Genomic DNA, 72,089 nt, shown 5'->3' on the forward strand with positions numbered 1-72,089 from the left:
ATGTCATAATGAACATATTTAAACCATAAGTAAAAAATCGTGAATTTTCCCTTTAAGATTTTACCTATATCTGCCGTCGCCATATTGGGATAGTTGTAATTCCAGTTACGGTTATCAGTTTAATACCAGTGCAGTTGAGAAATATGGTGCAGTTATTCAAATGCAGATGTAAACCTTTTCAATATTAAACCCAATCCAGCAAGCAGCTGTGGTCATTCTGTTGAGGATAGTATTCATTATTTTTAAGTGCCCTTTTATCAACGAAGCAAGAGAAATGTTGTTTTCCAAATTAGAAAGATCTACTATATCCGTTTTGCCTTTATTGGCTGGTGACGGTGACCTTTCATTTCAGCAAAACAAAGACATGTTTGAGTCTGTACAATCATATACCAGAAATACACTAAGATTTAGAACATTCAATTAAAATTCGGAATTCCTACTTCCCAACTCTTCACTCTAGTTCAGTTTTATATATTACTCTTATACGTTTTGTTTTGGAAACAAGGCTATATTTTGTCCAAAGACAAGCATAATAACTCCAAAGCGAATTGCGAGAAGTGGTTTCGTATTTCGTTTTGGTTAAAGAAAAAAAATACTAATAGTTTATGTAAAATAACGACTCTCGTACGGTGTCGCGTTTATATCTTTTTAATGCATTGGTGCAATTATATGCAAACAATAATGACCATAAAATGTCAGGTTTGCGAGATCAGACAGTAACCTAACAACTAAACAATTGAAAACCTAGATATCAATGTTTAACATTCGCCAGCAATGAGCAATTTTCATAAATAAAACATGATTGAGGTGAATACTTTGCCAGTAAAGAAAAAGACACTACCATAGATTTGTTATTAACCTCAGATGCTTGATGGGTTCAAATCAGTATTCAGGAATTACCACTTTTCATTACACCACATTACAACAGAAATTAGAAAATACATGTAGAGCCTCGAAGTATTTCTCAGACATTGTTATGTTCCTGTTGGCTTTATAAATATTTCGATTTGAACGTCACTGATGAGCCTTATGTAGACGAAACGCGCGTCTGGCGTACTAAATTATAATCCTGGTACCTTTTAATAACTACTATGTAGCTTTCTTTCTGGCAAACACGGTTTTATAAATGCTGACAGGCACCGACCATTGAAAAACAATCGATCTGTTTAAAATAAGAAATGATTTTTTTTTTTTTTTTTATGGCAAATAAGAAAAATGACCGTTTGATTTAAAATTGTTTAAAATTATTTAGAATAGATTGAAATAGATGGAAATAACGTATTGTAATGTGAAAAGGCTAGATTTTAATTTTTGCCGTAGGGATGTGACTGAGTGGTTTTGTTGACAATTATTTCCCATTATTTCCCTAGTGAAAATCTGCAATAATTATTGTATCATCATGTTGTTTGATTTTCACATTATAACAAAACTGAGAATATAACGGATGAATTTATAGTAAGCTGTTTAATGTCCAGTGGCAGCTATTAGATGTATCATTAGGAGGACATTTACAATGTTAATATAATAAAATTAGATGTATGTTTCATTATAATACGTTATTCTGATTAGCTACACTGCAATATTGCCTTATTCCTTAATCAATTTCATTACACAATAAAATCTACCATTCATGATGACACGAGGTCCCACAATATAGTGCAGAGGTAAAGAAAAACTTGGTAGAAATCGTGTTTTCATGATCCTAGCTAAACAATGTATTTATAAGTATTGAATGCTTCTTTTTGTAACTTCATAGGGTTGTAAAAGCGTTGACCGTGCGCAATTTTTTAGAATGAAGCGCTTCCGCGCTTCATACAAAATGTACTTCGGTCAACACTTTTACACCCCAATGAAGTTACAAGGAGAAGCATTCAATACATAAATATAAACAAGGACATCCTGGGTTAAGCAAACATGTGTATCACGGCACAAGAGATCACCTATAGACCGTGTATATCATATGTATATTTAGGGTGGGTTGCTCCGAATAAAGGAGATATAGATACAGGAAAATAAAGAAAAAAAAGAAAAAAATAGAATAGTGTATAACGGGAAAAATAAAGATCAAAGGAAAATGGTATAAGAAAAGTAAAGAATAGAGGGAATGGTCTAGTTTTTTGCCGGACAAATGTTGATGATTATTTAAAGTCAAGTGCATTTATAGGATAAATAATACACAATCGTTTGTACATTGGTAGGGATTTATGTTTAGAGTTGATGAGGCACATATGAGAAATTGTTTTTATTTGAAATTTTTCGAATAATTGTTTTTTTTCTCGTCTGATTTTAAAATGAATAAAAAATATCTTTAATCTAAAAACATATGGTTTAATTACGACATATAGATAAAACTGTTATTCAGTCGATTTTAAAATACATGCTATAAAAGAGAATACATAAAAATACTTAACAAATTTAAACAAAAAGTCAACCTTAAGACCCCGAATATACTTTTGTAAGAACATTAGATTAATTCCGAATTCCATCTAAAATACATTGTTCATTTAAAGAAAAAAAAATGGTGATTCCTTAGGCTATTTAAAAAAAAAATGACTGAATTCTCCGCAGACTGTAGTGTACTCGCACATTCATCAAGTACGTATTTCTACGGCTAAAACAAATCATAATTGTATCTTTTAATTTGTTTAAATTTATTTTAGTGTTTATTTTTCAAACTTTTTATGTAAATAATGTTGGATCAAGATCGAGTCAGATTAAATTATTATCTATTAAATTATTAATTAAAAACTAAAACATGTATCCAATCTTAATTTTACACATATTATCACCTATATCAAAAGATTAAACAGAAAACAATTTTTGTTTTATATTTAAAAAAAACCATGTACGCTAAACTATGCACGCCAAGAAACGATGTACGCTTTTAAACGATACGATATACGCTAAACGAAACGATGTACGCTAAACGATACGGTATACGCTAATTGAAACGATGTACGCAAAATCATACGATGTACGATAGAAGGGCGCTTATGTTATCGTTTATGGTATGGTTTATGGTACATGGTTTCGTTCGTACATCATTCGTTCAGCGTCCGTACAACGTTCGGTCAGCGTTTCGTTTGCATTCGTACATCGTTCGGGAAGCGTACGTACATCGTTCGGGCATCGTCCGTACATGGTTCGGGCATCGTTCGTATTGTTAACTTTTACGTTACACGGACTGTAACCGAAAAGGGAAAAAGTCATCTTTTAAGTTAGTCATTGTTGAAGGGCTAAAGATAACGAAAAATAGTTCCCGTATGTTCTTTTTGGGGCCAATTCTAAAACCACATCATGATGCATATTTTCGTAACAGGAACAGACATGCACTCTTTTTGTGCTTCATTCCTACAAATAAATCTAATGCTTGGCAATGAACACGTAAACAAATCTTATCCATTGCCAAACAAACATCAGCTTTCTCTTTTAAAGTTGATATATTTTGAAAGTATCATGTGAGGGTTTTGATGGGGTTAACAGAATATGTTATAATGGGCAAATGTAAGAATTCGAAATCAAACAATAGAGAATAATAGTGTGTTACACAAAATGAAGAATAGAAAATAGATATTTATGGGCAAGTTATAAAGAAAAGAGAACAATTGACACAACTCATAGGTACTTGGGGACAGTACAATTTTTGTTTGCCTTACCCCTTTTTCCAAGATCCGTTTATTTATATATTTGCTATTTACTATATATTAGTGAAGACTGTGGAATTGATAGTAAATAGCAAATATAATCTATTTTTGTATATTTATGTTGTTATAATACAGAAAACGCGAAAATTATTGAAATTAATAATAATAAAAAAAGAATAATACATTTTGGAAAAAAGAGGAAAGGCAAAAAATTGTCCTGTCCTCAAGTATCTATGGCACAAAGAAAAATGGATAATGAAAATGGCGTAATTCGTCACATAAAGATTACAGAAATGAAGGAACCCCCATTTAGACCCACGGGAGTGTTTACCTCTTATTTTAATCACTGTCATCTCGATGAATAACTTGCTGAATTGCAGTATACTTGAAAAAGATAAGTACTTCAAACAATCTCGAGTATGCCTTTTCAAAGGTATATTTGATTTTATTGTATTTAAAGTGCAATTTGTAACCCATGTACATCTCAAACCGATAAAATGTATTTAAATATTTAATTTGAATGACGACAGTTTAGAATTTTTTTCAAGTCAATATTTGCATAGGTATTGAGATGTTCATTTACACCTACGAACGTTTAATGATAGTATATGTAATATATACTTTAACAAGACGTGCCTTTTTAAGTTTTTTTTTCCGAAGACGAGGGTGACGCGGGGTTTTCAATCTCGCTTTTTAGAGTATTTTTTTGCTTGTATCTCTCACCTTCTCCTTTTCCCACTATTTTTTCCTTCTTTTCCTTAGATCCAACTTGTTTTCCAATATTTCCGAAATTTAATTCTTTTACCCAATATACCCCACATTTTAACATTTTATTCCTTATAGCCCACGTCCTTGAAAGGCGTGTTATTCCCCTCATATACATGTACGTCATGAAATACGCCAAACTAAATTGCACCAGTCCGTTTAAAGTATCAATTAATGTGCATACTATTTCGCACCTGTAATTAGGTGTCTGAAGTAAATTTGAAATAAACGATTTAAAAGTAAATAGTATATTTTCTTACAAAACTGAATAAAATATACAATCAGATCGTCCGCTTTGTATTTTCTTTAAAAGTGAAATAACTTCTTAAACATGGAAAACTAATATGGCCTATAGATCTTATCGGTAAGTATATTGACAACTGTTTAGATTAGCTTCTAAAAAGGTAACAAAATATACAAAAGTGTATCACAAAGTTCAAATTGTGTAATTACTAGTATCACGAAAACGGCCGAGATAGAAACATACCGACTCAACATGTTATTATAGTTTAAAAAACGCTCGAACCTGCATTTTTTTGCATGTTTTTGTCAGTTTAAAAAAAAAAAAAAAAATTTTTTTTCATTATTTTGATGTTATATTTTAGATCAGTCATTGAAAGGTCGCTTTGTTCTCAACACAGGAGAAAATGAATCTGATTCGAAATACAGTATAAGCGTTTTGTTCAGATTAAGGTTCTTTGGGGCTTTTGAAAAGTCGCATGCACTATAAGACACCTCGGATATCAGATTTTATTGTAGACTATACAATACTAATAGTTATTTCCATGTAGATAATTAACAAGTTGATAATTGCTTGAAAGATGAACTAGTAATGTCCAGCGGCAAGTAGTACACACATATTTAGTCCGAAACATGCGAGTTAGCTATACATATACCATATACTTTATATTAGACTGACAAGCTGAGTTTTCGTTTCAAGGAAGTATCCTTTCGACCCTTTTTTGTATAAAAGCGGATGTGATGTATCATGTTTGGTAGTATTACAGCTTCTAGATTTCTACACACGAACTCACTTCTTCCAGCATAATTTCAAAGCGATCATACTATCATATTACCACTGATACTTTTTTTTGTTAATCGAAAATATGTTTGTTGTTAGATTTTCTTAAATAGTTGGATAATTATAAATAAACACTGACAAAAGGTGACCAATTGTAGCAGACGTTAATCTTGTTATCCAACCATTCTTGTCATAGAGTAATGAGGTTACTTAATACAGTGAAAGCTGTTTAAACCGAACCTCTTCGGGACTTGAGATTTTGTTCGGTTTTAGCCGATTTTTCGGTTTTATCAAGTTCAAAACGCACAACTTATTTGATGACAGTGCTTGCGAACATGTTTGGGTTATACATGTTTTCGTTTTATACAGGATTCGGTTTAGTCAGGTTTCACTGTATATTTAAATATATCCTTATTCAGACACTAATGCTTCTTTATCCACTTAATCTATTATTTATAATTTACGGTATTGTTCTGGTGAAGTGCTGATCAATACAATTTATATAAGAATAAAATATTTGATAAGATCAGGAAATCAACAAAGTTTAAATGAAATAACAAAATATAATGCAATTCTCTTATCATCTTTTTATCTCAAAATAAATTCGGTAATATGGCGAAAGCAGCCAGGCAGATATAATACACCTTATAGCTATTTATTCCTTTCCGAATAAGTTACACAACTTTTAAACCAGTCAGTACTATCTGGTACCTTATTCAAACATTGTATTGTGCATACAACCTTTTGTAGAGATATATTTAAGCCATCGTAAACACGTAAAAATAAACATTTTCCAAACCTTTTATACACCAGTTCATTGCTGATGATCTTTTGTTTTGTGACACTTGACACCTTTGTAACTGTTTTTCCCCGGATTGGACTAAATAGCGATAAAGAAATAAAGCATATATAGGACAATGGTTTCAACTTAAAATGCCAATACATTTACATTTTTCCATTTTCCAACATGACTTGTACAAAATTGTCTTCAAACAAGGAATTTGCATAAGTTCATAGTTTGCCCAACATGGCTTTAATGTATCATACCTGCAGCCCTTAAAACAGTGATTACTCAGTACACCAAATGTAACATGTGAAAAAGAAAAAACGATTATATTTGACGTATTTACATGAACAATAAAACAAAATTAAAAGTTCATTGGGAAAATGAGGGAGATCACCCAGTGGCGGATCAAGGATTTTTTCAAGGAGTGGAAGATGTATTCAAAATGATTGTATTCCGTCGAGCAAAGCGAGTCGAACAAAATTTGGACGATTTGATGTTGCAAAAATCGTTATATAACCATAAATAAATGATATCCATTTTTTTTTTCTGGCGAGGAAAGTGGGAAGGTGGTATGGACTTTACGTTCCCTCCCTCCAATTTACGACTGACTCTTTTGTATTTTACGCAAACGTTTCTCAAAAAGTACAACCAACCAAGTTTTTCCCACAAAAGGGGTGGGGCGGATCTTCAAGACCATCTGGAGCCCTCTATGTGCAATATAAACTCATGGAGAATGCGGTGGTCTAGATGATGTTTAGACACACTTAGGTAAAACTAGGTGAATTTTTCAATCAATGTGGTAAATTTATACTCTATGTTAGTTTGTACAAATATAGTACCTACACTTTCTAAAATGATAAAACATAAGTATAAATTGAAATTTACCTATTCAACAGTCATTAAAGTATGTCATTCATAAAAGCTGTCGTGTCATATTAGTAATATCTAAATTATTATCAAAAATGACACTTTTAAATATATCCCATTAAATCTTGAGTTTAAAGAGTAATTTTGTAGTGCATTCAATTTCCATTCAAACCAATTATCTGTAAATAAAGACCTCTTTACTTAAAAAATCTAAAGCTAATATCAAAATTGTGACTTTTACAATGTAATTCGACTATTCAAAGTAGAACAGAAGTGATTTAACAGGTTAAATCCCTTGATCAACAAGTTAAAATTCAAATTTGATTAGGGTAGTTCATGTAAACTATACACTGCAGACGACAGTCATTGACAGTGCATTAGGAGGAAAAGAAGATAATTGTATTCAATAGTCAAAGTTTCGGATTAGGAAAAGTATCAAGATGGGAAATAAGGTAAACACGTTGTTTATTTCTTAGTTCGACCATACTTCGAAAAGATCTATAAACCTGTCTGCAGGCCTTTTTATTTGCTAATGTTATTTGCGTGATATTGAATTAAAAAAAAATATGTCGAAGTATACTTAATTTTTGTCATTCTAAAAATATTTAGGAAGAGGGTGCCATTTTGTTAAACTTTTCAAATCACGCTACCATTAGTAACTTGACTACTTGTTGTCATTATTAAATGTTTTTTGTTTATATTTGTATTAGGAGAGGACGTCTCTTATGTTGACTTGTTATATATCTTGTGAACAATTCCTTCTGTTGTTAGGGAATACCATTTGATTTTTATGGGGGGGCTAGGATGAAAAATTTTGTCCTGCATTTTTTTTATTTGTAATCTCTGTCCTGCCTTTTTATTTTTCACTCTATTCGGTCCTGCCTTTTTTTTAATAGTTTATCCTGACTTTTTTTACCTAAATTGTCATCCTGCCTTTTTTTTGCAAAGTGTCTCATCCTGCCTTTTTTTTTTACTCAAAACTCCTGTCCTGCCTATTTTTTTCAAATTTCATCCTAGACCCCCCATAAAAATCAAATGGTAGCTCCCTTAATTAATGCAAATCAAATCTTTAAACAGTTACTAGTAAGTAACTTGACCATTTTTGTGTACATGTATGTACTAACAATACCTAAATAAAAGATATACATGAACTTACTGGTGAAACAACAACAGAAGGCTGCAATAATAACTTGCGACGGGATATTGTATATAATTTGTTTTTAAAAAATGATTCGAAAATTAATCATTAAAAAATATACGTAGCAATATAGAAAAGAGCTTTTTACTCGATAACCATCGGTTAAGCAGTCAACTAAAACGTAGCTGACAGCAGAGGCTTAATGATGTGCATTCATCGCTTTAATAACGAGTGTTTTGGAACACGGGTTTGGGAGTGCTATGAACCCAGTGTTCCGAACTTCATGTTTAAAACAACGTAGAGATATAAATTTGGAGAATGTTTTGAAACTGCTACACCGGCTTCCACTCCGAGTCTGGAAGCACAGTAACGCATTATACCATTATCAAGTTGTGTTTGTAAACTATACGTGATTTGCCCGATTGCATAATGCCACAGGAGGGTATCAAGCTTCTATTAGGTCTTGGTGAAGCATCCATATATGTTACACCATTGTTACACTAATGTCTCAGGTAAGGATGAAGGTTGGTACATTTGGACCTATCAAAACGTTTAAACCCGCTGCATTTGTTTGCACCTGTCCTAATCACTCAGAAACCTGATGTTCCTTTGTTGATGTGGTTCATAAATGTTTCTCGTTTTTATTTATATAGATTAGACCGTCGGTTTTCCTTTTTGAATGGGTTTACACTGGTTATTTTGTGGGGCCCTTTATTAGCTTGCTGTTCGGTGTGAGCCAAGGCTCCGAGTTGAAGGCGTAGTTTGACCTTTACTGGTTTACTTTTACAAATTATGACTTGGATGTCACTCATACCACATCTTCTTATCTATATAAAAAGATGAGATGATATGATTGCCAATGAGACAACCCTTCACAAGATATCAAACAGTTATAGGTCAGCATTGTCAGCTATAAAAGGCACAGAAACCACAGATGTAAAACAGTTCAAACGAGAAAACTTACTGCAAAATAATGAACGAAAACCGAATATATAATAAGAAACGACAACCACTGAATTACAGGCTCCTGACTTGAAATAGGCACATACATACAGAATGTGGCCGGGTTAAGCATGTTAATGGGATACCAACCCTCCTCCTAACCTGAGACAGTGTTGTAACAGTACAACACGTATACTTTGTAATTATATTATGAATATTATATAGTCAATTTATCATAAAGGTCACATCTATCCGGCTTCCTCCAAAAATAAAAAACCCTGATGGACACGAAATAGCATAATAGTGTTAAAAGTGGCGTTAAACACCAATAAATCTTTTCCAAAAAAATCTAAATAGTCCGGTCATTCTCTGCATGCCCTGTTGTAGTACAACATATATATGTGCATTTTGAAGTTATTGATTGCTGATTGATTGTTGGTTGCTAAACGTCTAGTGGCAATATATTTCATGCATATTTAGGACGAGATCAAACACATACAATAGACAGGTCCAGTAACAGAGGCCATCTGAGATGAACATTGGGTATATTATGCTAGCCACTGGAAAAAGAGGGTATATTGGGGAATATATATAGAGAAAATTTTGCCTTGCAACAGGCTACATAAAAACCCCTAAAAGAGTTATCGCAAGGATTCGTTCTGTGCAGAGAGCGTGACAATCTTTCTACAAGAGACATCGGGATATTAGTTCAATTGTCATCTGTTTTTTAAGTTAAGTTATTCTCTCGGACCTCGAGGTCGACCTTTATAAACAATTTTGAATTAATAAAATAGATAGTAAATAGTTTAGTTTACAGTTTGACGTTGTCAATGTTTTTCAGTTATTAAAGCACGGAGTAGATTATAAGTAAATAAGAGCACAATTGAAATTAAAATTTTCATTTTGTAAAATGACATGCAATTTTAATGTAACAATACAATGTTTTAAGGCAATATGATGTTTCTTTAAATCATATCAAAATTCGGCATATCGTATTTTATCGCATGTTAAAACTTAAGAAGGCTAACTTTTAACACTATTTCTTGACTTCATACTTAATGAAATAAAATATTTATATAAATAAATGTAAACAAAGTATATTCTTAGCATTGAAAGAAAATCAGTTTACGTCAAAATGAAAACATTTGTTTAAAGATTTTGTGATATTTTCTTAATCTATTTAAAGGTACCGATCCCAGTGCATTTATACTGAACGATTAAAATTGTTGCAATACAGGTATACTGAACGTCAATGGTATTGTACAACGTGCTCTAAATCCCACCACCTAGTAAACGCGGGAAGTCATAAGAAAACCCCTAGAATTTGACTTGTCGTAAAAGATTAAGCGATATTAATGACATAAAATAGGGATGACAAAAAGAAGACTCGAGCCGAGAATATTTGTATTCACAGTAATGTGTTTAATTATGCATGTTAAATATTTTTAGACTTGCATTCAGTTTTATGTTATAACCGTTTTAGTGCTTAAAATGTATGGTGTTCTTGGTCTTTTTATCGGTATTCGTTTTCCTAATTAAACGTAATTTCGTTTTATCATGTTGATTCCCTTTTCTCGCAAAAAATAAAATAAATTGATAAAGAAAAATAGAAAAAAGGGGGAAAATGTGTCAAATAAAATTGAGAATGGAAATGGGGAATGTGCCAAAGAGACAACAACCCGACAATAGAAAAAAACAACAGCAGAAGGTCACCAACAGGTCTTCAATGTAGCGAGAAATTCCCGCACCCGGAGGCGTCCTTCAACTGGCCCCTAAACAAATATATACTAGTTCAGTGATAATGAACGCTATACTAATTTCCAAATTGTACACAAGAAACTAATTTAAAATTAAAATAATACAAGACTAACAAAGGCCAGAGGCTCCTGACTTGGGACAGGCGCAAAAATGCGGCGGGGTTAAACATGTTTGTGAGATCTCAACCCTCCCCCTATACCTCTAGCCAATGTAGAAAAGTAAACGCATAACAATACGCACATTAAAATTCAGTTCAAATATCTGTTGTTCAGTATATTTTACAATTGTCTAAATTGACCCCAGCTTTTTAATGTCTAACAGATATGAGCACTTGCCATAAATTCATTAATAAAATTATTTTCTATTATTTTTCACTCCACTTATTGACATATATAATGAGATCAGGGTGTGGTGACCTTATTGTATACACAATGTTTATCGACTTTACCAAACATATCAAAATATTTCCTTTACTAATTTTGTTTCACCGCTTCATAAATGTTTACATTATGGGGTTTAGGGCTTTTATATAATTAAAAAAAATCTTTTAAAGAATGTCTTCTTTCACATATATTGTGCAACTTTTCCACGTTTGATACAAACAAATATATTAGCTGTTTTAAAAACACATCAAAATAATGGCAATACTTATAATGAACATGACAACAGCAACAACAAAAATAATACACGTAGAAATATTTCGGCGCTCTCTAGCGACTTAATCAAGGTATCTCAGCAATCGTAGATTAGTCGGAGATCGGCGGAATAAGACGACTGATACTATTTGGGTAATAATAATAATAATAGCTAAAAGTACATATAAATAATAATTTAAAATGATTACAAAAAAAAAAACAAAAAAACACACCATGTGTATCAGCTTTTCATTTGATACTTACATTTTGTCCAAAGTTGTTCTGCTATACCAATACCACAGTTTAGGAATCGGGGAGTTGAGGTCAGCCCTTAAAACATACTTCTTTTACATTTGTAACATGTTAAACTCAACCAAGATAGGTAAAAAAATAAATTCCTTGAATTTGACAGTTGTAGGTAATTAATCCTACATTTCGTTGCAGTAAAACATTTATGTGCCATTAACAAATGTTATATATTATTTGGGATTTCTATAGAATATTTTGCAAACTTGAGGTTACATGGTTACTTAACCTTGTACACAGATTAAATAAGGGGAGAAATTAGATTGGTTAACTTCCAGTGATGGTTATTTTCTTATATGCAATAAAATGTAATGTGATTTTTTTCTACAGGCTAATAGGGGGAAATCAATGGTGGTATTACACCTTGTATATTCCCTTGTCATAAATTAGGAGGGAACAGTCCTATATATTAGTATGAGTACCGATGGATACTATCATATGCCTTTGATGATAATTGTTTTAAGGTGGTACCTAATACTACAGGGAGATAACTCTGTGAAGTCTTCTTAACGTTTTAATTACGTTGTGCTGTAAAAGGAATATTAAGCTTCTCAATGATCAAAATTGGTGTTTGTCAACTTGCTATATAACCAGTGTAATTTTTCTGACAAAACTGATGGTTCAAAATTTTTAAAATTTTTATATTTTTGGTAAAGTGTCAAAGTAAATACTTTGACAAAATTTTATGAAAATTAAACAAGCCAAATTAAGTTTAGTGAAAGTGTTGGGTACCACCTTAAATTGTTATTATCGATCTACATCGACCCTTAAATGCAAACCAAAAACAATATCTTATATCAAGTCAGATCAATATGAGTTCTTTTTTATTTAGACATTCTATTTTAAAGAAATGTCAGAATGTTATGATGCAAGTTATTAATCATTCAGTTCATCGAAGAAATAATTCTACTACACCCATTAAAACACAACCATGTCTTGAGCAATAATGTGACATTCAACGTAAGATCTGATAAATAATTATTTATTTAGTTTTTTTCTGCATTCTTTAATTGATACTAATTCTTCGGTTATTGTTTGGATCGTTATATTATTACGGTAAATCAAATCCCATCTCGTGATGCCGTTGACATGTGCATTTCAAATGTCTATGTATCCTAGGGTTTGTGCTTTCAAGCACTGAAATCTATTATCAATGTTTCAATATTTCATATTTGTCACTGACAGTAATAATTTTGATCTCAAAAATCTTCCAGATATTTACAATAATATGATAAAATTGATTAAATTTGCATAGATCTATGAAAAACAATGGTGATGTCATGCGCGATACTGGTCACATAAAGAAGTATAATTTTCACATTACTCGAGAAAAAACATAAACCATTTGATGCAGTTAGAAATTTCTTCCGAATGAATTATCATCTTTAGAAGACATTTAAGTTATTCTCGTCATAAATAAAACACAAGTACATGTACTATCATTATATATTACCTAATCGAACTTTGCAGTAATCAAATTAAAGTAAATCTCTTTGTTCATTTTAGTTAATGGCAATGAAGGCGGCCCAACAGCAACTTGACGGACGAGAAACAGACGACATTGGTAATCAGGATGCAACTTCAAAACATGATGAAAATCAAAATGTTCCGGTTCAAAATACATCGGACACAAAAAGGGAAACACAAACTGTTCAAATTGGAAATCGAAGTGCTTCATTATTTTTGAGTTCGGCATCCATCAATCTTTCAAAAGCTAAACCAAAAGACACGAACAATGCAAAACCATCACCATCAACTACGCCTGCGCCAATATCTCGACAAACTACAAAGACAAAACGGGAAAAATCCCGATTGATTCCGGATGAAATGCTACAGATAAGACCAAAAAGGGAATTTACTTTCACTGGCTATGATATCATGGCTGATGGTAAGTGGCATCTTTTCAATTTTCTATCTAATATAATACCTCTTCTCACCTTGTATTTTCATATCCATATTTATTTGTCTAATCTATATAACACTGTGTTAACCAATGAACAAAGAAAGCTGTGAATTAATGCTCATTGTTGAAGGCTTTAGTTGTTAACTTTTATATCATTCGGTTTACGGTGTAGAGTAGCCTCATTGACAATGTGTTTGAATGATACCATTACAAAGCTTCATTTACATTTCAATTTCATATCGAGTATAATATATCGATTCATACCTTTAGAAAGAAAGAAATAATCAGATAAATGAACGGTATTTTTAAATGCGTTGTGTTCGGAAAACAAACTGAAGCGACATTGGTTTTAGCAATCTTTCTATACATGTATTTTTCTGCTAACGATAATCATGCCCATTTCCTATAGTACCTGATAGACTATCTTTACCATATATAAACGTTGGTATTCACGTAAACGGATATAGATAGAAAACGGCGCTATAAATATTTACAATTGATTCCTGTGTCATTTTGGTCTCTTGTTGAGAGTTGTCTCATCGGCAATCTTACCACATCTTTTATTTTATATTATAAATACTGGTGCGAGCGTTATCAATTTTAATACAAACAATAATAACATGTATATTCAATGACTATTATAATTTTGATATAAATTTTAAAATTGATATAACAAAAATTTTTGCCGCTATCTGAGTCCTTGTGGCTGGATGTGGCCCTTTTTGGCTGTTCATAATTTATAGCAATTACTGGTACCGTTTTCATGTATTTTTTTCGGATAGAAAGAACTTAAGATTTTGGCGAAAATCAATTAAATTAAATGCTTTATGCTTTGTCTTTGTCTTTGAATTAAAACAATAACGACTGCATATATGCAGGTGGTTCACACACTCCAAATTGCACTGCAATCTTATGTGCACTATTTTGAGATAATAAGATTGGCACCAGGTGTATTTAAATTCTATTGTTATTTACGTAAAACACACGTAGGTCTTTTATATCGAAGCTTATTAATCCTATAAATCAGATCATTTGATAATAAATACAGCTATTACGATTGACCTGTTGGCCGAGGGAAAGTGGTACTTGGTAAAGATTAATGCACAAAACCATGGGTTGGGTTACAATATTTACTGACCAATTCAATATAAAATTTTAAAATATGAATTAACTTAGCCACAGTTTCTCTATAAGTGGAATAATGTTGAAACTAAAATTCGTACGACGGAAATCGAAGAGCTCATTTATCACTGAAGGTAAGACAATGTTTATGAGAGCGTTCATCTTGTGTGATGCATCATGGATGACAAAGCATTTTGAAATATCTTTTTAATAAAATTGAGAATGGAAATGGGGAATGTGCCAAAGAGACAACAACCCTACCATAGAGCAGACAACAGCAGAAGGTCACCAACAGGTCTTCAATGCAACGAGAAGTTCTCGCACCCGGAGGCGTCCTTCAGCTGGCCCCTAAACAAATATATACTGATTTAGTAAATAAATGTTTGTATCTAAGAAACTGCTTAATGAGGAATATAATGCTTTGATAAACAGATTTCAAGTTTATTTAGAAACTGAAACCTGAAATTAAAAATGGCTACCGCGGTGATATAATTTTTGAGATTGTTATGATTTTATTAAAAATGCAGATAGTTATCTGTAACAGTTATTAAACTAAACTCCTATCGTGATCTTTGATTGTCTTTCAAAGATCATGAAAAGCGGGTGATACTTGAAAAATAATCGCATGCTGATAAGCATGCATTTGGAGTACAGGAAGCCTGTGAGACTTTTTACCTGTCACATGATAGGTCATTTGCTCTCCAAATAACGGAAGTGTTTTATAACGTCACACACTTTGTTTTTATATTTTTCGTATATTTGATTTATAACGCAACCCGTTGCGAAATAACATTAAAAAAACTTGGAGAATTGTAACGCATGAGAATTGTTACGCAAATCGTTGTGAAATTACTGAAACCTTTGCGAAATAATGATTTTCACTTTTTAACAAAATTCGATCAATCAAAGACAAATTCGTTGTATTGATGAAGATGGACCTCAGTCAAAGAGTTGAGAAAGGGAAACTTTGATATTTTATAGAAATGTGGACGAAATACAAATTAAAATATATTACAAGAGCTTAATTTGTTCACTCCCTTAAATTAGCTTAAGATGTCAAGCGAAAATTGACCTGCAATGACTGTACGCGTCTGCATGTCATTAGAATGTTTAATTTTAGCTATATTAATTTACTATCAAATTACTTTTAATTAAAAATGTGATATAAAGTTACTATTAAACTTTCAACCATAATGACATATAAACTATGAATTTAACTCTTCCTGGTCAAACTTTCAAGTCCTAAACTTGGATGATAATCATATAAAGCCTTTTTTTTGTCATAGCGTTAATGACCATTAAAAAGCGCAAATGTCCTACGAAAGAGCATATAAATGTACCGGGTCCACGATAAGATACAAAATCGAAGTCTTCAGCTGATATTTTTTGCTGAAACTGAATGTTAAAGATAGTAAACATACGTTTTTGTTCATTTGAACTGCTTCAAATAAAAAAAAAGTAAAAAAAAAAAATGTGTAATATTTACTACTGGAATTTTGTTAACTATTTTTAATCTAATGATTATCTGTAAAAGACAGATTACTTTTGTTTTAAATGAATGTACTTGTATATATCAAATCTATTTTCAAAACGAAACAATTACTTTACCCTTTAATCGTGGTTGATCTACTTGTCTTTACCTTCTTCGTTTCTTTTTTTTTGTTTCGTACTTTTTCCGAAATTCCGATATCTGAAAATATTACCTGCGAACTTGACTTTTTTACCGTTAGAAAGTCGCCGTCTGATGTGGGATAGCGATTCGATACGTTGATATGATTGACAGTTTATTGCAAAATCACCCGACGTAAAACCCTTTAGATTTTTATACATTTTCAACAATGCCAGACATACATATATGTGTTTCAAAACAATGTCATTGTATACCCGGTAATGGAGACTGTATCTTGATCAACCATAACTTAAAAATAACAACAACAAAAGAATGAAATTAAAGCATTGTCCCGATATACTGAAAGGTGCATCAGCTATCTACATTCTCGATACCGCGGTTTAATTATGGTACAGCATGACCAATATTCGGTGTACTGGATTACACAGTGAAGAAATTCGTGGAAATTAAGTCTTGTGTTATCTTGAACTGATATTGAACTGATATTACAGGGTCTAGTAGAAGGGGTTTGGGGTCCTTCATTTTTGTAGTCTTTTTTTTATACGTTATGTTTCTCTATTTTTATACTTCTTGCCCATTATTCTCTATTCTTAATATGAAAGCACCTCGATATTATATATTCTTTTGTTCATTACAATTCTCTCTATTCCGTAAACCTCCATCCACGATCTCATATTATGTTTTCCACAATGCATTTTTTTTAGTTGCTTCACCAGAGTGTTCAGACGACGACGAAGACGATGACGACGACACTCGTCAGATCAAAAGCACATATCGTAACACATGTAAAATGCTAGGTGTTACACCAGCATCCTCATTTAAAAACCAGGTGGCGACACCAGCTATTACCATGAGAAGTCATCCGACCGGACCTGCCGGAGTCAGAGCGATGGCAATCGCATTAGTTGTAAGTAGTAGTTCTTATATGGCAAATGTTTATAAGCCGTGGTTCTTTGTTGAAAACCGATTCTAATTATGCTCATGTTCTACTCCTCATATACTGATATTTTGAGCTTTTTGAAGATAGTTGGATTCAGCAATTTCAGGATATGTTCATTTATAAATTCATGTCTTTTTTTGTTAATTTTCATGCATTCGATCAACCCCATTAGGGATTCCTATTTCATTACTTATATAAACATATTACATATTAAAATTCATTATCCGACGTGTATCATTATAACCAGCATAATACACTATTAAATTTAACAATGAAAGAACTACTCTAATTGAAGAGCAATCACTGGGAGAATATAATATTTTTATGTTTTCATTTCTCATGATTAAATAGGACATACAAGTACATAGAACCTAACTAACCACGAAATATCAAATATCGTGGACAATGTACATGTTCATGTATAACTTTATATGAAAATAGTATTTTTATATGTGTTAAAGTAACACGACAAGTCCCATCTTAATGTATTTTTTATGTCTTTTGATTCCTCTGTTTTCAGGATAATCAAGTAGTGACTAGTTTAGATTTAGAAGACAATGGTCTGTTTACAGATGGTGCTAAGTATATCGCAGAAATGCTCCATAAAAATAGAACTATCATTGATCTCGTAAGTATTGATTTGTATAAATATACACTTTTAACCCCGTCTCATTCTTTATGTCCCTGTTTCGATATTGCATTAGATATCATTGCACTACAGACATACAAATAGGAGGAAGGTAAAGATCTTACAAAACATGTTTACCCACGACGAATTTTTGCATATGCCAGGAACCTGTAGACTTCGGTTATTTTTTTTTGTTTGTTCATCTGTATGTTTTAAAACTTAGTTTAGCGTCGATTTTGTTGAACTAGGTTTAACTATTGTTTAAGGACCAATTGAAGCCGGCCTCCGAGTGCAAGATGTTTTGAAGATCCATTTAAGGACTTGGACTTTTTTCTGCTCTTTGGTTTGCTTGTTGCTGCTTTATTACATTACGCCTTTCCATTATATATTTTATTAGACAAAACAACAAGACAAAACGCGACAAGCTTCAATTCTTCATTCCTCTTCGTAAGTTCTCTTTTTTTCATGAAACTATGTAAATTTGGTTTTGCATACTCGTATTTTTATATGTACATAATAAATATTTTAGAATATAGCAGAGAATTTAATTGGTACAGAAGGAGTACGTGCAATAGCAGACGTGTTACATGTTAATCATAAAATTACCTCATTAGATATATCAGGTAAGACAATTGAAAAGCATGGCGCCAAACACGTGCTCAAGACAGGTGAAACATATTTCGATAAAACGTCGGTCACGCGCTGAAACAAATCACGGTAATTATTTATCATTGGTATATTTAAACGTATTGTAAATAAATGCATGCCCCTTATTACTATCGAGGTTAATTTGAATTATCAAAAGTGCTCTCACGAAAAAAATCTGGTCTGCGATTATTGACAGCGTCATCAAAATTTGAAATTGAAACGGTCATGAACATCCAGCGAAACAAACAAACATTATAAATGAATTGAAACTTTCCCTTTTTTATTTTATTGCCGTGTCGAAACGAATATACTAGAAATGTTATGAACAACTATGTGTGGTTGTGTCTGAGTGCACATGTTTTGACGATAATGTATTGTGCAGTTTGTCATGTCTAACCGCTTTAAATTAAACGAGGGGATCACATATTCATTTTCCAGTGACTTTCACATTTGTCTATTTCAGGACCTACCGATTGTATTTAGTAATTTGTTTTTGTCCAGAACATGCATGAAATATTTGTATATACTGGACCTCATGCAGACATCAGTCAGATTACCTATACCAATGGCGAAATATACTAAAGCGACATTCAAACTCATTAGTTGAAAACAAAATGACATAAAAAAGGGGAGAAAACGACAAAGAGAAAAACAACAGTACACAAAACACAACATAGAAAATGTATGGATAGTGTTTTTTTTTTAAATTAGTTTATGCATTCACTTAATCTTAACATTATTGTTTGTTTAATCCATTTTTTTAGGAAGTGGTTTAGTAGATACAGATGCACTCGTGCTAGCGGATATTTTGCAAGTAAGAGGAATACCATTTAATGAATGTCTATTATTTATTTTGAATTTATTGAACCATAAAATTAATTTTTGACTCTTCACATTGAATCGTATGAATGCACACCTTCAGAGTGAGTGTAAAAGTGGGCGTGTCGCCATAAAAATTGACAACATTGAAAATAAAAGCAATACATTTAACCAATCAGAAGACAGTATATTTACCAAATTTATTTATTTTGAAATGTGTTAATTTTACACCACTTTCTTGTTATTACACTTTTTACATTATTACCCCATGGTATCCCGTGGTATTGCTACTTATATAATTAGTTCTTATACACTAATCAAATACGAAATGCGAACAATGTTACACTGTGCGGGACAAATTTGCCATTCCGGTATCGGCAAATCTGACTTTGTCGGTTTACAAGATATCAAAAAAAAAATTTGCCCAGTGATAGATTATTGAAAAACTGAAAAAATGCCATATGTCCCAACTTGTCACTGTTGTCACTCTTGTCACTGCAGCTGATTAAAAGTACATTTCCCATGGGAAATTTGATAATTCCCATGGGAATATTAGAATTTCCCATGGGAACATTGGAAGTTCCCATGGGAAAAAATACTTTTCCCATGGGAAGTTTAGAGTTCCCATAGGAACTTTAAAGTTCCCATGGGAAAAGATGAATACAAAAAGTTCCCATGGGAATTAATTCTTCCCATGGGAACAAATTTTCTTCCCATGGGAACAATTTTTCTTCCCATGGGAACAATATTTCTTCCCATGGGAACAAATCTTCTTCCCATGGGAACAATTTTTTTTCACATAGGAACAATTTTTCTTCCCATGGGAACATACTATATTACAATACAAACATTATTTTCCATTTGAATTTTTTTCTTCAGAAAAATTACAATTTGTTGCAAATACTGGATATATGAGAATAAAAGAGAATATACTTCTGTCTTAGCTGGATGGAAAGCTGTAGGGCATAACACATTTTTGGAACCTTGTAAAACATCTCAGAAAAGCAGATTTGTCTCCGGGACAAGTTTGCAATTCCGCTGAGTGCAAAAGTTGTTCACCTTAATTTTTGGAGTTACGTCAAAATGAAGTTGATAACTTGGTTGGTATTGGTTCCCTGATATTTGTCCTAAAATTTTTTGGCTCTAGCACCACTGTTAAAAAAGTTATGCCCCTTTTTTCAACAATTTCCTTAGAGGAATAGTTGTTTTCCTCAAGGGAAATCAAATTTCCCTAAAGGAAAAAGATTTTTCCTCAAAGGGAAATTGTTTTTTCCTCAAGGGAAATTGTTTATTCAAGGGAAAAAGATTTCCTTCAAGACAACAAATTTCCTCTAAGGAAATCATTGTTCTTCAAATTTCCTCTAAGGAAATTTCTGAACATCAAATTTCCCTTATTTGTTCTTGTTAAACATTTCTTCGCTATACCATGTATACAAACAGTATGAATATAATTATTACAAGACTGTATAGTTGATGCAAATGATATTCAAAACTTTCATAAATGTTTGACTCAACATTTTAATGACATTGAAAATTGATAAAGTCTGACTGTTTACATCTAGGTATTGTTCATACTTTTTATAAAATTTAACTATGATTTATAAAAAAAATTTGTAGCAAATGATTCTGTTTTCTTTGTAATTGTTTCAATGCAATACATTAATAAGCAACCAATTTGAATGTCATACCATTTGTGGTGTTCTAAAGAATTTGTTTATATATTTGCAGATTAAATAATAAAATATACACTTTTCGTGTTATTTTAAATTAAAATTGTCTTCTGTTTCAGCTTGTGTACAGTTATTCAATCCACTACGTAAGAATTCAGTGAATACATTATTCCATTCACTTAACATTTTCCTTCACTTCTAAGAGAAAACATTTTTGCAAATTGTTCTTCAATGATCTTCTTCCGTATATTTGATATGAGGGAGCGATGTAAATGAGTGGATAAAACTGGTGTTCCTTTTTTCAACAACAAAATAGTATTTGTTCTGCATTCTCCTTTCTTTCGAATAATATATATAATATGTTGTTGCTTTTATGCAATAGTGTTTTTGTGTATCTATGATAGAACTCCATTTTGTTTATGGGTATTATCATGTGATAATGATGAAATTTCCTGTTTCTTTTTTGCAGGAAAGCACACATTCCAGTTCAAATTAATCCAATTATGCACTTTGTAAATAAATTTCAACTTTAAGTTTCCTCTTCAGTAATGACCTATTGATCATGAAAACCAAGATGTCTGTTCACCTATAAATACACAAAATAAACAAATAAAATGTTATAAATGGAGAGAGAAACAGCAATAAATGTTTTTCATATGTATCTTTCTTTATTAAAATTCATTAAGTAAACTTGAACCTTGGGAAAAATAATTAGCTGTGATGTAGACTAGAAAGTATAAAACGCAAAATAAAGTATTCGCGAAAAATTAGTTGATTTACATTAGTCCAGTCTGTGTTTGCAGGAAATTTACATCATAGGTTGCCATATTCCTATTGTGCCTGTCCAAAGTTCAGAGCCTGTAGTTTTTGTAAGTTTAGTCTGACACTAAAATTTAGGGGTTGTTGTTGTTGTTGTTTCATACCGGTTATATTTATTTTTTGTAATTTATTTTGTAATAAACTAGGCAATTAGTTTTACAGTTTGGACATGTTGGATTGTTTCAATTTTTCATCTTTGGGTCTTTTATAGCTGCCTACTTTGACTATAGGGTATGGATTTTCTCATTATTGAAGGTCGTCACAGGCCTACAATTGCTTTCTTAAAGCCATGATAGTTTTCATATTTAATATACCACATCTTTTAATTTTTATAGTAATCATGATTATCATCTTTCAAGTTCAACAACTTTAAAAAAAAAAAATAAAAGTGGCTTTACCATTTAGGTTTAGTTTGCTTCTGCAAATTTTAAATTGCCTATCATTTCTGCTGTTTATAATTTCTCTGTATCTTCTATAGTTCTTGTCCTATACATAAAAGAGTAAAAGTTATTATTGAATGGCATCTTGCATCAATATTTTTTTTTGCTGTTTAATGTACATGATGTATATTAATGTGTGTTTAATAAGAAGAGTGCACACGCTGACATGTCTCGCCTTCTTTTACTAATCATTGATAATATGTTGATAGTCCTAAGTATAAAGCTTTATCACAACTGTCACATAAACTTAACATTAACCAAGATAAATAAATAAAGACTAATGAACCATGAGAATGAGGTCAATGTCAGATGAACCATGCCAGGCAGACATATACAGCTAACAATGCTTCAATGCAACAATTATAGTTGACCTATTACTTATAGTTTAAGAAAAATAGACCAAATCACAAAAACACTGATCAATGAACCGTGAAAACGAGATCAAGGTCAAATAAAACCTGCGCCACTGACCATGCTGACATATAGATCATAAAATATTTCTATACACCAAATACAGTTGACCTATGGCTTATAGTATTTAATAGATAAAGACCAAAACTCAAAAACTTAACTTTGACCACTGAACCATGAAAATGAGGTCAAGGTCAGATGACATCATCCCACTAGACATGTACACCTTACAATCATTTCATACAACAAATATAGTAGACCTATTGCATAAAGTATGAGGAAAACAGACCAAAACACAAAAATTTAACTATAACCACTGAACCATGAAAATTGTCATAAATAGCATAGACACCTCTTAGTTTTGAGAACAACATGTGTTAATTGTGCAAGTATAATCATTGAGAAATCATGCACAAGATTGACTTTTTTAAAAAAGCCTATATATTGAAATTTTCTGAAAATATTGCATGCATTTATTAATATGACCAATTTCAAGAAATGCGCAAAGATGTGAGATGATTTATATAATTGTAATTTCAGGAATTTACAGTAAAGGCTTTCATCCCCACTGCATTTTGCACTTTTCCAAAGTCAGGAGCCAGAAGTTATGGCCTTTGTGACCTTTGTATGATTTTTATTTTAGTTTCTTTTTTTATATCGAAGAGTTTAATATGACGTCCATTATCACTCAACTAGTATACATTTTTGTTTAATGGCAAGCTAAAGCATGGCTCACAGGCAGGGATCCAGGAGGGTCTGAGGGTTGGACATGTTGGAACCCCCTTTCTTCATTGTTCTTTATTGGACGATCAATGCATTTGAATTTTAAAATTAACACCATTCGAACGTAAATATATTTCAAAATTAAGACGCTGCAATGTAAAATCCCAGTAGAGCTGGGAAGATGGTATAAGTCATTCCAAAAGAAGAAAGGACATGCAATCTGTGTTTAACTGCAATTGGCAATGAATTCCATTATTTATTTGAATGCAATTCTTTATTAGTTAAAAAATATCAGAAATCAGCATATTCCAGAGTACTATGTGAAATATCAGAATTAAGCAAAAATGAAAGGACTAACTGTCATTGACAAATATTAACTTATTACTTAAAAATGTGTCTATATATAATTCATTTCAAAGTTAACTAAAATATTATAATGTTAAAATATTATAATATAAAGTAATTTTCCATATATTTTATTTCTAAGTTGTTTTATTTATTTTTTTAATTGTATGTGATTGTATTTTGTAATTTACCTCTTAATTGTTTCACATGTCAATGTGACGGAGTGTTTTTCAAATAAAGCAGATTGTATTGTATTGTATTGAATGGGGACATGTAGTTGGACCCCCCCCCCCATTTGTCTTTGGTTAGGAACCCCTCCTCGGGTTGTGGGATTTTCTCGTTGCATTGAAGACCCATTGGTGCCCTTTGGCTGTTATCTGCTCTTTGGTCTTTTGATACATTCCCCATTTACATTTCGATTTTATATTCAGTTCTATTATAAATGTTAGACTTCTTGTTGATTTGGTTTCACATTTCGGCTTCGTCAGAGGAAAGCGTTCCAGAAATAAAATAGCCTTGCAAGACGTCATAATTATTTGGACTAGATTTTCACCACCATCAACATTGTAAAGCTTGTCTCACTGTGGAAGAAATGAGTTTGGCGCGTTTACAAAAATACAATTGTCTGTGCTGACAGGGGAGTGTGTGTGCATACCATTATTTAAATTTTTTAAACCTTCTTTTTCAATATTTTGTGCATTTCTTGGTAATATACTGTCAGACCTCGAGTGCTGCTTTACAAAAACGATCAACTTACAAGTAATGTAGGGGAAGGAAACTAGCTAAAAAGACCAAAAATAAGCCACAACTAATGGGGTCTCATTTGGGGGTTCTGTTCACGGATCTCGCTTTATAGTTACTATTTATTTTTTTTAGATTCCCGCATCCCGCTTACACTATGTAAGTAAACAATTCTAAAATTTGGCTATTAGTGACACTAAGTACTGTGATATTTTACCAATAGTAAGGCCATATATTTCGGTGTGTAGAAATACCGCAAAGGAATTCTTAATGGCGCTGACTAAGAAGAAAGTTTTTGCATTAAAAAAATAAGGACACTAAAATGATGTTTTAAGATCACAGAGAATATGGATATATAGGAGGATATGATTAAATACCTCATATCTGTAAAGTTAGGTATCAATAGATATTGTAATTTTGAAGTTAAATGACTTTTTAATCAACGCGTGCCACTCGGCACGTGACCAACGGTTTATTGCAAATTCACTAATCATCATGTTCAATCAACCTAATCCAATACACAATTGTCTTTTTATCGTTACTTATTGATTAATTAATGGTTGTTGTTGAATAAACCTAACGGTTTAGCGTGGTTAAATTTCAAGTTTATGAAAGAAAAAAAAAAGAAAAAATGAATTTTGTGTTTTAAAACTTTGCCTTTGTTATATTTTGTTTTTAAGGAAATTGCTATGCAAGCTTTTATTAAAATTAAAGAACCCTATTTTTAGATACAAATTGAGACAGAAATGCTTTTGAGATTTCGTTTCCTTGTTAACAACACAAGAGTTTACATATATATTATCATTATACCTTGAATGAAAGACATATGCATGAGTGTATGTGGTGTCCGTGGGGTTCTTCAAAATCCTATTACAGAAGTAATATAGAAAAACTCCAAGAGGTAAAATTATATTACGTTTTAAAAAGAGACTATAAATCATAACTGTCTCCTATGAACAATAACTTTAAAACTGATGTCAATGCTTTTTTTTTTAACAATTCATCTTTATTTCAACAATTGAAGATGAATACCATTTTATTTTATAATGTAATAAGCATCTTGATGTAAGAAATATAATTCACAATGTGCAGGCGCGAATCTAGAGCTTGAAGCGGAGGTTTGGGGGAGGGGGTACGTGATAAATGTTTAGAATACTAGAGAAGTTTTCTTGTTATATAAAACCATATGTTTTTCAATAAATGGCAAACTTTTTGTTCATCCGGCATATGGTTACTCCAAGGATTTGTATAGTTAACTATACAAATCCTTGGTTACTCTAAATAAACTTTTGATTAGTTTAATTATTTGATTACAGATCGTATCTACCCGTTTTGCAACTGCTGTATCACCCTAAGTGAGGCTAATAATGATATGTATAATAAAATATAGAGGTAGCAGTCTTGGATTGTCTTAATTAAATCCTTTGATCCTCTAATTATCAAGTTACCCTCTGGCCAATGTAATTGTGACTTGTGTATATTTAAAGAAGTTTCTATATATATCTTTATTCTCATAAAGCAAATGCATTACATCGGTACAGAGATAACAAACACAACAATAAATATTTACAATATGTACAAAACAAGCGAGAGAGGTTACAAAAGTTACAAGCCAGGAGTACATCACTGGCCGACAAACACAAGTATTTATATTTTCTATAAAAAAAAAACAAAGCTTCTTCAGAACTGGTTTTCTTGTACTTGACATAAGTTCAGAGAATTTAACTGTATTTTGCCGTTTTGTAAAATATGCAGTTAAAAACTCTTTTCGTTTTTGATTGAAAAATTTGCATTCAAATATAAAATGATATTCGTCACCTATTTGTCGATTGTTACATAGACTGCAAAAGCGGTTTTCTCTGATTACGTTTTGCCATCTTCCTGTTTAAATCGGAAACTTAGTATTAGTCGTTTGAAATCGACAAAAAACAATAGCGTCTTTGAAGTCCAAAATATTAAAATATTCTTCAATTCCAAGTTTTTCTTAAAAATTTTGTAGTTTATACCTTTTGACGAATTTTGAATGAGGGAATTCCAGTTCTGAATATATTGATCTAGTAATCTCTGCTTTATGACAGTTTTTAACCATTATTTATTAACAAAATTTTGTGACTCCCATATGTTTGAGAAACCACAATCTTGAAATATTTTTTGTATAAACAAGATCCATTTTATCTGGTTATTATGTAGCGACAACGTGTCACCCTATTCAATATATAGTAAAGATAACATTAAAATTTTTTTTAAGATTTTCAAGCGGTGTGGTTAGGTGTCACGTTGACAGGGGGGGGGGGGGGGGGGGGGCTGGGTTCACCATAATTATGATTAAAACATGTTTTTTTTAACTGCCTCTTATTAACAGAAACTAAAATCTCATTAAAAATGAAAAATCAGAATATATTTTAATATAAAATTTGTAGAACAGAAGTTAAGTATCCCATAAAACATAATGAATCATTATACATGCAGAGACCAAAGCAGCAAAGATATAGTCAATAGAATCTATTTGCATTTGCCTATGTTCTATCCTTATAAAACCTTGCTGTGGGGCATGGTCTCTGACATCAGAAAAATGAATGAAGTATTGGCAACTGGACGTTGTAGCAACCAAATATAAATCCTCACTTTTCCGTGAAGTGTTCACAATTATTTGTCTTTTTTAAAATTAAAAGGATTAAAAATTCCCAAACTGAAAAGAGTTGAAAATACTTTATTACTTTAGAAGTAAAAATTATAACAGACAGAATAAATACGGCAGAAACAAACAAATGGGAAAAAAATAGAGAACAATTTGAAATACCATATATACATGTTTAAACAGTATACTAGCAGATTATGAACGGGTCAAGGTTGAGCGAATGTGAATTTCTACCTATTACACTATTTTAAAAGGTGACAATCACTTTTTTGAGGCACGTGTCGAATACACATTAGATAACTTTCTAATTAAAAAAGGTATAATTGTAAAATTTAAAATTATGAATTTTTACAAAGTCTATTTTTATATGCCATGTCCTTTGTAACAGTTTTATCATTCCATCAGGTCCTTAGTGCACAATTTTGTTCTTAGTGCACTAAGGATCGGAGGTCCTTTGCGGTATTACTACGGACCCCATATATTTGAAGCTGTTCAAAATACTGTACATTATAGGTACGTGTATCAGATTGAACAATAACTGTCATATATATAAAAAGAATAAGTAATCTGGTATGACATATGTCCACTGGAACGACCGTGCAAGTGCTATATATATATTATAGCCAGTCAAGGTCGTTAAAAACTTCCATTTGTTGTTGTCCACTGAAAATAAGCTCTTGAATACACGAATCCCCGTTTTATTAATGCCAAATTTATTTGTTAGTATTTCTTATTCTTTTTCTTATGATTTTATCATATTTTTTTTGTGAAATTTTCTGTGTGGTTGAACATGAAATTGCCTCCGATGCTACAAAGAAAATTTGTTTAATGTCAAATGTTGGAATATATGCTAAGTATTACACGTGGACAGGATGTTCCCCAAAAAATAAGTTATACACACCCCGAGGGTACACGCTAGTGTCATATGGAAAATTACTGGGTCACCTGTAAGATGGTAATCAGCCATGCAACTAATCAGGTTACTTAGCTGACCATGTTACTTCAATTTAAAGTTTATCGGTAGATCAAAATGATAAATTCGTTTTAATTAAACATTTCAGATCTAAAGGATTTTATCATTATAATGAAGTGAAATAATTAAACCATATCGTATTATTTCTCAAAAGATTATTTATTTTCATATTTTTTTTTTATCTATGCCGGGAAAGAATTGAAAACTGTATTTTTAATTTTTAAATTTATTTTATAAAAAATCCGTGTAGGTCTCATGAAATGGAACCCACGCATGCCTACTTAAGATTTATAAAGGAGTAGGTTCAGTAAGACCCCTTTTCGGCCCCAAAATATAGCAGTTTAAAAACTTTTACTAAATTGTATCGTACTAGTCTAGAACCGAACACCTGTTTTGGGATATATATACATATAGTTAATTTACCGTAAATAACTGCGAGAAAATGAATAATACACAAGTTGATAATTGTCTCTTCTCTGCTTATTAATTTGCATGCAATATTTTCTCTGATTTACTTGTGAGATCACCGACACTAATAATAATTACCTAAAAAAAATAGGTGCTCCGTACTGGGAAGATCATATCGGATCCTATCAATTTATTGGTTCCATTCCCCCAATTAAATGAGTCTACACGTCTCCTTAGAAAAAATGCCTTGCAATGCGTCTGGACTACTAAGTACTTCCATATAATTTCGAAAACAGATAATAATCTATTTCACTGGATGAGATTGGGCTGACGGATTTTTAAATGGAAATGTATTAATTTTTATTTATAGCACAAGTTTTACAAGGCAAGATTATTCACCCTTTTCGCCCTACAAATCAAATGGTTGCCTCCTTACACCTACACGAGCTAAAACATATACATATGAACATTTGATATCATTTATTTTGTGTGACAACTCTTCACCAATGACCTGAGTGAAATGGGGATGCTTGCTCCAGTCATGCTTCAGTGATTCCCTATATAATCAACAAAATATTTCACACCAAAAAGGGGGACGGGGCACGGGGGGGTCTCAACATGGGATTTTGGGTACAGGTGTGCAGCTGGGATTTTAAAAACACCCCCCATTCATATATTGAATAATTGTGAAATCCCTACCTATACATCATTTCACAGCGAAATCATAACCCATTCATATATTTATCACCCATTGATATATCACAATCGGTCAATTACTACCTATTGATATATTTCCTCGGTAAAATTGCACCCCATTGATATATTTGACGGATCAAAAAAGGGACCCATTCCAGCGGCTTATATGTATATACCTTTATATAGGAAGAGACCCCCCCGTGGGACGGGGCTTTCTCCTTAATAAGAAATCTCTGTTTTCAGGCATAGGCTCATATAAATTTGCCTTTTGAAGAACTGAAATAAATATGAAACGGCTAATGAGTTTTCAGATGCTTTACATTAAAATACATCATGTACACACATGTGACATACACAATTATATATAAACTAGAACACACCCGCGAAATCGCGGGCATTCAGAGCGTAGTTTAAAGTATCAGTATGTAAAGTGTTGTTGGAAGAATTTTGTTAAATACAGAATGACTGGAGCATTTCAGCAAAAGTATCATAAGTCATAGGTTATTGGGGACAGGAAAATGTTTTTTTTTACCCTCCACCTTTATTTCCAAAGTTCACAATTTTTGGTTTTCTATCAATTTCAATATGGACATACATTTAGTATGTTATGAACATTTATTTAAGTAAGGAGCCTGTAATTCAGTGGTTGTCGTTTGTTTATGTGTTACATATTTGTTTTTCGTTCATTTTTTGTACATAAATAAGGCCGCTAGTTTTCTCGTTTGCATTGTTTTACATTGTCATTTCGGGGCCTTTTGAAGCTGAGTATGCGGTATGGGCTTTGCTCTTTGTTGAAGGCCGTACGGTAACCTATATTTGGTCTCTTGTGGAGAGTTGTCTCAACATGGCAATCATACCACATCTTCTTTTTTTTTTGTAATCAATGAATTTTGTAAAAGATTTAATGACTGGAGAATTTCAGAAAAAGTATCAAAAGTTCACATGAGTAGTTTTAGCGCTTATCTGTATATTATGAACATTCATTACTATATAAATAAAGCGTTTTTACTTTCAATTCTAAGTTTACTAATCGATCCATGGTGATCATTGATATAGTATACAGACCCTCTCTATTTAATAAACTCTGTGACTGCCGTGGATAGTAAACTTGAAAATGATAGCAGATAAAATTCTGAAAATACACTTTATTCGTAGTATATGTATGTTCAAAGTATACAGAAAAACGCAAACCGGAAGTCTAATCTGACTTAAAATTTCGTACAATGACGGGACAATACCCGGATGCCTTTTTTCTCGTTTTTCTCCTAAAATAACTCAATCTGAATAATCATATGAATGGATGACAAATGCGACTATGCACTGTACCTATAGGACACAGAGGCGTGTTAATTAATTTATTGTGGAAAGAAGAGAAGCGACACCAAAAATGAGGTCTTCTCGTTTAATAGTATAGATGTAGAATCAAATCTTGATAAATGTATGTAGTTGAAATTGTTAGCTTTAAACATTAAAAAAATGAACTCCCAAAGTTTAAACACAATTAAGAATGACCATGTACATGATGTAGTCTGTAATGTATGCCATTGCCATGAAGCTAGATCATTGTAGGTAAACTGTCATCTATTCCCTTAAATCTTTGTCCCCAGTCACCCCAAGTTTGATTTAAATTTATAGTCAAGTATATATCTACTATATTAGGTCTCTAGTTTGGATAGTGTATAACTTGCAAATTAAAATCATACTCCTTCCAAATTTCTTTCTTTAAAATATTATGGATGAAATAGCAAGTAAAGGATGAAATTAAATTGGATGAAATGTGTTAATTTTTTTTGGTAAAGTCATGAAAGTAGTATGTCTGAAGTTGTCAAACTTAATTATAGACCCTTCAGGGGCGGATCCAGTCATTTTAAAAAGGGGTTTCCTAACCCAGGAAAAAAAGGGGGGATAATTACATGTCCCCATTCAAATGCATTGATAGTCCAAAAAAGGGGGGTCTTTGACACATTCCCCATTCCCATTCTCTATTTATCATGTAGTCGTCGTAGTCCGAAAACACTTGGTTTTCCCATAATTACTTTTAGTATAAGTTAACAGAAATCTATGAAACTCAAACACAGGGTTTGTGACCAGGGTTTTTGTCCAGAGTTTAGGAATTACATGAATTAGGGGCCAAAAGGGGCCAATATTAAACTTTTGTTTGATTTTATAGAAAATTGAATTATTGGGGTTCTTTGATATATATATATATATATATATATATATATATATATATATATATATATATATATATATATATATATATTCCAAATCTAACTGTGTATTTAGATTCCTAGTTTTTTGGTCCTGTTTAAATTGGTCTATCTTAAGGTTCAAAGGGTCCAAAATTAAACTTATTTTGATTTTAATAATATTTAAATTCTTGGTGTTCTTTAATCATGTTAATATGCTGAATCTGAATATTTGCTTAGATTTTTAGTATGGGCCCAAATTTCAAGTTGGTCCAAATTGGGGTCCAATATTTTACTTTGTTTGATTTAAAAAAAAATGAATATATGGGGTTCTTTGATATGCTGAATCTAACCATTCATTTAGATTTTTGATATTTTGGCCCGTTATCAAATTGGTCCACATTGAGATCTAAAGGGTCCAAAAATGAACTTTATTTGATTTCATCAAATAATGAATTATTTGGGTTCTTTGATCATGTTGATATGCTGCATCTAACCATGTATTAAGATTTTGAATATTGGACCATTTTAGAGGTTAATTGTCAATTTAAAATTTTTAAGTACTTGGACCACATTCATTCAATGTCAGAAACCTATGCTGCATCAACTATTGAATCACAATCCAAATTTACAATTCAGAGTTGTATCCATAAAATTGAGAATGGAAATGGGGAATTTGTCTAAGAGACAACAACCCGACCAAATAAAAAAACAACAGCAGAAGGTCACCAACAGGTCTTCAATGTAGCGAGAAATTCCTGCACCCGGAAGCGTCCTTCAGCTGGCCCCTAAACAAATATATACTAGTTCAGTGATAATGAACGCCATACTAATTTTCAAAGTGTACACAAGAAACTAAAATTTAAATAAAACAAGACTAACAAAGGCCAGAGGCTCCTGACTTGGGACAGGCGCAAAATGCGGCAGGTTAAACATGTTTGTGAGATCTCAACCTCCCCCTATACCTCTAACCAATGTAGAAAAGTTTGAATTGAATGTTGTGTCCATACTTGCTCCAACTGTTCAGGGTTTAAAGTGTACGTTTGTATCAAGCTGAGCCATGCATAGCATTGGTATTGGTTATTTATATATTAATTTGAAATTTTGACGAGTGAGACACATACAGATTATACTGTAAACAATATTTCAGAGTTTAACGTAGTCAAGCAAAACAAATCATAGAAGAATAGTTGAATCATGTTTTTGTTGTCCAATGAAAAATTAGTACGAACACCAAGAAAAAGTATGGGAATGTTTGTTTTTTAAACTATTGACCAGGGTGAAAGTCTTTGAAAGTCATGACTGACAAAAAGTTTGTGAAATGAAATAGCACAAATATTCCATTCTTATTAAATATTATTGTATATAAAAAAAATACTGATGTTTAATAATAGTTTTTACCCTTTTTATGTTTTATAGGACAAGAAATATAGAAAAATAATGAAAAATATAAACAGTTTCAATAGAAATGAGCGACAAAACAAGATAAACAGAATACAACAAGGCCTAAATGGTAAGACCACTTCTATATACTGTAAATTCAGAAATTATTGCTTGCATTTATTATTGTGATTTTTCAGGGAATGGACAACTTATTGTGATTACAAAAAAAATCTGCATCAATTATATATACATGATATATATATGTTTCTGTTATCAAAATATGATTTCTTATTTTTGCGATACTCTCCCAGTCACATTAATCGCATTACTAAAAACCTCTGGATAATTTCTAAATTACAGTAATAAACATGATAAAAGTAATTGCATGCCTTTGAATGATGACTCTTATAAAAATAAGAAGATGTGGTATGGTAAATGAGTGACTTATCCACCAGAGTTCAAAGAAGTGGATGCAAGAAATTAAAGGCCAATGATGGGCTGGCCTTCAATAATGAGACAACACTTCCTTTATAGGTCAGCCAATAAAGATCCCAACATGAAAAGATTTAAACAATCCAATTTAGTTCAACATGTTCAAAAACAATAACAATTAATAAAAAAATATCATGTCTGTGAGCACTCAACCTCTTACCTGACCATAATATTTGATTTTAAACATATTTTATTCATTAAGATATGAAAAGGATTGAGCAACAGGCACAGCCTATAAAAGCTCTCTCCATATTACATGTACAAGGTATAATTCAATCACAACAACTGTATTTAAAATAATGCAATATAGTGGAACATGCATGCTACTTGTGAGCACACACGAGCAAATATATGTTAACAGTGTTACTTACTAAATGCAAAATATATTTAAATATATAGGCAATTAATCATCAGTTATTTAAAGTACCTTGAAACATGCAAATATCCTTTATAAGTCATTAGAAATATATATATGGCTTGAAAGAGACACTAAGCTTGCTTAGTGGAATAAATGAATTAATGTTGGAGTGTAGAAAAAAAATAAAAAATAAAAATAGATGAAACAAAAATTAAAGTAAGTTTCAAACAAAACGTTGAGTGTCACTGATATATTTCTGAACAGATTTAAAAATAGCAATGATGATATATATATGTTTCTGTTATCAAAATATGATTTCTTATTTTTGCGATACTCACCCAGTCACATTAATCGCATTACTAAAAACCTCTGGATAATTTCTAAATTACAGTAATAAACATGATAAAAGTAATTGCATGCCTTTGAATGATGACTCTTATAAAAATAAGAAGATGTGGTATGGTAAATGAGTGACTTATCCACCAGAGTTCAAAGAAGTGGATGCAAGAAATTAAAGGCCAATGATGGGCTGGCCTTCAATAATGAGACAACACTTCCTTTATAGGTCAGCCAATAAAGATCCCAACATGAAAAGATTTAAACAATCCAATTTAGTTCAACATGTTCAAAAACAATAACAATTAATAAAAAAATATCATGTCTGTGAGCACTCAACCTCTTACCTGACCATAATATAGGACAGTGGTTCAAATAACACAACATATGAACATTCTATAACAACTTTTGCAAGTGGCTAAACTTTAAATATCACTGCAAGGCACTAAACAACGAATATTAAATCTTGGACACAAAGCACTGAAATAAGAGAACTCATATAAAGCATGACAAGTAAGAATATCAAATGAAAGTTTCTCAAATGTTAAAGTCATATGAAACGAGTGAGTGATCAAAAATAAAGTTTGTCCAACTTTTGAACCAATGCATGTATACATCATAAACTTAGTCCTCTGTGCACGATTTTATCATTATTTTCACAAGTATATCATATAAATCGTCAATTTTTTTTCTCTCTGTTTGTTATGATTTAACAAATAATGCTGCTCATTAAATGCCGTGTTTTGAAGCTGAGTTTTACCGATTGTCACCTTATAGTAAACAAATCACAAAAAGCATGGGTATTGAGCACGTGTTTAACATGTGTAATCAGCTATTTGTTTATTTCAATGACAGATCCTTGCATATTGTGGTCACCAGATTTTTACAAGGAGGGTTACGCTCGGGTCACTATGTATATGGAAAATATGTATCGGTGAATTGCTTCCTGGAAGCAAGCAATTAAAAATAAGTAAACTTCTTCTAAATGTGGACAAATTAAAGAATTTTCCTCAGAAAAAAGTATATGTACTTAAGTTGCATAATGAAAACTATCCATTTAGTTATAAAAAACATAATTATTATACATATTTTTTTTTTAATTTGAGGTTTCTTATGACTTTAATTAAAACATGATAAAATAAACTTATATATATTGCTGTTTTTTTCTCCATTTATCATGTTTATAACTTTTTTTTTATTTTGTGTATTTATAGGTCAGATATCTTGGTTTTTATGATCATCGTCAGGTCCTGCAAGTCTATACTGAAGAGGAAACTTATTTGTTAATACTTTTCTACATAATGTGCTAATTGGATTAATTAATGTGAAATGAACTCAATTGTGTGTTTTTCTGGAAAAAGAAATAGAAAAAATTCTACAAAATTGCTATAAACAAAATGGAGTACTATCAAAGATGCACAAGAACACAATGGTGTAAAATGTAACAACCTACATATTCACCGATGGATTATGGAGAAATTAAGAAAAAAAATAGTATCTTTGTCATGTTTGTTGTCGAAATAAACACATGCGTTATCCATTCATGTACATAATATTATGTACATGGCTCTCCGTCATATCAAATATACAGAGAAGATGTTTGAAGAACAAGTTGCCAAAATTTATTCAACCAATTGAAGGAAGATGTCTTGTGGATGGAATTATTTATGCACTGAACTGTTATGTAGGGGGTAGAATAATTATACACAGCAGCTTATGCTTATGACCTTAGATATACTATTGCTGTATGTTGATTGTCTTTTGCTTATGACCTTAGATATACAATGTATAATATTGCTGCATGTTTATGCTTATGACCTTAGATATATTATTGCTGCATGTTTATGCTTATGACCTTAGATATACTATTGCTGTATGTTGATTGTCTTTTGCTTATGACCTTAGATATACAATGTATAATATTGCTGCATGTTTATGCTTATGACCTTAGATGTATTATTGCTGCATGTTTATGCTTATGACCTTAGATATACTATTGCTGTATGTTGATTGTCTTTTGCTTATGACCTTAGATATACAATGTATAATATTGCTGCATGTTTATGCTTATGACCTTAGATATATTATTGCTGTATGTTTATTGTCACTTGCTTATGACCTTAGATACATTATTCATGTTATTTGTGCAGGTTTATTGACACTTGCTTAAGTTATTTTATTGCTGTTTGTTTAACTTTCTGTTTTTGTTTCACACATTTTACTTGATGGTGTTATCTCAGTGAAAGATGAAATATTAAAACACAAGTGCCTTATTTGTTATACCAATTGTAATGTTTTGTCTTTTTGAAAATGATATTCTCAAATGTACATAACTTAAATTAGGGACGACATCAAAAGATCGATGTAGGATAAAAAACTTAAATCAAATAGTTTGGGGGTTGGGGGGTCAACATTGCTGCAAGTTTTGTTAATCTAAAATCGATTTTACCTATATTCATATAGGTAAATCAATTTTTCCCAAATTAAGTTAAGAAGGGGGGTAGGGGGGTCAGCGAAAAAACTATGTGAATTAAGTTTTTTATCTTACATTGAACTTTTGATGTCGTCCCTTAAGAAGTGTTGAAATTAAGTAAGGATATGGTATGTGATTGCCAATGAGACAACTAAAAACCAGAGATAAAGGTATTTTCAGCCAGTGACTGAACAGCCGTCAACAATGAGCAAGACCTATCAACATTTAAATGTCTGCATGAAAAAAACACAAAAACATTCAAATGGATAAACATAAGACACTGTGTGCAATGGTGTGAAAGCTATATATGCAAAACTATATACTGAAAATTCAGAAATTATTGCTAGCAATTGTAAGTGCGATTTTTCTCAATTTCATCATTTTTTTGTGTGCAAAATTTAGAATAATCCTGTTTAGTTCATAAAAAATTTCAATATGCAAGTGTATATTATTGTGATTATAACCCTGTCACTATTTTCACAATAATAAAAACAGCAATAATTTCTGAATTTATAGTAGTTAAATTTTTGACACATAGTGATTTACTTTCAATTAAGCATGCCAAGACAAAAATCGTAGAACACACAATTATATATTTCTACAATTAAGATTCAAAGAAATATTTGTACCCATAATAACTTAGTCCGTTTTGTGAAATTGCTTCACTCATGCAATGAGAGGATTTTTTATGTTTTCTTTTTAGTTATATCACTTCCCATGTGAACAATTATTGTTCCCATGGGAAAACATATTGTTCCCTAGGGAAAAATTATTGTTCCCATGGGAAAAAATATTGTTCCCATGGGAAAAAATATTGTTCCCATGGGAAAAGTATTTTCCAATGGGAAGAAAAGGAGTTCCCTTGGGAAGAAAAATTCCCTTGGGAAATTTAGAACTTCCCATGGGAACAAACAATTTACTTATGTTCCCATGGGAACTTTAAAGTTCCTATGGGAACTCTAAACTTCCCATGGGAAAAGTAATTTTTCCCATGGGAACTTTCAATGTTCCCATGGGAAATTCTAATATTCCCATGGGAATTATCAAATTTCCCATGGGAAATGTACTTTTAATCAGCTGCAGTGACAAGAGTGACAACAGTGACAAGTTGGGACATATGGCATTTTTTTAATTTTTCAATAATCTATCACTGGGCAAAATTTTTTTTTGATATCTTGTAAACCGACAAAGTCAGATTTGCCGATACCGGAATGGCAAATTTGTCCCGCACAGTGTTAATGTTGCCTACCGTCATCTTTAACCAGTTTGTTTGTTTGTTTGTTTGTTTGTATGTGTTCTCAATTGATTTGTTATTGCAGGGTCTCTTAATTAATGTATGATATATTTTCTACCGAAAACAATCGAAGTATAACTGTTTCATTTCTTTCTTTCAGAACGCTCCATGTTTACGTGAATTAATTCTTAGCCATAATAAGTTTTGCGGTGAAGGAGGGATGATTTTAGGATCCGCAATAGGTGAGTTATTGGTAATATGGAAGAATGACTATAGTTTAGGACACGGATAATATTATAGGCACACATATGAATTGTCTCTTACCGAACTGTTCTTGTTATCAAGGACTAACATGCTAGTACAAAGCAGGGTTCTTAGTCATATCACATTAGTATTTTCACATCATAAATTTGCAGGTTTAAACACCAATTCATCGCACAGTACATACCTTTGAACATTTTGGGGTCACCTTTTGTGAGATCTCGGACTGTTTCTGAACAAAAATAGTGTTATATCAAGGTAATGGAACAGCAACCTTAAAAAATGCCGCCCACCAAAGACAGACAAGGCATTCTAAACGTTCAATAACGAAACCGAAAGATACTGAAAAATATTTTTAACTCCCGTTATACATTATATATTCGTTTATGTGATCTTGGTGTCAAATTGTGTTAAAATTGCTAAGTAGACGATTACAAACTATTTCTTTGTTACAGATATTGCTTGTATATTGTACTTTGTCAAAGATTGCGAAAAATTTCGATTCTACATTTCAACGGGAAAACGTTTTGACTAATCATTACGGGAAACTAGCAAATCATTGCTACTACACACACTTCTCTAGTGATTTTCCACACTACATGATCATATCTTTTAACAATTCTTTACACATATTACAGCTATGAACGATACCTTAAGAATTTTAGATTTGAGTTGGAATCATCTTAGAGGTAAAGGTGCCATGGCCATAGTAGCAGCATTACAGGTAATTTTTTTTGAATGTCATAATTATTTTGCATAGAAAAAACTCTCTATTATTGTAGCTGTTAAAACTTAGTGAACATTGTAAACCCTCAAACAGAATAAAATACGTGTTACTATCTTTTATCTTTTTAAACCAGGTTTAATCCACCATTTTCTACATTTGAAAACGCATGTACCAAGTCAGGAATATGACAGTTCTTGTCTATTCGTTTTCGATGTGTTTTGTTATTTGATTTTGCAATGTGATTATGGACTCTCCGATTAGATTTTCCTCTAAGTTCAGTATTTTTGTGACTACTTTTTATTACACATGTTGCAGTGCTAAATAATATAATATACGTCTTATGTTTCGTTTCATGAATTTAAGCTTTTATCTTTTGTTTTATTTCGTTTGTGTCATGTTTGAGCATTACTATTCTGGCATTGAACATTTGCGTTAAACCTTCGGAAACAAATTTTATATTCAGAAGCTCTCTTATATTTCAGAAAAATATTGGTCTACGCAAACTAGATATTTCATGGAATGGTTATGGCAAAGATGAATGTTTTATTCTGAGTCATGCGCTGCAAGAAAATACAACACTGAAGGAACTTGATATATCCAATAACCGACTGAATAAGGAAGCCATTAAACACCTCTTAGATGGAATACAAAATGGAGACGGTCTGGAAACTCTACGTGTAAGATAATTTGTCATTTTTATAATTGAAAAAAGTACGGGTTTTACATGTTTCATTCACTAGCAAAGCCTAGAAACAGGCACCTGTAACAATAATATAAGTGTTTTTAGCACTTTCAATAGTCACATTAACAGAATATATTGTTCAATAAGTCCCTGTACGCTCTTGGCATTTGAAATAATCAATGAAATAATTGTTTAAGTGAGAACAACTTTTCAGACCCGTACTCGGCTCGCTACATGTATGTTACGCACTAAAAAGAAGATAGAGATGAACGTAGAAAAGTAAATGTATGCTGAAGTTGAAAATGCAAGTATTGTCAAAGGTGTTGTTGTTAAATTTTGGAAATCGTTTTAATCAAAGAATGTATCTCCGAATCGTAGTCCCGATTAAAGTTACTTGTTTCATTTTGATATATCAGCTCTTCATCATCATGCCTCTGCAGAAATAACAGTTTTCGACATCTTGACATCTGGTGCAGTTAAAACTGTACCGTCAATGGTATATAAACAGTAGAAATCTTAAGAATCATTTTTGCATAATAATTACATCCAATGGGGTATAAGTATAATTATTCACATCATTAATAATTGTTTCGATTATAATTTGTACTTACAGATACGTGGAAATCCTGTTTCACCGGAACTAGCCCTTGCCATAATAAAAGTAATACAAGAGTCCGAGAATTGCCGGATACAGCAGTTGGACATGGGGGTAAGTATAATAATGGTTAAATAATTTGAAGGATTTGTTGTTAAATGTTTGCTAAACAACAAGTAAATTCATATTTTTTTCTGGAATACCGCAGACACCTGGCTTTGAATTGCTTTAACCTACCTATAAAGCGAAATTAAACTTTAGAAAATTATTTCGTTATCAATCATAATTTTGGTTTAATCTATTTTTTAAATTTTTTTCCCCAGGACATTGACGTCAACGAAGATTTTGTGTCCGTTGTAGATGATATAACAATGTACCGGCCCTTTGAAGTACTATATTCAAATGTGTTAAAACATGGCGGCTTACAAAAACGGGAAGTTGAAGGCATAGACTATAATGTGAACATGGTTGACGAACTTTTTAAATATATGCATGAAAATAATTACCGAGTGATAGATCTAATGAAATGGTTGGACAAAGATGGCAGCATGAGTGTCAGTAGGGACGAGTTTAAACAAGGGATGAAAGTAAGTTTGTATCAGACAACTGTCATTGCTTATCTATTCGATTTCTCCTGCTATAATCCTTCAACAAAATCTTACAAACAGCCACCCTCCAACTCCCAAATACCAAACAAATAAACAAAAAAGCAAAAAAAAAAAAAATAGAAAAGCAGCAAAACAAACAGTGACAAAAATAGTTTAAAATTGTTTTGTTTTGAATAACATGGAAATCAACTCATCATTGATACCAGGATTGACATTTTGTATAAAATGTTTTTTTATGAGGTTGTTAAATATTTTTAAGGATATTTTCATCGGTAAAGCTAAGTAAATCGGGTTAGTTATACATATAGTGTTTTCTCTTCTTATATAAACCCTTCTGATCGATGCGTGTATCACGTCGTCATCGCCCAATCATGCCAAACTTTGTGCAACACATTAAACACATATACACAAAACACAAACATACACACATATTTAGATATAAGAAGAAATGGTATGAGTGCGAATGAGACATATCTCCACCCAAGTCATAATTTGTGAAAGTAAACCATTATAGCATTGTATAGGTCAAATTATGGTCTTCATATATATACTTATTGTGGGTAACATTATAACACAATACAATTTTTTATAATTTATCATCTTGTAGACAGCCCAGTTTCCATTGACAGAATTCCAGTTAGACAAAATGGTGGACGAACTAGACATGGATGGTGATGGCGAAGTAGATTTTTCGTTAGTACTTATCACAAATGCATATATCATGTATATGTTTATTTCCATAAAACACTATAAGCAAAACAATGAAAAAAAACCCCATAAAAACCCCAATGACAACCTAAAGCTTGCATTAAAAAGTAAAATCACTAACTCCGAGGAAATTTAAAACTAAAGTAATTAAAAAAATGGCAAAATCAAATGCTCAAAAACATCAAACAAGTGGACAATAACCTTGATATTCCTGATTATTTTAGCGACCCTTAAAATTTCCCTGAAATATGTATTTTGAAAGCCCTTACCACATTAATCACTCTAATATGAATATAATGAGTGTACAGCAATATTCAGAATGCAATGAATCTACTTCTATTTTCCACATTTCATACTCTTTCAATGCAATGAATCTACTTCTATTTTCCATATTTCATACTCTTTCAACAATCACAACCCTTTTAACGATCTTGAGATTTTTCGATAACTGTTGATCTTAATTTTTGCTATCATTCTAATTCTCAGAAAATTAGAAAAGATGTTCGGTAGGTATTTAGATTATGCATATGGTTTGGTATACAATGTAGAAGCTAGATCTTGCTTATTAATGTTAGTGGTGACAGATAAACCAGTAAAAATGCTATTTTTGAATTATGACATGGTCGTTTCATTTTATTCATATTCATAATATTTGACACCCAAAATCAGTTAACAACGAAGTATGATCATACTTTACTGAAATTTAAAATGCATTTATAAGTTTCAAACGTGAATCGACGGTTTCTAAAAAAAACAAAAGAACACGTCATAGGAGATTTATTAATATGTTATGATAAAATACTTAATGGTTTTTTGACACATGTGCTGTATATTTCCTATTCCATGACCAATTAGATGGAAAAAACTTTAAATTTTGAAATATCGCCGAGAGCACGTTAATGTCATAATCTGTAAAATGTCTAATCTTGTTATTAATAGTGCTATGGTGCATTGAAACACTAGACCAAACGTTTATCTAAAAACGCAACTGAGAGATCTATCTCCGAAAACTAATTCATGTTTGATTTACAAAAAATATCTAGATTTATGTATTGCGGAAGATTCAGTTCTGTCCAGACAATTCTTCTGCGTTCAATAATGATCTACACAATCGTGGTTCAGTTTTTGGGACTAAATTGACTGCAAGACCAATGTCTGAACATAACTGAAATTGCAAAAAAAAAATTCTGCAATTTATGTTTAACCATTTTAGTTCAGGCTTTACAGATTACGTTGGTTTTAAAAGTAGCGTACGAGTTCAAGATTAAAAGGAATTTGCTAATGACATATATCAAATGTTTACTTGGTTGTTACTTTTAAAAATATACATTCAAGTTATATTTTATAATTGGAGTGGACTTGAAATATACTGCAATTTCAGACACTGGATGCTGGATTAGTGTTGTAATAATCAAAGTTTTAATTCCAACACATTTATTTGCTTTTCTACCATTTTTTAAACGTGCATTTAGTTGTTTGGATAAATGAACAAACTTTCTTTAATTCGTAGTTTTGTAATTGATCAGTACCTTAAGTTTATAGATTCAAAATGTATAAACATATTTTAGGGAGAAATAAGAGCAACATCCATTTGACTTGTATTTTGTCAATGAACAATTGTATCATTGTTATTATTGAATTGTGGCAAGATGGTAAGCTATAGCGAAAATGTAGAACAAATAATACAGAAATGTAATGATCAGAGTCAACATGTCTCGGGCTTTTTATATTTATTCTACAATGTATATTAATTTTACGAAGGTTTTCCGGTCTTTCGTTGCTGTCATCCTTTATAACAAACCATTCTAAAATAAACCGTCTATAAACCCAACAATTGATAAGAAAAGTTTAAGTTTCACAACCCGTCAGGCAAAACACACCTTACATCGATTTGAGTGTTGTGTTCCATGTCCTTTTTGGTCATGTAGCTTTTCGACATCCTTGGTATTCCAACGTTTGAAATGGAACGTTCCCGAGTACGTATCAAGAAAAGCGTATCGGAAGCTGGAGCAAAAGAACGTGCGGTCTTTATTTTGTAATTTCATGTAGATACCTCAGATAGTATGAATCCATAGAAAGAAATAATTCTAAAATATGATAAAGTTGCATTAATCTCATATGGTTTTTCAATTTTGAATGAAGAATATGAAAATCGCGAAAATTTATCTCGGAAATAGAGTTAGCCTTGTATTTTTCTGAAAATAAACCACACTTTGTATTTGACATCGTTATAGCTTCCGCAGCCGATTATCTGAAACAAAAATTATAACACACTTTTATTCGATATCTTTACAGTCTTCCAAACTTTGATTTTCATTCCACGTATTAATCTTTACAGAGAACTACTTGCAGGCGAACGGATATTCAGGCGGAGAATGAGAAGACGATTAGAAAGAGAAAAAGCAAATGCCAAACGTAGAGCAGAATTCAAGAGAACGAAAGTACTTTTGACCATAGGAGAGCATTCATGAATTCACATAGTAGTATCATTTTACCATTGACTGTGACAATTTATACGCATTATAATAATCATAACCATTGTCTTTCATGAAGTGTTTGTTGAATAAACTACAGCTATGATCAATTTTGTCATTGTCTTCGCCTACACCTCCCATTTTAATTTTAACTCAAATTTAAAAACAATACATTGAATGCAAAGTCCTCATTTATTTCTGTGTTTGTATTTCAATGTAATGGGCACGGGACCACCATTTTTTTTTAAATGGAGAAATTCACAAGGGCCAGACATATTGCATGCTTAGAATTTTATTGTGCAACAAATTAAGTGATGTTGATTATATATAAATATGATAAACGAGGATCGTTTTATTTAGGACATATACATATTATATATGTTTTACACTTTCTTAGATTTAAGAAAATGTGTAATGAGTACCAATGAGATAACTCTCCATCGAAGTAAAAATGTGTAAAGTAAACCAGTAAAAGTCAAAATAAGGCCTTCAAGTCAGAGTAATGACCAACACGGAAAACAGCAAACGTGTCAAACAAGACAAGCAAACAAGACATCTTCGTTGTTTAATGAATAGATTACCTTAGATGTATTTGGCAAAACTTTAAGGAATTTCTGATCCTCAATGCCCTTCAACTTCGTTCTTTTTTGTGGAGAGAACACAAGACAGCATACTTACAACACTAGACAAACAAATAAAATTTCACAAGACACAATCAATAAAACTAAGATGGTAAAACATTATAATAAAAACAAACTGGCCTAACACTGATAAGCCTTGTGTAGACGAAATCTGGTGTTTTAAATAATACACCTGGTACCTTTTGATAGCTTTAATTGGTGTTTTTCTGTCCTACATGTTCTCCCATTTGCTTGTATTGTAGTCCTGTCATGTAATGTTGTCATTTTAATTATATTTAACATTACTATAAAAGCGGAATGTTTGGCTACCCACAAACCAGGTTCAACCTACCAATTTTTTCTTGAATTGTCCTGTACCAAGTCAGGAAAATGACCATTGTTAGGTTATAGATCGTTTGTGTGTGTTTTACATTTTAGTGTTGTGTTTCTGTTGTTTCGTTGTTCTCTTATATTTGATGTGTTTCCCTCAGTTTTAGTTTGTAACCCGGACTTGTTTTTTTTTTAATCGATTTATGAATTTTGAACAGCTGTATACTACTTTTGCCTTCCCCTTATGAAACTGAGAACTAGGGAATGAAGAACGTGAACTCTGTGTGTGTTCATTTTATTTACTATTCTTGTAAATTGTTACAGAACTGCAACTGCTACTAGAAGTACAGAAATTATCTTTAAAAAAACTGTAAAGAACATATGTAAATAATTGAACTTTTCGTCGTGATCCTGTCTTTAGTAACTATCTCTGTGTAAATCATAACTCGTGTTGTTTGTATATGATTAATTGTAATTGTCTTTGCTTTGTCATAATACTCTACAATAGTAGGCTAATGAATAATATATATATAAATATATAATGTGCTTGAAAAACCTTAGCTATTATAAGTGTGAATGTTGTAACTGATCAAATGTGTACTGTACCCTGTTTATTAAAATTAAGTTCAATTCTGTAATGCAATTATAACCTAGCTTTACAACCAATACATATTTGAGAGTATTCCTTTTTCATTTCTTAATAAAGGTATATGATGTCATTTGAGAATGACCCCTGACCCCTTTTTCAAAACTCAACTGCATATATGTGTTTTCTTAAATCTCATAAGTTTGCAAGTATTTTTTTCAATGACTGTTTGTATACAGGCAGGAATTCTTTTTAAAATTTTGCTGTGTAATTTGAAAGAGATAAATTGATTGTGTCTACAGACATGACATTGATATATGTGTACTTCCTGCAAGTTTGCCGCAAGCTTGCAGCAAACCATTATAGCAAGTTTGCAGCAAACAATTATGGCAAACTTGCGCCAAATCTTATTTGCATAATATGTTTTACGGCAAGCTTACTGCGACCTTCATTTACATGGTTAAAAGGTTGCAGCAAGTTTGACGAAGGGCTTATGTTTTGGTTAGGGTTACTAGGTACCATGCTAGAGTACCTCATTTAGTTTTGAATATTCAGTGATTAGTCTATTATGGTGATGCCATATGCACGACAATGAAGGATATGATTGAGACTTTATATAAGATGAAATATAAGTGGATATAGGAGTTAAATGTTGTAGACCAGTCAACGTCATCCGTCCCTAACACATTCAAAAATATTTCATTTAAAATGGCATAGGCAGAAGAAAGACCAACAACACTATGACATAAGCAAATATATTCAACATCCCAAAAAAAAATGACCACATCAACAGAAATAAGAGTATGTTATTTGATTGCCGATGATGTAACTATGCACCAGACACCAACTGACGTACATGTTAACAACTAACGGTCAACGTACGGCCTTTAAAAATGAGAGAAACCAATACAACATAGGCCTTGCTCACATCAGACGCCATGTACAGTAAACATGTTTACAATTAGTTTAATGTAATGTACACTGGTTTCACATTAAATTTGTTCACATGTATACACCTGGTTAAGCTACCTGTACACGAGATTTGCTCACACTTGCAAACTCGTGTAAACTATATGTCATTTAAATTTTCATTACATAGAATCGTTTCTCGAACAACTTTACTATCAGTAATGAAAGCCATTTTGATAATTTGCAGTAGTTTAAGATACTAAGAGTGCATTTCTTTCTTACCTAAATTATGTAAACGTTGCGTGGCAGTTGTTGTCGTTTGCTTAACGCTACCAAATTAAAAACAAATACTTCGTTTAATTAGTGTCACCTGTACCTGTTTGAACTTTCAAAAATTTATGCACATGTTGTTGGTAAACAGACTTCTTACGCGGTTATCAAATCCGGTTCCTTCAACCAAAAATGGTGAAAAATCAGAAGACTTTACACCGTTTTTTCTATTTCATATGTATGACAGTTTGTTGCCATAAAGAAGAGTATTACTAACAGTAGCATATTTACCCGACGATATCTGGATATCTGTATTTAGTCGGATCTTAACATGTACTTGTAATTTGTTTCAAACCGGTATTTTAAAAAATAAACAAACAGATAATTAAATGTTCAGGACTTAATTAGATCTGTATTTGGGTAAGATGATGCAAGCATACGATTTTCATTGCGTTTTACACTTTGAGAAGCAAATAATCGTTTACTACTTTATTAAAATATTGAGAACAAACGTTAATTATGAGCTATGAAAGTCAAGTGTCTCGAGTATTTTTCTGAGGAAGTTTTAAGAATTTTTAAAGAATTTGTTTTACAGTGGGTTAGCTTTCATTAGTCTTCACTATCTTATAGATTTACAACTTTTTATTATATTTATAACTAAGCATCTTCATTAAAGGTGGAGCACGAATGCACTGTTAATTAATTATATTGATGTGTCATTTGTATTCAAGAGTGACATTCCTTTGTATTATGTGCCGATTCGAAAAACAATTATGCGAGTATTGTCTCCCTTTAACAGCTCATTATTTTATGATTACAAAATGTATCAATTCAATATATTTCAGTTTTTGTTATTGGTGTATCCTAAACATTGATGTACGAATATAATTTCATAAATTTGATACGTTTAAAATGATTACATACCAATATAAAGAACCGTTCATCATTTTTGAAAAAGACTATAAATGAAAGTCGAATTATTTAATTCCCCTTCATGATAGAATGATTGGGAAATTAACCAGTGTTATCTTATATTTATTACAGAGAGGGACTAGCAAGCATTTTTTCATTGTAGCTTATTTAACGTTAAAACAAGTTTCCACTATAAATGAATGTTACTTTATATAAATATAAGGACTTTATTAGCTTAATCTACAAAATTAATGTTATTAGATATTATGAAATTGTATTTCAATAGATAAATATGCTACTAACAGTGTTTCGGAATTTTTTGCTTATACTGTTAGAGCATAGGTACCTTTTCAAAAGTCCCCAAATATTGCCTTGATTTAGCAAAAGAGGGACGAAAGATACCAAAGGGACAGTCAAACTCATAAATCTAAAACAAACTGACAACGCCATGGCTAAAAATGAAAAAGACAAACAGAAAAACAATAGTACACATGACACAACATAGAAAACTAAAGAATAAACAACACGAACCCCACCAAAAACTAGGGGTGATCTCAGGTGCTCCGGAAGGGTAAGCAGATCCTGCTCCACATGTGGCACCCGTCGTGTTGCTTATGTGATTACAAATCCGGTAAATAGTCTAATTCGGTAGGTCACATTCATGAAAGGGAAGGGGATTGTAGTTACGACGTAAGGAACATATCCGAAATCATTTGTGAAACGGTTATTCCATAACGGTCAACCAACTCGTGATGGCGTCCGTAAAATTTACTTTGTTAGCAAGTTATTCTTTTATATTTTTGTTACGTTTATACGATATGATAGGCACTAAGGCGAAGATTTCACTGCATTGGTTGTCTTTTTGCCGATGGTTTCAATGTTTTCTTATAATTTTACTAAAATTCAAGGTTGATGTTAGGAACAAATGTAGCGTTTGTACTAACAAACGACGAACGACAAACTGTAGACGCAATTTTTTGCATAGTTTGTCAAAGTTTATGTAAGCTTTGCAAACGTATGTTAGAAACAAATGATCAAAACATGTGCTTGCTCAGTCGTTTCAGAGTAAGAAATGCACTCCTAAAATGTCTCAACCAAGAGCAATGACTAAATACTACCATTCTAATACGTCTAAAAAAATCTAACCAGGCTTAATGATAACAGTTTGTAGTTTTCAAATTAATGCTTTTTATTTCTAAATGAATTTTACCAGATCAGAGATTATAGCACAATAATTCAATTTACTTCACACTCCTTTTTAAGTAATGCATTTATGGTTGAATCGTTTATTGAGGAAAGACCAGTGGCAAATATTTCTATATATGTCCAGTCAATTCGGGAAGACATTTTGAAATAAATTATGTTTGGCAATGGTGACACGTTGAGTTTTCATATTGAGTTTATACAAATAACTCGGCAAATTACTTTGTAAATAATTGTTATAGAAATCAATTTTATTAAAAGTTTCTTCTCTAATTATACATGGTTGAATTCATGTCCGAAATATCTAGTTTTTAGCTCACCTGGCCCGAAGGGCCAAGTGAGCTATTCCCATAACTTTGCGTCCGGCGTCCGGCGTCCGGCGTCCGTCGTCGTCGTCGTCCGTCGTCGTTAACTTTTACAAAAATCTTCTCCTCTGAAACTGCTGGGCCAAATTAAACCAAACTTGACCACAATCATCATCGGGGTATTTAGTTTACAAAATGTGTCGCGTGACCCCGCCAACCAACCAAGATGGCGGCCATGGCTAAAAATAGAACATAGGGGTAAAATGCAGTTTTTGGCTTATAACTCAAAAACCAAAGCATTTAGAGCAAATCTGACAGGAAGTAAAATTGTTTATCAGGTCACGATCTATCTGCCCTGAAATTTTCATATGAATCAGACAACACGTTGTTGGGTTGCTGCCCCTGAATATGTAATTTTAAGGAAATTTTGCTGTTTTTGGTTATTATCTTGAATATTATTATAGATAAAGATAAACTGTAAACAGCAATAATGTTCAGCAAAGTAAGATTTACAAATAAGTCAACATGACCGAAATGGTCAGTTGACCCCTTTAGGAGTTATTGCCCTTTATAGTCAATTTTTAACCATTTTTCGTAAATCTTAGTAATCTATTACAAAAATCTTCTCCTCTGAAACTACATGGCCAAATTAATCCAAACTTGGCCACAATTATCTTTGAGGTATCTTGTTTAAAAAATGTGTGGCATGACCCGGCCAACCAACCAAGATGGCCGCCATGGCTAAAAATAGAACATAGGGGTAAAATGCAGTTTTTGGCTTATAACTCAAAAACCAAAGCATTTAGAGCAAATCTGACGGGGTAAAATTGTTTATCAGGTCAAAATCTATCTGCCCTAAAATTTTCAGATGAATCAGACAACCCGTTGTTGGGTTGCTGCCCCTGAATATGTAATTTTAAGGAAATTTTGCTGTTTTTGGTTATTATCTTGAATATTATTATAGATAAAGATAAACTATAAACAGCAATAATGTTCAGCAAAGTAAGATCTACAAACAAGTCAACATGACCAAAATGGTTAGTTGACCACTTTAGGAGTTATTGCCCTTTATAGTCAATATTTAACCATTTTTCGTAAATCTTAGTATTCTTTTAGAAAAATCTTCTCCTCTGAAACTACTGGGCCAAATTTAACCAAACTTAGCCATAATCATCATTGGGGTATCTAGTTAAAAAATTGTGTCCGGTAACTCGGCCAACAAACCAAGATGGCCGCCATTGCTAAAAATAGAACATGGGTGTAAAATGCAGTTTTGGCTTATAACTCAAAAACCAAAGCATTAAGAGCAAATCTGACAGGAAGGAAAATTGTTGATCAGGTCACGATCTATCTGCCCTGAAATTTTCAGATGAATCGGATAATCGGTTGTAAGGTTGCTGCCCCTGAATTGGTAATTTTGAGGAAATTTTGCTGTTTTTTGGTTATTATCTTGAATATTATTATAGATAAAGATAAACTGTAACAGCAATAATGTTCAGCAAAGTAAGATTTACAAATAAGTCAACATGACCGAAATGGTCAGTTGACCTCTTTAGGAGTTATTGCCCTTTATAGTCAATTTTTAACAATTTTTCGTAAATCTTAGTTATCTATTACACAAATCTTCTCCTTTGAAACTGCATGGCCAAATTAATCCAAACTTGGCCACAATCTTCATTGGGGTATCTAGTTTAAAAAATGTGTGGCGTGACCCGGCCAACCAACCAAGATGGCCGCCATGGCTAAAACTAGAACATAGGGGTGAAATGTAGATTTTGGCTTGTAACTCTGAAACCAAAGCATTTAGAGCAAATCTGACATGGGGTAAAATTGTTCATCAAGTGAAAATCTATCAGCCCTGAAACTTTCAAATGAATAGGACAACCGGTTTATATTGGGTTGCTGCCCCGAAATAAGTAATTTGAAGGAAATTTTGCAGATTTTGGTTATTATCTTGAATATTATTATAGAAAGAGATAAACTATAAACAGCAATAATGTTCAGCAAAGTAAGATCTACAAACAAGTCAACATGACCAAAATGGTTAGTTGACCACTTTAGGAGTTATTGCCCTTTATAGTCAATATTTAACCATTTTTCGTAAATCTTAGTAATCTTTTAGAAAAATCTTCTCCTCTGAAACTACTGGGCCAAATTTAACCAAACTTAACCATAATCATCATTGGGGTATCTAGTTAAAAAATTGTGTCCGGTAACTCGGCCAACAAACCAAGATGGCCGCCATGGCTAAAAATAGAACATGGGTGTAAAATGCAGTTTTTGGCTTATAACTCAAAAACCAAAGCATTAAGAGCAAATCTGACAGGAAGGAAAATTGTTGATCAGGTCACGATCTATCTGCCCTGGAATTTTCAGATGAATCGGATAATCGGTTGTAAGGTTCCTGCCCCTGAATTGGTAATTTTGAGAAAATTTTGCTGTTTTTTTGTTATTATCTTGAATATTATTATAGATAGAGATAAACTGTAAACAGCAATAATGTACAGCAAAGTAAGAACTAAAAATAAGTCTGTATGACCAAAATAGTCAATTTACCCCCTAAGGAGTTATTGCCCTTCATAGTCAATTTTTAACAATTTTCTGAAAATTTGAATATTTTCATTAACATTTTCCACAGAAAGTACTATTATATATAGAGATAATTGTAAGCAGCAAGAATGTTTAGTAAAGTAAGATATACAAACACATCACCATCACCAAAACGCAATTTTGTCATGAATCCATCTGTGTCCATTGTTTAATATTCACATAGACCAAGGTGAGCGACACAGGCTCTTTAGAGCCTCTAGTTTGTTTACTTAACCAACACAAGGTCTACATTGATTATCGACTGCATGTAGACAAAACAGAATTCACACTACATGTAAACATTGGGAACGCATTTAAGTTTAGCTTACGTGTGCATTACATCAACACAACACCGAGTTTAAGACAATGTGAAAACGGCAATATTAAATAAAGGCAACAGTAGTATACCGCTGTTCAAAACTCATAAATCCATGGACAAAAAACTAAATCGGGGTAACAAACTAAAACCGAGGGAAACGCATTAATTATAAGAGGAGAACAACGACATAACACCGAAACGTAACACACACAGAAACAGACCAAGCATCAGACAAAACACCACGAGAATAACAAATATAACATGAAAACCAAATACATGAATTTGGGATAAACAAGTACCGTGCCACGTCTTATCTCAATTTCTCAAAAATAAGAGAAAACACAAACGACGTTAAAATGCAACACACACAGAAACGAACAATAATATAACAATGGCCATCTTCCTGACATGGTACAGGACACTTTTAAAGGGGAATAAAAGTGGTGGGTTGAACCTGGTTTTGTGTCATGCCAAACCTCGCACTTTAATGGCAAAGTTAAATATAACATTGAAATGACAACATAATATTACAGGACTACAATACAAATTAATAGAACATATTAGACAAAGAAAAACATGATTAATAGATAACAAAAAGCATCAGGTTTAAAATTCAATACGCCAAAAAACGCGCCTTGTCCACACAAGACTTACAAGTGACGCCCAGATATAAAAGATCGAAAGTGAAAAAAGTACAAAGTTGTACAACACTGAAGATCAAAAGTTGAAAAGGTTTCGCCAAATACGGCATTGTTTTTATGCCCGGGATAAGAACATTCTTATTATATAGAACAATTCATGCTATTGCAAACAGTAAATTTTATCAAATGAATATGAAAGAGATATACATAAAGAAACGGAAGTATTAACTAATTACAGAAAACTAAACCTGAATACATAACGCCCAGATATAAAAGATCGAAAGTGAAAAAAGTACAAAGTTGTACAGCACTGAAGATAAAAAGTTGAAAAGGTTTTGCCAAATACGGCATTGTTTTTATGCCCGGGATAAGAACATCCTTATTATATAGAACAATTCATGCTATTGCAAACAGTAAATTTTAACAAATGAATATGAAAGACATATACATAATGAAACTGAAGTATTAAGCTATACAAGGCATTTAAACAACAAATATAAAAGATCTCAAACCAGAAAACAAGTTCTTTTTAATATCCACCACTGATACTTATTTTGTTTGTAAATGCATCTTTTTCCAATATGTCACACAGTTTGACGTCGCGAATATAACATTTTACGTAAGCAACGTCATTACATCCATTCTTGCTGTATCGTATGCACTTAATAAACCCTTTCTAAGAAAAAAACCCCAACATGTTGGAATAGATAAACAACCAAATGAAAATGTTTGTAATACTGGATATCAAATGAACCACATACAATGTACCGAAATAGATTCAAATATTTAATGAACAAAACTAATTCGATTAAATAGTGTTTTTTTTAATTGACGTCATCATATTACATTCAACTTATCAACGACAATCTTAAAGATGCGTTATTCAAATTTTGGTCTGGTTCTAGTCTTATAGATTGCATAAATGACTCTTTGGCTGATTCTATGTCTCCTATTAATTGAAAGGATATACCTAAAATGTTGTACGATAAAGCTTTGTGGATATGACTTGCTATGAAATAATTTTCTTGTATAGTCATTTGCAATTCTCGGAAAGAATCACGACACTGTATGGTTAGGTTAAGATAATAATAACATAGAAAAAGTAGGAAATGAGCATACACTACTGGTGGTGTCAAGCACAATAATGAATTAACTTCGATGTGTAATTCATTCGGTGCTAATGTAGAGTTTGGCCAAAAAATCACACTAGCATAAATTTCAACAACTGAACAATAGACATATTTCGAAACACATGCAAATCGAATAATTCCTGATGAATATTGGATAGTTTCATCAATGGATGAATTTTTTCCGATGTGCATTGAGATAAAGAATACTTGTTTATGTATAAGGCTGAATTGTACTGCTTTGTCTTATAGAAAAAAGATGCTAACATTAACCACCCAGAAACAGCATCAAGACGTAAAGTCCGCAACAGAGTACTTTCACATGTTCTGTACTGCTTATACGTAGATTTATTACTGAATATACATGAATCATTTAACTGTAGTAAGTGTACACTGCTAGCACAAACTCTTGACATATAATAAGAATAAATATATCTTATTTTGGAACTTTGAAACGGTAAAGCCATGTGTATTCTTTTTTCAATAGTAGAATTATTAGTCGGCCTTGCAGAGTCTACCGCCATTATATTTGACGACAATATTTTTTCAAATATTTCGACATCTAAAGAAATTGGTTCTATGAGTCTGTCAAATTCTAATTCACGGAAATTAGAAAATTGATGTGAAAATAAGATACACTGCCAATCATAACTGTTTATAACACGGAGTTTGTTCAAAAGAATTTCCTTTGTATGTCCTTTTATCTTATTTTCAAATAAATTATTCAGAGGAATGAAGTAATGCGGACAAACTGAGTTTTCAACGCAGTAAATTAGTCTTTTAAAACATCTCATAAAATTACAGATCAAGTTTTCTGGTTTCCATATTGTAGGTGAGCATTCTTCAGATATCCAAAATAAAATTGTTTTCATGAAATATAAACTAAGCAAGTCTTTACATTCTAAATCAATATCTATGATATCTTTTAACAGAATTTTCATGAGGGCATAACATAGCAATTGTGAATGTGTAAAGGTATATATTAAAAACTTTTCGCCAACAGAAAACGATAATCGCCATTCTAAATCTTCATTTATAGATCCTTTAACGCCTATTGGTACGAAAATAATACCATGTTGAATAATACTCTCTTTGACATCTTGTCTGGGCCATGAACAATTTGATCGTGTTATCCATTGCGTTACAGCTGTTATCCATGATTTACTACGCAAACATACTGCAACATCGAAATAGTCATTCATGTCGGTCACACATGGTCCATGAACAATAGGAAAAGAAGGAGAAATTGACATTCTGTGTTTAATTGCAGTGCTAGAGAGGTAAAACTCATTTCCCTTTTCTTCACACATTTGAAAGATATCATGATATTTACTGTTTAATAGACGTAACTGGGTGAACCCTGGTTGTGTATCATTTGTTTCCATTGCAAAATGGACCTTATCAGAATTGAAACTATTGGTTTTGTCTTCGCAAACCTCCATTAATTTCAAAATTTTCATGATGTCTAAATCACTTCCTCGCATCTCAATTCCTTCCCCAAAACTACCACTGGTTATTGTTAAAATATTCTCATCGCTCGATAAATTGTCCCTGTCTGTATTCATCGTTCTTATTGTTTTAACGTGCTCCTCAGATCCAATTATCTTCTGACACATATATCGATACAAAGCTATCGATGCATTTTCAGTTGCTGATCCTGCAATACATTGTATTTAGATATGGATTAGGATTGACTTCAAGTCTACAAAATTTTCATGGGACATGTTAAAGTGTGGTTATTTTTGTGGTTATTTTTTTGAAGTAAACAGAAGTAGCCACACTTGTTGTATCACTTTACAACTATGTCTGAGACAGAAGATAGATTGGTGTCTTTTTTAGGTAATTGATTACAAAAAAATAACCATGCTTTTAGATGATTACAAATTCATATTACTCATACTATTCATATTATTCATAACATTCCTGTACTATTCAATAGAACATTGTTCTTTATTATTGGATGGACAGCTGGTTTGAATAAAATAAAATAAAAAAATAGGAATTTTGTTATATCAAAACATTGTTAAAAATTAAAAAAACTCAAATTTAGAACTTATAAAGATTTGAATTGTTAAGTGTTACATAGACCCATTAACTTTGATGTAACATTCACGGTAGATATAAGTCTGGCTAGGATCGTGGTTTTTCGAGTTAATTTGTCAATTTTTTCGAGTGTAGTTCGGGAATTTTTTAGAGATAGAGCATGCGATTAGGTCAATTAACTGCTAATTCGTAATCATAGTAGTTGTTTTTTTTACTACCGATCTTCTTTTGAATACTATACATGTTTTGAATAACAAAGAAGCACAATTTTCTTGTATTTAGCCATTAAATTCAGTGTTTGTTATTGTCTGGTTTTTTTTCGAGACAAACTGTGTAACCGTTTTTTTACAAAATTGTAATACGAAAAAGATATTCTTGACTTTAAAAATAACTTTTCTAGTTTATAAATGTAACCTAATGAATGAAAACACCATACATTCTCGTTCAACAAAATTAACCCTTTTCAATTTAATGCAAATTTTCTGATCGGAAAACGTCTACCACAACATTCCAGTATTAAATTATAAATTATTGTATTTTTTTATAAAAAAGGTCTATAAAACATAGTGCAGAGGACTTGTAATATTTCAACTTCAATTTATGTTTTTTTTCGTTGTCACTGTTAATATAATTTTCGTGGTGAACCTCGGAGTGTCTATACAGTACGTATTATAGTACCGTCTTTCGTCCGTCGTCAGCATGTCAGACAATAACTCCAAAACGATGTAACAAGTTTACATAAAACTTCGGTGAAATGTTTATATCTATTAAGGTATCCTCTCTTTCGAGTTTTATAAATTTTAGATTTTAAGTTTCCGAGTTATGGGATTTTATTTAACAAGCTAGAGGCTCTAAGGAGCCTGTGTATTTCACCTTGGTCGATGTGCTGCAGTGCATTTTAAACATAGAGCACTCTTTTACATTAATGACAAGAATAGAATTCATGACAAAATATTTGGTCATGGTGACTTGTTTGTAGATCTTACTTTATTGAACATTCTTGCTGTTTACAGTTATATCTCTATCTTTAGTCAATTTGGTCAATAAGTTTCAGAGGAAATTTTTTTTAAATGTTGCGTTGCACATTGATCCGCTATCCTTTACATTAATATACAGTAACTTAGTAGGTATTAAGCTGCTCATATTGGGATATGTTCAACAGCAATTAAAACTCCAGACCTATATATCCCAGCATCACGGGACGACACAATGCAAAAGTTTAAGGACGACGACGGACAACGACGGACTCCAAGTAATGAGAAAATCTCACTTGATCCCAGATAAAAAGGGGTGATTTGACAGTTTTCGCACAATATCTTTAAAGTGCTTTGAAAAGCTTTATATATGTTTAGGTTACCTCCCTTTAATTTTATGTTTTACATTAAGAAATTATTTATAGGTATCATGACGAGTGAGACTGGATTTTAATTTCAATATAATAATAAACGAAGCTCCAGCGAGTTTAATTTTACTATTCGAATTAAATAACGAGAGGAAATTACTTACTTACTAACTGATTGAATTAAATAACGCGAGTTGATATCAAGCGATACCCCATGGTCACAAGTTGTTAACCCTATATGTCTTATGGTCAACACTATCATTGTGTCAAACTAAAAATTCCGCGAATCGTTTTTCCAGTATTTTGCACATGAAATATACATCGTCGTAGCCTTTGATTGTCATCAATTACCCTATAAATAGCGAATGGAAATGCCGTAATATCGTCTTATCATGCTGGATAAGCAAATCAAATTAACACAACTTTTTGTATCACTTTTTGGTAACACACTCCATGCAGTGTGATATGAAAAGTGTTTGTTTATGTAAGAAATAAATAAGCCACAACCATAAGAGAATGAACTTTTGATGTGTACGGATTGATAATTTAAGCTTATATGCATGAATTGTTTTATTAGTTGGTTAGTGGCTTAGAACCAGCTGTAAGTTAACTGCGAGTACTCTCAGATCTGTACCTTATGTCCTTTAGTTGTTGGGATGTACAAGTACCCTCCCATGTCCACTTTTATTTTTATCCATCTGATGAGTAAAGCCTTTTTCAGCTGATTTTTATAGTTCATTCTTATGTTGCATTTTTACACCTCTGTCCCAAGTTAGGGGGATGGTTGGGATCCTGCTTAATTTTTTAACCCCGCCACATTTTGTATGTATGTGCCTTTCCCAAGTCAGGAGCCTGTAATCCAGTGGTTGTCGTTTGTTTATGTGTTACATATTTGTTTTTCGTAAATTTTTTGTATATAAATTACGCCGCTAGTTTTCTCAGTTAAATTGTTTTTCATTGTCATTTCGGGGCTTTGTATAGCTGACTTTGCGGTATGGGCTTCGCTCTTACTTGAAGGCCGTACAGTGACCTATAGTTGTTAATTTCTGTGTCATTTTGGTCGCGTGTGAAGAGTTTTCTCATTGGCAATCATACCTTATTTTCTTTTTTATATGTAATAAAAAATAATTTATTACAAGAGGTCTACCCCTGCCTCCACAAAAAAAACGTCATTAATCCGACTAGTTTTTATTCCCATTGACGATAATTAAATTTCATATATAGTTAACAATGAAATGAATAATTGCATAGCTTAATTCACTTCTTGTACGTAAGTCTCAATTCAAATTGTCAATGCTTAATTTATATTGTTGACATCATGAATATAAACTGTACATGTAATTTATAAGATGTGACAAACAACAATACATACATATGACTAATACTTTCTTATAAAGTACATGTAGTACACCTTTATCAAATTGATTATTCATTGGTTTCGTGCGTAATTTGAACACTTTTTTTATTGATTTGAAAACATTGTATACTGACACATAAAAATCTAAGCTATAGGAATTTGTATATTCAAAACACGGACGCACTCGATAAAGCCCTGACTGCTGTCGAAAAAACACGAGCACATAGAAATGAATTTAGTCTCAAAATGTCGTTTTCAATGCAACAACAAGAACTTTTGTAAAGTGTCTGTATAATTTAAGATATATGGATTCCATGTATGCATTTTCATCGAAATTTGCATTGGTATGTATATAAAAATAGCTTTATTCTGTTTATTAGAATGAAAGCATTTTTTAACAAAAAATAATGTCGGATTGCTAATATCTTTTTATCTCAAATACTAAAACACCTTCCATATAAAACTTAAGCTTCTATATCCGTCTTTAAAAAAGAAAGTCTGTTTGTTTACATTTTTGATCATATTCAGTAAACAAGTAGTCACACTCTAAAAAGCCCGATCAAATCACTCGAAAAACCACGATCCTAGTCGAATGTGAATTCAGCATTTTTATTTAGAAATCATAAAAATGTAAATCGATATAATAAAACAAATTTAAAGTTACTGTGCTAATAAAATGTTTTCTATTTATAACCAATTTTCAAATCACGATGTTTAATAATTTTATGAAAACCAGCAACATTTGAAGAAAGTGATAGGTAACGGATGATTATTATAACTTAAATGAAGTTCATAAATAAATATGTTACTGTACGAATATAGATTATAAAATATCCTTATTAACAATTAATGAAAGAGTCCTTCGATATTGATAGACGAAAATTATAAGTTACAATGTACAACGCTATAGAAGTTATAAAGCTGGTAATAGAGAAGGCTATGTAGGTTGTCTTAATATGCACATAATCCGCTTTGCAAATTATTCAATGTGAAGAGTCAAAAAATTAATTTAATGGTGCAATAAATTTAAAATGGATAATAGCCATTCATTAAATCACTCTTCATTTACAAATCTTAAACTACTACAAATTTATCTTATATTATAATGTTTTAAAACACAATAAAAAACACTGGTCCTACACACAACCCTAAGAATGCAATTTTTTGAATTATAGTGTTTGGTTTCAATTAACGTTTTTCAGTTTTTTATAAAACGTAAAACCAGATAAGGATGTCCTTATAAATGACAAAAGACATATTGATTTTTTTTACAGTATAACAGAGCTTATTCTTTACAGTATAATACAACTAATTCTCTCTTTCTAAATATATCGAGAGATTCTTACATTGATATCAGTGGATTATCGGATTTATCAAATCGACATAGTCGGCGAGACCTTTAAAATTGATAATTTAACTATCAAGATTGGATAAATCCGATAATCCTCGAGTAACTATGTAAGAATCTGTTTCTCTAATGATTTAAAAGATATTTTCTTTTTTTATTAACCGAAAATCCCCTTCGAGTGCCTTTCACATTGCACGAAGTTGGCAATTTCATTAACACCTGTTTTTCGATTTTGATTCATCCAGTTAGCTAAAAAGGTCATGACCCTTGAAATCATCCAATGATCTTTTGAGATCACCAGCAACCACACATTGATTAAATTTTTTTTATACAATGGGTTCGGAATGGGATAAATTTCCATAGAATTAGAGAAATATATGTCTCTCCCATTTCCTTGATGAAATTCGTTTTTTATCAGCTATAATAGATCATGTCGATGTTATCACTCTTTTAACAATGATATGCTAGTAATTTTAAAATCATCACGTATCGCATCTTATTTTATTTTTCCTTTTATATTCATCAATCGCTAGTTCAGTAGTGCATATTTTGGGTATTATTGTAAAGTAAAATAACACAAATTATGAGAAGACCTCTCAGATTAATATCAGTTTTGTACTTGTTAACCCCATACATTTGGTAATGAAAAGGGAAATGTGTTTAAGAAACAACAAAATGACCAATAGATGTTCAACTAAGCGAGAAAATCCCACAACCGGAGACAGGCTTCAGCTGGCTCATAAACAAAGTATGTACTAGTTCAACAGTTAATTATATAGAACTATCTCTTTGTAGATATTAATCCTGATGTGAATATAAACAAGAGTATTACCCGATATCAGTACAAGCAAGACACAAAATAAAATTTTGTTATAAATGATCATAATACGAAACGTATATCATATTTATATTACAATGTTACAAATAATCAAAGCGAGTTGTCTCTCAGCGCTTCCTTCAAACATGTCAAATAGACCAATCTTGACTATAGTGTCTAACAAAATTTTGTGAGGTAGACGAAATTGACATCTAAACGATTGTATTAAGATTTGATGTCTAAAAATAGGATAAATTTTGACTCTACTTACTGCATGTAATGACTACTACTTTTTTTGGATTATTTGCAATTAAACATTATTATAATAATGAGAATAAAGTCATTTATTTTTGTTGTTGAGCTTAACAATAAGTCGTGCTTAAAATGTGTATCGTAAAGGATAGACTAAAAAATAACTTCTTTACTCTATGTGGATTTTGTTGTCATCATATCTTTAGTTTCTTTGATAAATTATTAATATGGACTCCTCCAATGTCCATTTTTAAGATAATTTAGTAACTGTATGCATACATGCAAATGCATGTTCTGATTTATTCAATACACGGGAAAATAAACAAATAATAATATAATTCAATCCAATTGCGTAAGTTTCAATAACAGTTCATACCATAATAGGTTATAGGGTATTTACTTGGTAGGGAGAACATGAGAATTAAATTTGCTGTAATACCGAATGAAAATATGTCAACGAAATGCTCTTCAACTTCGTACTTGTTTGGCTTGATACATATTTTGATATGAGCCTCACTGATAAGTCTTATGTAGACGAAACACGCGTCTGGCATACTAAATTATAAACCTGGTACTAATTAGCTATTATTTTATAATCATGTCATTCTGTAATGGTAAAGTTTTGTAACTTTCATTTGCGCATTTAATGCAATAGAAAGTTTGGGTGACAAAAGTCTATAGAAATATTGACTTTATACAAAAATTACGCCTTTTTAAATCATTAAACATTTCCTAAATAATACATGTATAAAAAGTTAAACGCTGCAAAAAATGCATTCTAAGTGGTAAAATGGTATTGTTTTTAATGCCATGAAATGAACCGTGGTACAGCAAACATTGAATTCCCTCACAAAATGTTAACATGCACTATAAATGTTAAAACGTTTTACGACACTAGGTCAACTAACTAAAACTAAACTTTTTTCTTATATGGGATTATCCGTTTATATCGGTATGTCCGTCTCATCTGTAAATACACAGATAGAAATGTACCATTCCAAATCTAATGTCCTTATCCATCACAATGTTTGGGTATTCCCCTTAACAAAAAAGTCAACTATCACTTTTCTTCAAATATCAAAACAATTTCCGTAACAATTAAGATATCAAATTCATTGAATGACACACAGTAACATCAATTTTAAAAGATCAAGTAGACATATGTTATAATATCAACGGACACACCATCGTTATGATTCAAAATGTTTCCTGGTCATTGTTATTTTTTTAAATGATATTCGCACCGTTATATCTTCCTACAATATTATTTGTAAAATACAGTTATTAACGCATTGTACGTTATACATGTTTAAGCATGTGAAACATAAACAGGGAATCAACTACCAAACTACAGAATAAAGGTGTTTCTAGGTGACTTACATGTACATACTGCAACATGCATACTTGAAATGTTTGATTCTAGAATAACTTTAATTATCGTGTTATCATAAGTTTAACATTGTTTTGTTTATTGTTATCCTTGATTTCATTGAGTAATTTTTATCTTTTGCAACTATAACTACATTCAACTTTTCAATTTTAATAAAAAAAAAAGGCCTCACAAAATCTATATGAAATAGGCATACCATCTGAAAATACACCCACATGAAGACAACATTTCATTGTAATTGACATATACTGATAATCTTCCCTCATGATAATAGTTGAAAAATGATATGTGGTATAATTCAAGAATGCAATTGACAAAGATACATATAGAATAAAGGACTTTTTGTTTTTGATACTGACTTAATCACATAAAATTTCAGGAGAGCCCGAAGGGCGAGCCTGATATTTTCTGTGATAAAGTCAGTATCAAAAACAAAAAGTCCTTTATTCTGTTTACCGGTAATTTAAAAAAAAAAAAAAATAAGAATTAATACAATAATAGAGAAAATAACAAACGAAATTTTTTTTCGCGTCGAATCACGGCGAATCACACTTGACGTCACAGGCTGCATTGCGTCATTTGAAATTTTGTCACAGTGCAGTAAACATGGCGTTCTCTTGCACAAAGCATTGAAAAGGAATTATTGCATGCGTTTAATTAATATTCTGTTTTGGACATGACTCTAACAATGGCAAATATAATGGTAGCATACCGGTAAATCAAATTTCTTTATTTTTCAGGGCGCATCAGCATAGATCGAGGATGCAGTAATTCAGAACATTATAATGATACGATATGAATCAGATCATCATTTTTAAGTTCAATGACAAGTTATAATTATATTTTACTTAGTTTAGTGGATAAAATTACATTTATCTTGTCATTATCCGCCTGGTGTTCATCATGAAAACAATCACATTGATTTCAAATGATTTGAAGAAAGCACTGTGAGGAGACATTTCAGGAGGCTTTGTAAGCTGGAAGAAATGTTACGAATGATTCCTATTTGTAAATTATCTGAACAATAGAATAATATAATACTTATGAAATCTTCAGGCGACTGTTGTCACAGTCACCCCTTCTAAAGGCTACAATTCTGGTCCCTTATATAGTTTGGTGAAATTAACAATGAAACCACATCTTTTAAAATTGTATATGATGGTCCCACAAAAATGTCAAAAATGCGTAAATTTTCTTTTTTTTTTCTAGCTTCTCTGTCAGACTCTGATGCCATAGCGGTACCTTATTGGTCACCACTATTAATGTGTAACGTTTAAACATTATTTGTAACACTTAATAATGACTGAACAGGTGAAACAAATACTTCTCAAGAAAAAGAAAACTACTTGGAAAAGCACCAGGGTATGTATTGGTATTGGATGAACAAAAACTCGGATTGGAACATTATGAACATCATGGACGGTTAGTTGAATTATACTTTTTTAAAAGTCTATCGGCATTTTCATGCATTTTCTGTTCACATTTTTAAAACAATCGTTCAAAAAGGCTAAACTAACTTTGTGAAAGTTTCAAACGATATCAAGTGTTTTATTCGCCAAAAATATCGTGCGTTTCTGTGAAAAAAATTATACGCAATTTTGTGAATGAAAGGGGAAAGTAGATCCTTACGCGTTGCATTCGCGCATGTCATTTGCGTACTAACCTAATAATTTTTACATTACGGCCAGTCCATTGATACTGACAATATCAGCGAGTACACATCAAAGGGAAAAAGTACTAATTACCGATAAAAATGAATACAGGTCAGCGTGCAGCATTCAGAAATGAGAAATATACCATATAGCTTACCGTAGGAGACCCTGACATTGATATGTTCAGAATTATAAATTATCTGTTAGCAAACCTTGAATTTTTGAAAAACTAGGGCTTTTCTACTCCAGGAATATATTACCTTAGCTGTATTTGGCCAAACTTTTAGGAATATTTGGTCCTAAATGCTCTTTAACATCGTACTCTATTTGACCCTTTTAAACATTTTAGATTCGAGCGTCACTGATGAGTCTTTTGTAGACGAAACGCGCGTCTGTCGTAAATATTAAATTTTAATCCTGGTATCTATGATGAGTTTATTTTTTAATTTATACAATACAATTACAGAAAAAAATACAAACATTAACCAACGACACTTGAATGTAGGCTTGGGATCTGAAACAAGTATTTGAAAATGTTGCGGTTTAAATAAACATATTTGTGGATGTTCAACCTTTTCCTTAACTGGAATATTGGTGTTTCAGCACAACATAAGAACATCCTGTATCTTTTAACCCTCTCCCTTTCATGCATTTTAGACCTTTACTTATAGAAAATACATTATCGAAGTTTAAATGAATACATAATTCGCATCAATGGTCATACACATGCCATGTTGGGCTCAAATGAAAGATAATTGGTAAAATATTTCAAAAAATTAAGTTTGAAGATAATTCGTCATTTTTTGGTCACGTGGTATATTTCCAAAAGTCACGTGACTGTTGGGAGAAAAAGTGAAAAAATAAGAAATCCTTGGGCAAAAAGTCGTGCAGAGACATATTGGTGGGCTAATAGGGTCAGGTTTTGATGGAAACACAATGCCTCGAGTCTGATGAAGCCATATAAGTTATCATAGTGGTATAAATAGACGCATAACGTGCTATAGGCCTTGCAATATCGATGTCCGTAACATTCAAAATAATTGATTTTAGACGCTCTTTTTGTCCGATATCAAACTTGGACCCTAGTTATTTGTCTAATTCGTTTTCAATCAATCAGCAACCTAAACTTTGTTTTTACAAGGGAAAATTCATTGAATTACCAATGCTAGGGACACCCTTGACCGAGCCCGATGGAGCAAAGGGGGTAAAAAAAGGGGGGGGCAATTTTGCACACACATTCTTTTAAAAAAAATTCGTAGGTTTCCTTTTTGAAATTGAAAGTAAAGTTAAGTTAAGTTACATTTAATATAGGAAATTTTTTTTCCAACTCCGGCAGTGAGATTCGAACTCTCAATCTTAGCGCCTTGGGATAGATCAGCGTACCCCTGCGCCACTGGCATTGTAGTGAATTTATCGAAATTTAAGTACTTAACTCTACTACTACGAAAGAAATGAAAAAAAAAATATAAAGATTCTCACCCAGTTTGTTTTCTTTTTGGAATTATGTGTTCAGATGATAATTTTTTGTTTCCAAATGCATGATTTTTACGCAAAGCTGGGAGGAATCCACTCTTTAAACTGTCATTTTTTCATTGAAATATACAATAATATTATTATTGTTTGACGTAAATTTTACATTGAGGTTCTGAAAAAGGAAATCACCAATTCACCAACATTCCAACTGACTCCATTTTCAGAAAACGAAATCTGTAACAAACATAAACTTTTAGCCACCGCTTTACAAGCAGAGCCAAATACAATGAAAGTCCCAACTATGTATTGGCTTCCGAAGCTACACAAAACCCCTTACAAATATAGATTTATTTCGTCTTCAAGCCATTGTTCAACTACTAAATTGTCTATTCTTCTTACCAGCACACTTGGTACAATTAAAATTTTTTCTACCCTGTATACCACATTGCTTCACATTCTCATTAAGAAAAAATTCACACACCTAATTAAATGGGCATTCAAAAAATCAGAATGTGAGTATATATGTTCAAACTCTTTTAGGTCATTTTTAGTAGCAATAAACAAAAAAACTATGTTAATTGAACATGCTTTGATACTATATATGCCCTTGAATTTTTACTAGATAACATTTTTGTTCGCTTTGATGATTCCGTATATCGTCAGATTATCGGAATTCCAATGGGGACTAACTGTGCACCACTTTTTGCGGACCTGTTTTTGTATTGTTATGAGTTACAATTTATGACAAAAATAAGCAAAGACCCATCGAAACAACATCTGATAAACAAATTCAATAATACTTTTAGATATTTGGATGATATTTTGGCTCTCAATAATGACGACTTCAGTATGTATATTAATGAAATTTATCCTGTTGAACTTACTTTAAATAAAGCTAATACTAACAATGACCACTGCCCTTTTCTCGATCTTGATATGTATATCACTAATGGAAAGCTGAATACTAAAATTTATGATAAAAGGGATGATTTTTCATTTCCTATCGTTAATTATCCGTTTTTAGATGGTGACGTTCCCTTGTCACCATCTTACGGTGTTTATATATCTCAACTTGTACGATTCGCTCGTGTATGTAACAATGTTTTAGATTTTAACGAGAGAAATTTATGTATTACTGAAAAATTATTACACCAGGGTTTTCGATATCACAAACTAGTCAAAACATTTACTAAATTTTATCATCGGTATAAAGACATCATTCGTAAATATAGCTCAACATGCAGACTTCTAATACGTTCAGGTATTTCACATTCAATTTTTTATGGTAATATTCTTTATAAAGCACAAAGGTGTCAGTATTCACCTCAGAAACTTACAAAACCTTTGAATAGACTTATTAAGAAGGGATATAATTACGATACTGTTGTCAAGTCATTAAAGATTGCATATTTTGGCGTTGATATTGAGTCACTGATAAGGTCTTTGCATCGGAACTAAACACATTATTTTTAAAAAACAGTTGTTGGCATGACACGGGTTATGTTCTTCTCATATATGTTATGATGGTATGATACTAAACCCCTAACGGGAAGGATTGTGCCTGATGTTCATATGATGAAATCATAATCTTTCAGTCAGTTTAATTGAAGTCTGGAGCTGGCATGTCAGTTAACTGCTAGTAGTCTGTTGTTATTTATGTATTATTGTCATTTTGTTTATTTTCTTTGGTTACATCTTCTGACATCAGACTCGGATTTCTTTTGAACTGAATTTTAATGTGCGTATTGTTATGCGTTTACTTTACTACATTGGTTAGAGGTATAGGGGGAGGGTTGAGATCTCACAAACATGTTTAACCCCGCCGCATTTTTGCGCCTGTCCCAAGTCAGGAGCCTCTGGCCTTTGTTAGTCTTGTATTATTTTAATTTTAGTTTCTTGTGTACAATTTGGAAATTAGTATGGCGTTCATTATCACTGGACTAGTATATGTTTGTTTAGGGGCCAGCTGAAGGACGCCTCCGGGTGCGGGAATTTCTCGCTACATTGAAGACCTGTTGGTGACCCTCTGCTGTTGTTTTTTATTTGGTCGTGTTGTTGTCTCTTTGACACATTCCCCATTTCCATTCTCAATTTTATTTATGTTTCTTTATTCAACCAAAAGTGTTTTCAACTTTAGTATACCGCAACACTTACGAAACCATGTTTTGTTACATCTATTTCAACTTTGCCAAAAAAATTCAGAATATTTTAGCGGTTTTTGTCTCTTTTCTCATAATATCATTAAGAAATGACTTCAGATTTTTAGCGTAATTCAAGTTTGTGATTACGCTGCTACACTAAAAATTTCATTTGCAACTAGTGTACAAGTTAGAACTATTAGTTTAATACTATTCTTCAAAAACTCACTGCACAGTTATTGAAAAAAGACATAAATCCTCTTAAAAGTGCAGTTTTCTTTGCACTTCTTTTTGAGAATATCTCTCAAAATTCGAAGAAAAATAAATGGTTTTTACAGAAAAATTACACATCAGTAAGGGGCGACTTGTTTATTAACTAATAAGGATAGAGGTTTGATGCACATTAAATCGCATTGCTGGTTATCTGAGGATTAATTTGAGCCTTAACCACATCTGTACGTCAGCAAATGGCGATTAAACATGTCTAAATGTCCCAAAAAAATCTTGAAATTGGTTTCACCGGTAAGCTGTACCGGTGTGAAAGGGAGAGGGTTAATCAACAAGGATTGATCTTAATCGTGTGAAAAATATCAATGTCATCAAGAACCTAATTCAATAGTGAACATTCTTCTGAAAAATAATGGTACTACCCAAAAGATCATGGACAGTTTTTGGATATGTTTTAGATAGTTTTTGTTTTTGTTTTCAGACTTATTTCACTTTTATATATCAGTCAACACTGTTTCATGAGAGGTTAAACAACAGTAAATGGTAGAAAACCGCCTACTGAAGTTGATTTGACGTTCATAAATAAGGACTTAATGTTTGCAAAGACTTCTGAACATATAAAATACACTCAATAATGAAGTGAAAAATAAAAATTGATATACACCTTTGAAACAGTACTTTGAAGACATTCGGTGTATTCTATATGGTGTAGTTTTAAGTATAATATACGTATACACCGTATTAACACTTTTAATATGATGGATTGATTGTGCATCTTTCTATGAGATCATTATTGATTCGAGTTAAGCTTGTAATTTGGAAATAGTTTTGAATGTACTACGTACAAAGGATTAGATGCTGTTTTTTTTGCATAAAGCCCAATCAACAATTCAAATGTTGTAAAGCTGAAAACAGTTGAATCTTATAGTTTTTGTTTTGTCTAAATTTTAAAGTAATTAATCAGTTATTTCATTTACATATTCACAATATCAATGATAATTGTCTTACCTTCTATATTGTTCATCATTTATCACATGAACAGTTTACAAATTATTCCCGTATAAAGTCGAAATTTTGTTCCACTTCTATATATCTTCTTTGATTCCCCAATGATCGTTGTCATTGATTAGAATTCGGTAGTTAGTTAAGCAAAACGTATGTTTTTCTTATTCCGTCTCTATTTCCTTGTTTCGAGAAAATTAATTATTTAAAGTTTTTTTATGGTTGAAATCTTCCTTATGTTTGGAAACAAAGAGGAATACGAAACATCTGGGAATTTTTCGTCACATGTTTTTGGTCTAATGTTATAATTTTTAATATGATATATTACGAATATCATATATATATATTTTCCAATTGTAATGGCCTTCTCGTGTAATCAAATACAAAACACGAATCAATCATGTAACGTATATATGAATGACATTTTGATAGCAAAGAGCTGGTAAATATCTTATTGCATTCTCACTGTAGCCTATTATGCATATGATTTGACTCATGATAAAGAGTTAGATTGATAGCATGTGTACAGTTAATGATGGGTAGTCCATCCAAAACATTCACGTTAAATTTTACGGACGCCATCACGAGTTGGTTGACCGTTATGGAATAACCGTTTCACAAATGATATCGGATATGTTCCTTACATCGTAACTACAATCCCCTTCCCTTTCATGAATGTGACCTACCGAATTAGACCATTTACCGGATTTGTTATCACATAAGCAACACGACGGGTGCCGCATGTGGAGCAGATCTGCGTACCTTCCGGAGCACCTGAGATCACCCCTAGTTTTTTGGTTGGGTTCGTGTTGTTTATTCTTTAGTTTTCTATGTTGTGTCGTGTGTGCTGTTGTTTGTTTGTCTTTTTCATTTTTAGCCATGTCGTTGTCAGTTTGTTTTAGATTTATGAGTTTGACTGTCCCTTTGGTATCTTTCTTCCCTCTCTTAAGGACGAATACAAAATGACTTAAATTCATATTCGTAGTAGTATGGTTAAATTTTGAACAAGATAATTCTAATTAGGTATGTATATTTTCATATGAACTAATGCTGTAGCAGTGAAATCTAGTTGATGACCAAAAGATACAGAAATTTGGTCGTTAGTTTTCTCGTTTGAATTGTTTTACATTGTCTTTTATAGCTTTGATAGCTGACTATGCGGTATGGGCTTTGCTCATTGTTGAAGACCGTACGATGACCTATAGTTGTTAATGTTTGTGTCATTTTGGTCTTTTGTGGATAGTTGTCTCATTGGCAATCATACCACATCTTATTTTTTATATTTATTACTATAAATATACTAGAATCAATGTATATCGTATACAATTTCATATTCTATTATTTAAATACACGTTATAATCTACACATCAGGTAATACATTAAATCATATCCCTCAGGTAATACATTAAATCATATCCCTCAGGTAATACATTAAATCATATCCCTCAGTACAATGTACATTCAAAGGTGGTTTTATTCAAACTGCATTTTTGGTTCACTTGAAGCGTCACTGATGAGTCTTTTGTAGACGAAACGCGCGTCTGGCGTAAATTCAAAATCCTGTGTGACTTTATTTGTTTAGGGTCTTTTGTTATCTATTCTGACATCGAATTAGGACTTCTTTTGAATCGATTTTTACTGTGCATATTGTTGTGAATATTTAAAAAAATATGGTATGATTGTTATTGAGACAACCCTCCACAAGACACAAAATGACACAGAAATTAACATATATAGGTCACCGTACGGCCTTCAACATTGATCAAAGCCCACAACACGTAGTCAGCTATAAAACGGACACAAATGATAATGTAAAAACAATTCAAACGAGAAACCTAACGGCTTAAATTATGTAGTTTGTTTTTTCTACATTGGCTAGATGTATTAGGGGGTTGGGTTCGAGCGCATGTCTCAAGTCAGGAGCCTCTGGCCTGTGTTTATTTTGTATAATTTTTAATTTAAGTCTCTTGTGTATATTTTGGAGTTTAGTATGACGTCCATTAAAACTGAACTCGTATACATTTATGTTTAGGAGCCAGCTGAAGAACGCCGCTGGGTGAGGGGGAATTTGCTGATGTCAGCTCTTTGTTGGGTGTTGTCTTTTTGGCACATTCTCCATTTCCTTTCTCAAAGTTATATTATTCAAAAAAATGCGTACCAGTGACAATTTATGGTTGTCCGACTGCTAACTTGAAAGAGGGACGAAAAATACCAGAGGGATGCATAAACTTATAATTTCATTTTTACTTTGAAAAAAAGAACTCAAACTCAAATGGTAAATACAATATTCATAATAAGTTAAACACTTCCCCTAAGAAACATGAGAAACGATAACACACATTACATTGATAATCGCAGTCTTTCGGACTTACATAGTACCTTATATATCAACTAAATATCATGTAAGTTGCTTTTGTGAACAACACTGTATGCTTTTCTTTGCAGCTGCCTATAAGAGATATTTAGAAACCTGGTCGTACACCATATAAACAAAGATCAATGCATATCCATACCTAGCATAGACTATGAGTGGATCTAAATATAGAGTTGGGAATTTCTTTTAGTGTATAAATAGCATGCGTAGTAATTTTCACAAGTGTATATTTCGATCCAGTCATAGTTTATGCTAATGGTGAACAGATATTGTTTTCTCTTTGTGCAGTATTTGAGATCATTTTCAAGCATTAAAGTCACATTCGTAAGTAGTATTAATAATATTATTTTTTAAAACACAAAAGGATTTATAACATCCAGTGTCATTTTGGGGTAAAAGCTTTGGATGCATATTTTATTAATACATACCCATTTTTTGTTGAAATGGTACATTAACTGTGACGAAGTTTAATATCGAAAAGAAAGAAGCTAAATCACGATGACATATTTTCATTCGATTTTGACCAATAGAACGTGTCCTGTTTCTGGGGTTGTAATAATGTACACATACTCTACTAATAAACTGGAAAATTATGAAAATAAGATCGATTCAACTCTTAAACTATTTATAGATAACTGGATGCCTTATATTTTTTAACAGACATTTAATAAGATAATCAATATGTATAACGATGCAATTATAACAAACAAAAAATCTTCAACTTGATGGATTGAGTAAAACTTATTGATCAAACATGTGTTTTTTCTCTTATGTGAATCTGATGTTCAATGGTTATCGTTTGTTGATGTGGTTCATAAGTGTTTCTCGTTTCTCGCTTTTTATATAGTTTAGACCGTTGGTTTCCCGTTTGGATGGTTTAACAAATGTTATTCTTGGGACTCTTTGTAGCTTGCTGTTCGATGTG

General features: G+C 31.9%; 1 protein-coding gene and 2 long non-coding RNA genes across 6 annotated transcripts; 2 read left to right on the forward strand and 1 right to left on the reverse strand.

Moving 5' to 3' along the window:
* Positions 1–7,386: 7,386 nt before the first annotated feature.
* Positions 7,387–44,047, forward strand: LOC143042772 (uncharacterized). The gene is made up of 13 exons (XM_076215235.1): positions 7,387–7,536; positions 13,370–13,751; positions 17,223–17,425; positions 17,979–18,086; positions 18,616–18,709; positions 19,499–19,548; positions 38,043–38,124; positions 38,782–38,867; positions 39,353–39,547; positions 40,166–40,261; positions 40,471–40,734; positions 41,363–41,448; positions 43,802–44,047. The coding sequence occupies exons 1-13, from the start codon at positions 7,525–7,527 to the stop codon at positions 43,932–43,934; spliced, it is 1,791 nt and encodes a 596-aa protein (XP_076071350.1). The 5' UTR covers positions 7,387–7,524; the 3' UTR covers positions 43,935–44,047.
* Positions 21,047–28,969, reverse strand: LOC143042778 (uncharacterized). 3 transcript variants are annotated; one of them, XR_012968122.1, is made up of 3 exons: positions 28,860–28,969; positions 22,441–22,528; positions 21,047–21,809 (listed from the first exon to the last, which is right to left on the reverse strand). It is a non-coding gene; the product is annotated as an uncharacterized LOC143042778 (long non-coding RNA). The 3 variants fall into 3 exon arrangements; XR_012968121.1 differs by lacking the exon at positions 28,860–28,969 and adding an exon at positions 24,617–24,872; XR_012968120.1 differs by lacking the exon at positions 28,860–28,969 and adding an exon at positions 24,638–24,871.
* LOC143042775 (uncharacterized) lies at positions 28,929–35,669 on the forward strand. 2 transcript variants are annotated; one of them, XR_012968116.1, is made up of 3 exons: positions 28,929–29,071; positions 33,026–33,119; positions 35,390–35,669. It is a non-coding gene; the product is annotated as an uncharacterized LOC143042775 (long non-coding RNA). The 2 variants fall into 2 exon arrangements; XR_012968117.1 differs by having other exon boundaries at positions 28,982–29,106.
* Positions 44,048–72,089: the final 28,042 nt, after the last annotated feature.

The sequence above is a fragment of the Mytilus galloprovincialis genome, chromosome 8 (assembly GCF_965363235.1).
Source record: "Mytilus galloprovincialis chromosome 8, xbMytGall1.hap1.1, whole genome shotgun sequence".
NCBI classification, from domain to species: Eukaryota; Metazoa; Mollusca; class Bivalvia; order Mytilida; family Mytilidae; genus Mytilus; species Mytilus galloprovincialis.

Excerpts from the sequence above, each read along its gene's own strand:
- LOC143042772 (XM_076215235.1), top strand. Across the intron at positions 18,087-18,615 it reads ATAGAACTATCATTGATCTC|AATATAGCAGAGAATTTAAT; the intron begins GTAAGTATTGAT and ends TAAATATTTTAG. Across the intron at positions 18,710-19,498 it reads TACCTCATTAGATATATCAG|GAAGTGGTTTAGTAGATACA; the intron begins GTAAGACAATTG and ends CCATTTTTTTAG.